The 72,089-nt window shown below is 41.4% G+C and overlaps 1 protein-coding gene across 1 annotated transcript; it reads left to right on the top strand.

The window, feature by feature from the left end:
- Positions 1–55,636: 55,636 nt before the first annotated feature.
- Positions 55,637–60,624, top strand: LOC139243299 (probable G-protein coupled receptor 139). The gene is made up of 2 exons (XM_070870753.1): positions 55,637–55,706; positions 59,726–60,624. Exons 1-2 carry the CDS (start codon positions 55,637–55,639, stop codon positions 60,622–60,624), a joined length of 969 nt encoding a protein of 322 aa, XP_070726854.1.
- The last annotated feature ends 11,465 nt before the right edge of the window (positions 60,625–72,089 follow it).

Genomic DNA, 72,089 nt, shown 5'->3' with positions numbered 1-72,089 from the left:
ATGATGTGTGGAATGATATGTGGAATGGTGTGTGGAAGGATGTGTGGAATGAGGTTTGTAATGATAAGTTGAATGATGTGTGCGATGATTAGTGGAATGATTTGTGGAATGAGGTATGGAATGATGTGTGGAATGATATGTGGAATGATGTGTGGAATGAGGTGTGGAATGATGTGTGGAATGATATGTGGAATGATGGGTGGAATGACGTGTGGAATGATGTGTAGAATGATGTGTGGAATGATGAGTGGAATGATGTGTGGAATGAGGTCTAGAAAGATGTGTGGAATGATGTGTGGAATGAAATGTGGAATGATGTGCGGAATGATGTATGGAATGATGTGTGCAATTATGCTTAGAATGATGCGTGGAGTGATGTGTGGAATAAATTGTGGAATGATGTTTGGAATGATGAGTGGAATGATGTGTGGAATGATGTGTGGAATGAGGTGTGGAATGATGTGCGGAATGATGTGTGGTCAGCTGTGTTCGATGGTGTGAGGAATGATGTCTGGAATGATGTCTGGAATGAGGTGTGGAATGATGTGTGGAATGATATGTGGAATGGTGTGTGGAAGGATGTGTGGAATGAGGATTGTAATGATAATTTGAATGATGTGTGCGATGATTATTGGAATGATTTGTGGAATGAGGTATGGAATGATGTGTGGAATGATATGTGGAATGATGTGTGGAATGAGGTGTGGAATGATGTGTGGAATGATATGTGGAATGATGGGTGGAATGATGTGCGGAATGATGTGTAGAATGATGTGTGGAATGATGAGTGGAATGATGTGTAGAATGATGTGTGGAATGAGGCGTGGAATGAAGAATGGAATGATGTGTGAAATGATGTGTGGAATGCTTTGTGGCATAGGTTTGGAATTTTGTGTGGAATGAAGTGTGGAATGAGGTGTGGAATGATGTGTGGAAAGATGCATAGAATGATGTGTAGAATGAGGTTTGTAATGATAAGTTGAATGACGTGTGCGATGATTAGTGGAATGATTTGGGGAATGAGGTATGGAATGATGTGTGGAATGATATGTGGAATGATGTGTGGAATGAGCTGTGGAATGATGTGTGGAATGATATGTGGAATGATGGGTGGAATGATGTGTGGAATGATGTGTCGAATGATGTGTGGAATGATGAGTGGAATGATGTGTGGAATGATGTCTAGAAAGATGTGTGGAATGATGTGTGGAATGAAATGTGGAATGATGTGCGGAATGCTGTATGGAATGATGTGTGGAATGATGCTTAGAATGATGCGTGGAATGATGTGTGGAATGAATTGTGGAATGGTGTGTCGAATGATGTTTAAAATGAGGTGTGGAATGATGTGGGAATGATTTGTGGAATGAGGTGTGGAATGATGTGTGGAATGAGGTGTGGAATGAGGTGTGGAATAATGAGTGGAATGACGTATGGATTGATGTGTGGAATGATGTCCCGAATGATGTGTGGAATGAATTGTGGAATGGTGTGTGGAATGATGTTTAAAATGAGGTGTGGAATGATGTGGGAATGATTTGTGGAATGAGGTGTGGAATGATGTGTGAAATGAGGTGTGGAATGAGGTGTGGAATAATGCGTGGAATGACGTATTGAATGATGTGTGGAATGATGTCCAGAATGATATGTGGAATGATGTGTGGAATGATGTGTGGACTGGTGTTTGGAATGAGGTGTAGAGTGATGTGTGGAATGAGGTGTGGAATGATGTGTGGAATCATGTGTTGAATGAGGTGTGGAATGAGTTGTGGAATGATGCGTGGAATGCTGAGTGGCATAGGTTTGGCATGTTGTGTGGAATGATGTTTAGAATGAGGGGTGGAAAAATGATTGGAATGATGTGTGGAATGATGTGTGGAATGAGGTTTGGAACGATGTGTGGAATGATGGGTGTAATGATGTGTGGAATAACGGGTGGAATATGTTGTGGATTGAGGTGGGAAATGAGGTGTGGAATGACGTGTTGAATGAGGTGTGTAATGATGCGTGGAATGATGCGAGGAATGATGCGTGGAAGGATGTGTGGATTGATGTGTGGAATAAATAGTGGAATAATGTTTAAAAAGAGGTGTGAAATGATGTATGGAATGATGTGTGGAATGACGTGTGGAATGATGTGTGGAATGATGTGTGGAATGAAATTTTGAATGATGTGTGGAATGAGGTGTGGAATTATGTGTGGAATGATATGTGGAATGGTGTGTGGAAGGATATGTGGAATGAGGTTTGTAATGATAATTTGAATGATGCGTGCGATGATTTTTGCAATGATTTGTGGAATGAGGTATGGAATGATGTCTGGAATGATATGTGGAATGATATGTGGAATGATGCGTGGAATGATGTGTGGAATGATGCGTGCAATGGTGTGTGGAATGAATTGAGGAATGATGTCAGGAATAATGAGTATAACGATGTCTGGATGATGTGCGGAATTATGTTTCGAATGAGGTGTGAAATGACGTGTGGAATGATGTGTGGAATGATGTGTGGAATGATATGTGGAATGATGTGTGGAATGATGTGTGGAATAATATGTGGAATGATGTGTGCAATGATGTTTGGAATGTGGTGTGGAATGATATGTGGAATGATGTGTGGAATAATATGTGGAATGATGTGTGAATATTGCGTGGAATGAGCTGTGGAATGGTGTGTGGAATGATGTTTGGAATGAGGCGTGTAATGATGTGTGGAATGAGGTGTGGAATGAGATGTGGAATGAGGTGAGGAATGATGAGTGGAATGATGTGTGGAATGATGTGTGGAATGATGCATGGAATGACGTGTGGAATGATGTGTGGAATGATGTGTGGAATGATGTGTGTAATGATGTTTGGAATGAGATTTGGAATGATGTTTGGAATGTGGTATGGAATGATCAGTGGAATGATGTATGGAATGATGTGTGGAATGATGTGTGGAATGATGTGTGGAATGATATGTGGAATGATGTGTGGAATGATGTGTGTAATGATGTTTGGAATGAGATTTGGAATGATGTGTGGAATGAGGTGTGGAATGATGTGTGGAATGATGGGTGGAATGATGTGTGGAATGATGTGTAGAATGATGTTTGGACTGATGTGTGGAATGATGTGTGGAATGATGTCTAGAAAGATGTGTGGAATGATGTGTGGAATGAAATGTGGAAGGATGTGTGGAATGATGTATGGAATGATGTGTGGAATGATGCTTAGAATGATGCGTGGAATGATGTGTGGAATGAATTGTGGAATGGTGTGTGGAATGATGTTTAAAATGAGGTGTGGAATGATGTGGGAATGATTTGTGGAATGAGGTGTGGAATGATGTGTGAAATGAGGTGTGGAATGAGGTGTGGAATAATGCGTGGAATGACGTATTGAATGATGTGTGGAATGATGTCCAGAATGATATGTGGAATGATGTGTGGAATGATGTGTGGACTGGTGTTTGGAATGAGGTGTAGAGTGATGTGTGGAATGAGGTGTGGAATGATGTGTGGAATCATGTGTTGAATGAGGTGTGGAATGAGTTGTGGAATGATGCGTGGAATGCTGAGTGGCATAGGTTTGGCATGTTGTGTGGAATGATGTTTAGAATGAGGGGTGGAAAAATGATTGGAATGATGTGTGGAATGATGTGTGGAATGAGGTTTGGAACGATGTGTGGAATGATGGGTGTAATGGTGTGTGGAATAACGGGTGGAATATGTTGTGGATTGAGGTGGGAAATGAGGTGTGGAATGACGTGTGGAATGAGGTGTGTAATGATGCGTGGAATGATGCGAGGAATGATGCGTGGAAGGATGTGTGGATTGATGTGTGGAATAAATAGTGGAATAATGTTTAAAAAGAGGTGTGAAATGATGTATGGAATGATGTGTGGAATGACGTGTGAAATGATGTGTGGAATGATGTGTGGAATGAAATTTTGAATGATGTGTGGAATGAGGTGTGGAATTATGTGTGGAATGATATGTGGAATGGTGTGTGGAAGGATGTGTGGAATGAGGTTTGTAATGATAATTTGAATGATGCGTGCGATGATTTTTGCAATGATTTGTGGAATGAGGTATGGAATGATGTCTGGAATGATATGTGGAATGATATGTGGAATGATGCGTGGAATGATGTGTGGAATGATGCGTGCAATGGTGTGTGGAATGAATTGAGGAATGATGTCAGGAATAATGAGTATAACGATGTCTGGATGATGTGCGGAATTATGTTTAGAATGAGGTGTGAAATGACGTGTGGAATGATGTGTGGAATGATGTGTGGAATGATATGTGGAATGATGTGTGGAATGATGTGTGGAATAATATGTGGAATGATGTGTGCAATGATGTTTGGAATGTGGTGTGGAATGATATGTGGAATGATGTGTGAAATGATGTGTGGAATGATGTTTGAAATGATTTGTGGAATGATGTGTGGAATGATGTGTGGAATGATGTGTGGAATGAAGTTTGGAATGGTGTGTGGAATGATGTTTGGAATGACGTGTGGAATGAGTTGTGGAATGAGGTTTGGAATTATATGTGGAATGATGTATCGAATGAGGTTTGGAACCATGTGTGGAATAATGTGTGGAATGATGTGTGGAATGTTGTGTGGAATGATGCGTGGAATAATGTGTGGAATGATGATTGGAATGATGTGTGGAATGATTTTTGGAACGATATGCAGAATGATGTGTGGAATGACTGGTGGAATGAGTTGTGGAATAATGGCTGGAATGATGTGTGGAATGATATGTGGAATGATGTTTAAAATGACGTGTGGAATGACGTGTGGAATGATGTTTGGAATGATGTGTGGAATATCCTGTGGAATGATGTTTGGAATGATGTGTGGAATGATGTATGGAATGAATTGTTGAATGATGTGTGGAATGAGTTGTGGAATGATGTGTGGAATGAGTTGTGGAATGATGTGTGTCATGATATATGGAATGATGTGGTGGAATGATGTGTGCAATGATGTTTTGAATGCGGTTTGGAATGATGTGTGGAATGAGGTGTGGAATGATGTGTGGAATGATGTGTGGAATGATGTGTGGAATGATGTGTGGAATGACGTGTCAAATTATATGTGGAATGATGTGTGGAATGATGTGGTGGAATGATGTGTGTAATGATGTGTGGAATGATGTGCGGAATGAGGTGTGGAATGATGTGTGGAATGATGTGTGGAATGATGTGTGGATTGATGTGTGGAATGAATTGTGGAACGCTGTGTGGAATGAAGAGTAAATTCTGTGTAAAATGATGTGTGGAATTACGTTTAGAATGAGATGTTTAATGATGTGTGGAAGGATATGTGGAACAAGGTGTGGAATGATGTGTGGAATGAGATGTGGAATGATGTTTAGAATGAGGTGTGGAATGATGTGTGGAATGATTTGTGGAATGAGGTGTGGAATGATGTGTGGAATGATGTGTGGAATAATATGTGGAATGATGTGTGGAATGACGTGTCAAATTATATGTGGAATGATGTGTGGAATGATGTGGTGGAATGATGTGTGGAATGATGTGTGGAATGATGTGAGGAATGAGGTGTGGAATGAATTGTGGAACGCTGTGTGGAATGAAGAGTAAATTCTGTGTGGAATAATGTGTGGAATTATGTTTAGAATGAGGTGTTTAATGATGTGTGGAAGGTTTTTTGGAACAAGGTTTGGAATGATGTGTGGAATGAGGTGTGGAATGATGTTTAGAATGAGGTGTGGAATGATGTGTGGAATGATTTTCGGAATGAGGTGTGGAATGATGTGTGGAATGATGTGTGGAATAATATGTGGAATGATGTGTGGATGATGTGTGGAATGAAGTGTGGAATGGTGTGTGGAATGATGTGTGGAATGAGGCATGTAATGATGTGTGGAATGAGGTTTGGAATGATGCGTGGAATGATGCATGGAATGACGTGTGGAATGATGTGTGGAATGATGTGTGGAATGATGTATGGAATGATGTTTGGAATGTGGTGTCGAATGATCAGTGGAATTAAGTATGGAATGAAGTGTGGAATGATGTGTGGAATGACGTGTGGAATGATGTGTGGAATGATGTGTGGAATGATGTGTGTAATGATGTTTGGAATGGAATTTGGAATGATGTGTGGAATGATGCGTGGAATGATGTGTGCAATAATATGTGGAATGATGTGTTGAATGATGTGTGAAATGAGGTGTGGAATTATATGCGGAATGATGTGTGTTATGATGTGTTCGTTGGTGTGAGGAATGATGTCTGGAATGATGTCTGGAATGAGGTGTGGAATGATGTGTGGAATGATATGTGGAATGGGGTGTGGAAGGATGTGTGGAATGAGGTTTGTAATGATAATTTGAATGATGCGTGCGATGATTTTTGCAATGATTTGTGGAATGAGGTATGGAATGATGTGTTGAATGATATGTGGAATGATATGTGGAATGATGCGTGGAATGATGTGTGGAATGATGCGTGCAATGATGTGTGGAATGAATTGAGGAATGATGTCTGGAATAATGAGTATAATGATGTCTGGATGATGTGCGAAATTATGTTTAGAATGAGGTGTGAAATGATGTGTGGAATGATGTGTGGAATGACGTGTGGAATGATATGTGGAATGATGTATGGAATGATGTGTGGAATAATATGTAGAATGATGTGTGCAATGATGTTTGGAATGTGGTGTGGAATGATGTGTGGAATGATGTGTGAAATGATGTGTGGAATGATGTTTGAAATGATGTGTGGAATGATGTGTGGAATGATGTGTGGAATGATGTTTGGAATGCGGTGTGGATTGATGTGTGGAATAATGTGTGGAATCAGGATTGGAATGATGTGTGGAATGAAGTTTGGAATGGTGTGTGGAATGATGTTTTGAATGACGGGTTGAATGAGTTGTGGAATGAGGTTTGGAATGATGTGTGGAATGATATGTGGAATGATACGTGGAATGATGCGTGGAATGACGTGTGGAATAAATTGTGGAATGATGTGTGGAATGATGTGTGGAATGATGTATGGAATGATGTGTGGAATGATGTTTAGAATGATGTGTGCAATGATGTGTGGAATGATTTGTGGAATGAGGTGTGGAATGATGTGTGGAATGATGTGTGGAATAATATGTGGAATGATGTGTGGATGATGTGTGGAATGAGGTGTGGAATGAGGTGTGGAATGATGTGTGGAATGAGGTGTGGAATGATGTGTGGAATGATGTTTGAAATGATGTGTGGAATGATGTGTTGAATGAGGTGTGGAATTATATGTGGAATAATGTATCGAATGAGGTTTGAAACCATGTGTGGAATAGCGTGTGGAATGATGTGTGGAATGTTGTGTGGAATGATGCTTGGAATAATGTGTAGAATGAGGATTGGAATGATGTGTGGAATGATGTTTGGAACGATGTGTGGAATGATGTGTGGAATGACTGGTGGAACGAGTTGTGGAATAATGCCTGGAATGATGTATGGAATGATATGTGGAATGATGTTTGAAATGAAGTGAGGAATGACGTGTGGAATGATGTTTGGAATGATGTGTGGAATGTCCTGTGGAATGATGCTTGGAATGATGTGTGGAATCATGTATAAAATGAGTTGTTGAATGATGTGTGGAATGAGTTGTGGAATGATGTGTGGAATGAGTTGTGGAATGATGTGTGTAATGATATATGGAATGATGTGGTGGAATGATGTGTGGAATGATGTTTGGAATGCGGTTTGGAATGATGTGTGGAATGAGGTGTGGAATAATATGTGGAATGATGTGTGGATGATGTGTGGGATGCGGTGTGGAATGATGTGTGGAATGTTGTGTGGAATGATGTGTGGAATGATGTGTGGAATGATGCATGGAATGACGTGTGGAATGATGTGTGGAATGATGTGTGGAATGATGTTTGGGATGATGTTTGGAATGTGGTGTGGAATGATCAGTGGAATGATGTGTATAATGATGTCTAGAATGATGTGTGGAATGATGTGTGGAATGATGTGTGGAATGATGTTTGGGATGATGTTTGGAATGTGGTGTGGAATGATCAGTGGAATGATGTATGGAATGATGTGTGGAATGATGTGTGGAATGATGTGTACAATGATGTCTAGAATGATGTGTGGAATGATGTGTGGAATGATGTGTGGAATGTTGTGTGGAATGATGTATGGAATGATGTGTGGAATGATGCTTAGAATGATGTGTGGAATGAGGTGTGGAATGAATTGTGGAATGGTGTGTGGAATGTTGTGTGGAATGATGTGGGAATGATTTGTGGAATAAGGTGTGGAATGATCTGTGGAATGAGGTATGAAATGAGGTGTGGATTGACCTGCGGAATGAGGTGTGGAATGATTTGTGGAATGATGTGTGGAATGATGTTTGGAATGAGGTGTGGAATGTTGTATGGAATGACGTGTGGAATGATATGTGGAATGATGTGTGGAATGATGTGTTCAATGATGTGTGGAATAATGTGTGGAATGATGTGTGGAATGACGTGTGGATTGACGTGTGGAATGAGCTGTGGAATGAGGTGTGGAATGATGTTTGGAATGATGTGTGGAATGATGTGTGGAATATGGTTTGGAATGTGGTGTGCAATGATGTGTGGAATGATGTTTGCAATGATGTGTGGAATGATGTGTGGAATGTTGTGTGAAATTATGTGTGCAATGCTGTATGGAATCATGTTGTGGAATGTTGTTTAGAATGAAGTGTGAATTGATGTTTGTAATGATGTATGGAAGGATGTGTGGAATGCGTTTTGGAATGTGGTGTGGAATGATGTGTGGAATGTTGTGTGGAATGTTGTTTGTAATGATGTGTGCAATGACGGGTGAAATGAGTTGGGGAATGCAGTGTGGAATGATGTGTGGAATGATGTGTGGAACGATGTGTGGAATGATGTGTGGACTGAGGTGTGGAAAGATGTGTGGAATGTTGTGTGGAATAATGTGTGGAATGATGTGTGGAATGATGTGTGGAATGTTATGTGGAATGAGGTTTGTAATGATGTGTGAAATGATGCGTGGAATGATGTGTGGAATGATGTGTCAAATGAAGTGTGGAATGAGTTGTGGAATGAGATATGAAATGAGGTGTGGAATGAGCTGTTTAATGAGGTGTGGAATGATGTGTGGAATGATGTGTGGAATGATGTGTGGAATGAGGTGTGGAATGATGTGTGGAATGATATGTGGAATGTGTTGGATGATGAGTGGAATGATGTGCGGAATGAAGTGTGGAATGTTGTATGGAATGATGTGTGGAATGATATGTGGAATGTGTGGACTGATGCATGGGATGAGGCGTGGAATGAGGTGTGAAATGATGTCTGGAATGATGTGTACAATGATGTGTGGAATAAAGTATGGAATGATGTGTAGAATGAGGTGTGGAATGAGGTGTGAAGTGCCGTGTGGAATGACGTGTGGAATGATGTGTGCAATGCTGTGTGGAATGTTGCGTGGAATAATGTGTGGAATGATGTGTGGAATGATGTGTGGAATGTTGTGTGGAATGAGGTTTGTAATGATGTGTGGAATGATGTGTGGAATGATGTGTGGAATGATGTCTCAAATTAAGTGTGGAATGTGTTGTGGAATGAGATATGAAATGAGGTGTGGAATGAGCTGTGGAATGAGGTGTGGAATGATGTGTGGAATGATGTGTGGAATGATGTGTGGAATGAGGTGTGGAATGATGTGTGGAATGATATGTGGAATGTGTTGGATGATGAGTGGAATGATGTGCGGAATGAAGTGTGGAATGTTGTATGGAATGAATTGTGGAATGATATGTGGAATGTGTGGAATGATGCATGGAATGAGGCGTGGAATGAGGTGTGGAATGATGTATGGAATGATGTGTACAATGATGTGTGGAATAAAGTATGGAATGATGTGTAGAATGAGGTGTGGAATGAGGTGTGAAGTGACGTGTGGAATGACGTGTGGAATGATGTGTGCAATGCTGTGTGGAATGATTTGTGGAATGTTGTTTGGAATGTTGTTTGGAATGAGATGTGCAATGATGGGTAGAATGATGTGTGGAATGATGTGTAGAATGATGTTCAGAATGAGGTGTGAATTGATGTGTGGAATGATGTTTGGAATGATGTGTGGAATGAGGTTTGGAACGTGGTGTGGAATGACGGGTGGAATGAGGATTGGAATGATGTGTGGAATGATGTGTGTAATGATATGTGGAATGATGTGTGGAATGACGTGTGAAATGACGTGTGGAATGATGTGCGCAATGCTGTGTGGAATGATGTGTGGAATGTTGTTTGGAATGTTGTTTGGAATGATGTTTGGAATGAGGTGTGGAATGATGGGTAGAATGATGTGTGGAATGATGTGTAGAATAATGTTTAGAATGAGGTGTGAATTGATGTGTGGAATGATGTTTGTAATGATGTGTGGAATGAGGTTTGGAATGTGGTGTGGAATGTTGTGTGGAATGATGTGTGGAATGATGCGTGGAATGAGGCGTGGAATGAGGAATGGAATGATGTTTGAAATGATGTATGGAATGCTGTGTGGCATAGGTTTGGAATGATGTGTGGAATGATGCGTGCAATGATGTGTAGAATAAGGTTTGGAATGATGTGTGGAATAATGTGTGGAATGAGGTTTGGAATTTTGTGTGGAATGATGTTTGGAATGATGTGCAGCATGATATGTGGAGTGACCAGTGGAATGAGTTGTGGAATGATGCGTATAATGATGTGTGGAATGATATGTGGAATGATGTGTTTAATGATGTATGGAATGATCTGTGATATGACGTGTGGAATGACGTGTGGAATGATGTGTGCAATGCTGTGTGGAATGATGTGTGGAATATGCTTGGAATGATGTTTGGAATGATGTGTGGAATCATGTGTGGAATGAGGTGTGGAATGATGTGTGGGATGAGTTGTGGAATGATGTGTGGATTGATGTGTGTAATAATCTTTATAATGAGGTGTGAATTGATGTGTGGAATGATGTTTGGAATGATGTGTGTAATGAGGTGTGGAAAGTGGTGTGGAATGATGTGTGGAATGAGTTTTGGAATGATGTGTGGAATGAATTGTGGAATGATGTGTGGAATGATCTGTGGAATGAGGTGTGGAATGAGGTGTGTTATGATGTGTAGATTGATGTGTGGAATGAGGTATGGAATGAGGTGTGGAATGATGCATGGAATGATGCGTGGAATGATGCATCGAATCATGTGTGGATTGATGTGTGGAATTAATTGTGGAATGATGTGTGGAATGATAAGTGGAATGATGTATGGACTGATGTGTGGAATGATGTTTGGAATGATGTGTGTGATGATGTATGGAATGATCTGTGGAATGACGTGAGGAATGTTGTGTAGAATGAGGTGTGGAATGATGTTTGGAATGATGTGTCGAATGAGGTGTGGAATGAGGTGTGGAATGATGCATGGAATGAGGTGTGGAATGATGTGTGGAATGATGTGTGGAATGATGTTTGGAATGATGTGTCGAATGACGTGTAGAATAAGGTGTGGAATGGTGGGTGGAATGATGTGTGGAATGATGTGTGGAATGACATGTGGAATGAGGTGTGGAATGATGTGTGGAATTGTGTGTGAAATGATGTGTAGAATGATATGTGGAGTGACCGGTGGAATAAGTTGTGCAATGATGCGTCGAATGATGTGTGGAATGACGTGTGGAATGATGTGTGTAATGAGGCATGGAATGATCTGTGGAATGACGCGTGGAATGACATGTGGAATGATGTGTGCAATGCTGTGTGGAATGATGTGTGGAATGACGTTTAGAATGAGATGTGAATTGATGTGTGGAATGATGTTTGGAATGATATTTGCAATGAGGTGTGGAATGAGGTGTGGAATGATGTGTGGAATGATGTGTGGAATGAAGTGTGGAGCGATGGGTGGAATGATGTGTGGAATAATGTGTGGAATGATGTTTGGAATGATGTGTGGAGTGATGTTTGAAAAGATATGTGGAATGATGTGTGGAATGACGGGTGGAATGTGTTGTGGAATGAGGTGGGAAATAAGTTGTGGAATGATGTGTGGAATGAGGTGTCGAATGAGGTGAAGAATGACGTGTGGTATGACGTGTGGAATGATGATTGGATGATGTTTGAAATCAGTTTTGAAATGATGTGTGGAATGATGTGTGGATTGATGTGTGGAATAAATAGTGGAATTATGTTTATAATGAGGTGTGGAATGATGTGTGGAATGATTTGTGGAATGAGGTGTGGAATAAATTGTGGAATGATGTGTGGAATGATGTGTGGAATGAGGTGTGGAATGATGTGCGGAATGATGTGTGGTATGATGTGTGGAATGATGTCTGGAATGAAGTGTGGAATGCTGTATGGAATGATTTGTGGAATGATATGTGGAATGATGTGTGGAATGATGCGTGGAATGAGGCGTGGAATGAGGAATGGAATGATGTGTGAAATGTTGTGTGGAATGAGGTGTGGAATGATGTGTGGAATGATGCGTGGAATGATGTGTGGAATGATGTATGGAATGATCTGTGGAATGACGTGAGGAATGATGTGTAGAATGAGGTGTGGAATGATGTTTGGAATGATGTGTCGAATGAGGTGTGGAATGAGGTGTGGAATGATGCGTGGAATGATGTGTGGAATGATGTGTGGAATGATGTGTGGAATGATGTTTGGAATGATGTTTCGAATGACGTGTAGAATGAGGTGTGGAATGGTGGGTGGAATTATGTGTGGATTGATGTGTGGAATAAATAATGGAATTATGTTTATAATGAGGTGTGGAATGATGCGTGGAATGATATGTGTAATGATGCGTGGAAAGATGTGTGGGTTGATGTGTGGAATAAATAGTGGAATGATGTTTAAAATGAGGTGTGGAATGATGTGTGGAATGATGTTTGGAATGATGTGTGGAATGATGTGTGGAATATCGGCTGGAATTTGTTGTGGAATGAGGTGGGGAATGAGGTGTGGAATGATGCGTGGAATGATGCGTGGAATGATGCGTGGAAAGATGTGTGGATTGTTGTGTGGAATAAAAAGTGGAATGATGTTTAAAATGAGGTGTGGAATGATGTGTGGAATGATGTGTGGAATGAGGTGTGGAATGATGTGTGGAATCATGTGTTGAATGAGGTGTGGATTGAGGTGTGGAATGATGCGTGGAATAATACGTGGAATGATGCATGGAAGGATGTGTGGATTGATGTGTGGAATAAATTGTGGAATGATGTTTGGAATGATGAGTGGAATGATGTGTGGAATGATGTGTGGTATGAAGTGTGGAATGATGTGCGTAATGATGTGTGGTATGATTTGTTCGATGATGTGAGGAATGTTGTCTGGAATGATGTCTGGAATGAGGTGTGGAATGATGATAGGATGATATGTGGAATGGTGTGTGGAATGATATGTGGACTGATGTGTGGAATGATGTTTAAAATGATGTGTGGAATGATGCGTGCAATGATGTGTGGAATGATGTGTGGAATGATGTGTGTGATGATGTATGGAATGATCTGTGGAATGACGTGAGGAATGATGTGTAGAATGAGGTGGGGAATGATGTTTGGAATAATGTGTGGAATGATGTTTGGAATGATGTGTCAAATGACGTGTAGAATGAGGTGTGGCATGGTGGGTGGAATTATGTGTGGAATGATGTGTGGAATGATATGTGGAATGAGGTGTGGAATGATGTGTGGAATTGTGTGTGGAATGATGTGTAGAATGATATGTGGAGTGACCGGTGGAATGAGTTGTGGAATGATGCGTCGAATGATGTGTGGAATGACGTGTGGAATGATGTGTTTAATGATGTATGGAATGATCTGTGGAATGCCGCGTGGAATGATGTGTGGAATGATGTCTGCAATGCTGTGTGCAATGATGTGTGGAATGACGTTTAGAATGAGATGTGAATTGATGTGTGGAATGATGTTTGGAATGATGTGTGTAATGAGGTGTGGAATGTGATGTGGAATGATGTGTGGAATGATGTTTGCAATGAGGTGTGGAATGATGTGTGGAATGATGTGCGGAATGATGTGTGGAATGATGTGTGGAATGATGTGTGGAATGATGTGTGGAGCGATGGGTGGAATGATGTTTGGAATAATGTGTGGAATGAGGTTTGGAATGATGTGTGGAATGATGTGTCAAATGAAGTGTGGAATGTGTTGTGGAATGAGATATGAAATGAGGTGTGGAATGAGCTGTGGAATGAGGTGTGGAATGATGTGTGGAATGATGTGTGGAATGATGTGTGGAATGAGGTGTGGAATGATGTGTGGAATGATATGTGGAATGTGTTGGATGATGAGTGGAATGATGTGCGGAATGAAGTGTGGAATTTTGTAAGGAATGATGTGTGGAATGATATGTGGAATGTGTGGAATGATGCATGGAATGAGCCGTGGAATGAGGTGTGGAATGATGTGTGGAATGACGTGTACAATGATGTGTGGAATAAAGTAAGGAATGATGTGTAGAATGAGGTGTCGAGTGAGGTTTGAAGTGACGTGTGGAATGACGTGTGGAATGATGTGTGCAATGCTGTGTGGAATGATTTGTGGAATGTTGTTTGGAATGATGTTTGGAATGAGATGTGCAATGACGGGTAGAATGATGTGTGGAATGATGTGTAGAATGATGTTTAGAATGAGGTGTGAATTGATGTGTGGAATGATGTTTGGAATGATGTGTGGAATGAGGTTTGGAACGTGGTGTGGAATGATGTGTGGAATGATGTTTGCAATGATGTGTGGAATGATGTGTGGAATGTTGTGTGAAATGATGTTTGGAATGATGTGTGGAATGATGTGTGGAATGACGGGTGGAATGAGGATTGGAATGATGTGTGGAATGATGTGTGTAATGATATGTGGAATGATGTGTGGAATGACGTGTGAAATGACGTGTGGAATGATGTGTGCAATGCTGTGTGGAATGATGTGTGGAATGTTGTTTGGAATGTTGTTTGGAGTGATGTTTGGAATGAGGTGTGGAATGATGTGTAGAATGATGTGTGGAATGATGTGTAGAATGATGTTTAGAATGAGGTGTGAATTGATGTGTGGAATGATGTTTGGAATGATAAGTGGAATGAGGTTTGGAATGTGGTGTGGAATGATGTGTGGAATGATATGTGCAATGATGTGTAGAATGAGGTTTGGAATGTTGTGTGGAATGATGTTTGGAATGATGTGTGGAATGATGTGTAGAATGACGGGTAGAATGAGTTGTGGAATGCGGTGTGAAATGAGGTGTGGAATGAAGTTTGGAATGAAGTGTGGAATGACGTGTGGAATGATGTGTGGAATGATGTGTGGAATAATCTGTGGAATGATGTGTGGAGTGATGGGTGGAATGAGTGGAATGATATGTGGAATGATATGTGGAATCATGTGTGGAATGATGTGTGGAATGATGTGTGGAATGATGTGTGGAATGATGTTTGGAATGAGGTGTGGAAAGGTTTTTTGAATGAGGTTTGGAATAATGTGTGGAATGATATGTGGAATGATATGTGGAATGATGTGTGAAATGACGTGTGGAATGAGTTGTGGAATGAGGTATGAAATGAGGTGTGGATTGAGCTGCGGAATGAGGTGTGGAATGATGTGCGGAATGATGTGTGGAATGATGTTTGGAATGAGGTGTGGAATGATGTGTGGAATGATATGTGGAATGTGTTGGATGATGTGTGGAATGATGTGTGGAATGAGGTATGGAATGTTGTATGGAATGATGTGTGGAATGATATGTGGAATGATGTGTGGAATGATGTGTGGAATGATGCGTGGAATGAGGCGTGGAATGAGGTCTGGAATGATGTGTGGAATGATGTGTGGAATGATGTGTGGAATAAAGCCTGGAATGATGATTAGAATGAGGTGTGGAATGTGTTCTGGAATGTGATGAGGAATGAGGTGTGGAATGATGTTTGGAATGATGTGTGGAATGATGTGTGCAATGACGTGTGGAATGATGTGTGGAATGATGTGTGGAATGACGTGTGGAATGACGTGTGGAATGAGCTGTGGAATGAGGTGTGGAATGATGTGTGGAATGATGTGTGGAATGATGTGTGGAATGAGGTTTGCAATGATGTGGGAATGAGGTGAGGAATGATGTGCGGAATGATGTTTGGAATGATGTGTGGAATGATGCTTGGAATGATGAGTAGAATGATGTGTGGTATGATGTGTGAAATGATGTGTGGAATGTTGTGTCGAATGACGTGTGGAATGGTGTGTGGAATGATGTGTGGAATGATGTGTGGTATAATGCTTGGAATGATGCGTGGAATGATGTGTGGATTGATGTGTGGAATGACGTGTGGAATGATGCGTAGAATGATGCATCGAATGATTTTTGGATTGATGAGTGGAATGATTTGTGGAATGTAGTATGGAATGATGTTTAGAATGATGTGTGGAATGATGTGTGGAATGACCGGTGGAATGAGATGTGGAATGATGCTTGGAATGATGTGTGAAATGTTGTGCGTAATGATGTATGGTATGATCTGTGGAATGACGTGTGGAATGGCGTGTGGAATGATGTGTGCAATGCTGTGTGAAATGATGTGTGGAATGATGTTTGGAAAGATGTGCGGAATCATGTGTAGAATGAGTTGTGGAATGATGTGTGGGATGATTTGTGGAATGATGTGTGGGATGATGTGTGGAATGATGTTTAGAATGAGGTGTGAATTGATGTGTGGAATGATGTTTGGAATGATGTGTGCAATGAGGTGTGGAATGTGATGTGGAATGATGTGTGGAATGATGTTTGCATGATGTGTGGAAAAATATGTGGAATGAGGTTAGGAATGAGGTGCAGAATGATGCGTGGAATGATGCGTGGAATGATGTGTGGAAGGATGTGTGGATTGATGTGTGGAATAAATTGTGGAATGATGTTTGGAATGATGAGTGGAATGATGTGTGGAATGATGTGTGGAATGTGGTGTGGAATGATGTGCGAAATGATGTGTGGTATGATGTGAGGAATGATGTGTGGAATGAGGTGTGGAATGCTGTATGGAATGATGTGTGGAATGATATGTGGAATGATGTGTGGAATGATGTGTGGAATGATGCGTGGAATGAGGCGTGGAATGAGGAATGGAATGATGTTTGAAATGATGTGTGGAATGCTGTGTGGCATAGGTTTGGAATGATGTGTGGAATGATGCGTCCAATGATGTGTAGAATAAGGTTTGGAATGATGTGTGGAATAATGTGTGGAATCAGGTTTGGAATTTTGTGTGGAATGATGTTTGGAATGATGTGTAGAATGATATGTGGAGTGACCAGTGGAATGAGTTGTGGAATGATGCGTAGAATGGTGTGTGGAATGATGTGTGGAATGATGTGTGTGATGATGTATGGAATGATCTGTGGAATGACGTGAGGAATGATGTGTAGAATGAGGTGGGAAATGATGTTTGGAATGATGTGTGGAATGAGGTATGGGATGATGTGTGGAATGATGTTTGGAATGATGTGTCAAATTACGTGTAGAATGAGGTGTGGCATGGTGGGTGGAATGATGTGTGGAATGATGTGTGGAATGATATGTGGAATGAGGTGTGTAATGATGTGTGGAATTGTGTGTGGAATGATGTGTAGAATGATATGTGGAGTGACCGGTGGAATGAGTTGTGGAATGATGCGTCGAATGATGTGTAGAATGACGTGTGGAATGATGTGTTTAATGATGTATGGAATGATCTGTGGAATGCCGTGTGGAATGACGTGTTGAATGATATGTCCAATGCTGTGTGGAATGATGTGTGGAATGATTCTTGGAATGATGATTGGAATGCTGTGTGGAATGATGTGTGTAATGACCGGTGGAATGAGCTGTGGAATGATGCGTGGAATGATGTGTGGAATGATGTGTGGAAAGATGTGTGTAATGATTTATGGAATGATCTGTGGAATGACGTGAGGAATGACGTGTGGAATGATGTCTGCAATGCTGTGTGCAATGATGTGTGGAATGACGTTTAGAATGAGATGTGAATTGATGTGTGGAATGATGTTTGGAATGATGTGTGGAATGATGTGTCGAATTAGGTGTGGAATGATGTCTGGAATGATGTGTGGAATGATGTGTGGAATGAGGTGTGGAAAGATGTGTGGAATAAAGTGTGGAATGATATGTGGAATGACGTGTAGAATGAGGTGTGGAATGTTGGGTAGAATGATGTGTGGATTGAGGTGTGGAATGATGTGTGGAATGATGTGTAGAATGAGGGGTGGAATGATGTGTGGAATGAGATGGAACATGATGTGTGGAATGATGTGTGGAATGATGTCAGGAATGATGTCTGTAATGATGTGTGGAATGATGTGTGGAATGAAGTGTGGAATAAAGTGTGGAATGATATGTGGAATGACGTGTAGAATGAGGCGTGGAATGTTGGGTAGAATGATGTGTGGATTGAGGTGTGGAATGATGTGTGGAATGAGGTGTGGAATGATGTGTAGAATGACGTGTGGAATGACGTGTGGAATAATGTGTGAAATGAGGTTTGGAATGATGAGTGGAATAATGTGTGGAATGAGGTTTGTAATGATGTATCGAATGAGGTGTGGAATGAGGTGTGGAATGACGTTTCGAATGAGTTTGGAATGATGTGTGGAATGATGTGCGGAATGATGTGTGGAATGATGTGTGGAATGATGTTTGGAATGAAGTGTGGAATTATGTGTGGAATGATGTATGGAATGATGTATGGAATGATGTTGGAATGACGTGTAGAATGAGGTGTGGAATAGTGGGTGGAATGATGTGTGGAGTGATGTGTGGAATGATGTGTGGAATGAGGTGTGGAATGATGTGTTGAATGATGTGTGGAATGATGTGTAGAATGACGTGTCGAATAATGTGTGGACTAAAGTGTGAAATGAGATGTGGAATGAGGTTTGGAGTGATGTGTGGAATGAGGTGTAGTATGATGTGTGGAATGATGCGTGGAATGATGCAACGAATGATGTGTGGATTGATGTGTGGAATGAATTGTGGAATGATGTGTTGAATGATAAGTGGAATGATGTGTGGACTGATGTGTGGAATGATGATTAGAATGATGCGTGGAATGATGTGTGGAGTGAACGGTGGAATGAGTTGTGGAATGGTGCGTGGAATGATGTGTGCAATGATGTGTGTAATGATGTATGGAATGATCTGTGGAATGATGTGTGGAATGATGTTTGGAATGATGTTTGGAATGATGTGTGGAATCATGTGTGGCATGAGGTGTGGAATAATGTTTAGAATGAGGTGTGAATTGATGTGTGGAATGATGTTTGGAATGATGTGTTCATGAAGTGTGGAATGTGGTGTGGACTGATGTGTGGAATGACGGGTGGAATGACGGGTGGAATGATGTATGGAATGATGTGTTGAATGATGTTTGGAATGAATTTTGGAATGATGTGTGGAATGATGTGTGGAATGATGTGTAGAATGATGTGTGGAATAAGGTGTGGAATAAGATGTGGTATGATGTGTGGAATAAATAGTGGCATGATGTTTAAAATGAGGAGTGGAATGCTGCGTGGAATGATGTGTGGAATGATGTGTGGAATGATGTGACGAATGATGTGTGAAATGATGCGTGGAATGATGTGTGGAATGATGTGTAGAATGACGTGTGAAATGATGCGTGGAATGATGCATCGAATGATGTGTGGATTGATGTGTGGAATGAATTGTGGAATGATGTGTGGAATGATAAGTGAAATGTTGTGTGGACTGTTGTGTGGAATGATGTTTAGAATGATGTGTGGAATGATGTGTGTAATGACCGGTGGAATGAGCTGTGGAATGATGCGTGGAATGATGTGTGGAATGACGTGTGGAATGATGTGTGTAATGATGTATGGAATGATCTGTAGAATGACGTGTGGAATGACGTGTGGAATGATGTGTGCAATGCTGTGTGCAATGCTGTGTGAAATGATGTGTGGAATGATGTTTGGAATGATGTTTGGAATGATGTGGGGAAACATGTGTGGCATGAGGTGTGGAATGATGTGTGGAATGATGTGTGTCATGAGGTGTGTAATGTGGTGTGGAATGATGTGTGGAATGACGGGTGGAATGAGATTTGGTATCATTTGTGGAATAAATAGTGGAATGATGTTTATAATGAGGTGTGGAATGATGCGTGGAATGATGTGTGGAATGATGTGTGGAATGATGTGTGAAATGAGGCGTGGAATTATGCATCGAATGATGGGTGGATTGATGTGTGGAATGATGTATGGAATGATCTGTAGAATGACGTGAGGAATGACGTGTGGAATGACGTATGCAATGCAGTGTGAAATGATTGGAATAATGTTAGGAAAGATGTATGGAATCATGTGTGGAATGAGGTGTGGAATGATGTGTGGGATGAGTTGTGGAATGAGGTGTGGAATGATGTGCGGAATCATGTGTTGAATGAGGTGTGGAATGAGGTGTGGAATGATGCATAGAATGAAGTGTGGAATGATGCGTGGAATGATGTGTAGAATGAGGTTTGGAATAATGTGTGGAATGATGGGTGGAATAATTTGTGGAATAATGTGTGGAATGAGGTGTGGAATGATGTGTGTAATGATGTGTGGAATGAGGTGTGGAATGATGTGTGGAATCATGTGTTGAATGAGGTGTGGAATGAGGTGTGGAATGATGCTTGGAATGATACGTGGAATGATGCATGGAAGGATGTGTGGATTGATGTGTGGAATAAGTTGTGGAATGATGTTTGGAATGATGAGTGGAATGATGTGTGGAATGATGTGTGGTATGAGGTGCGGAATAATGTGCGGAATGATGTGTGGTATGATGTGTTCGATGATGTGAGGAATGATGTCTGGAATGATGTCTAGAATGAGGTGTGGAATGATGATGGGATGATATGGGGAATGGTGTGTGGAATGTTGCGTGGAATGATTTGTGGAATGAGGTGTGGAATGAGGTGTGAATTGATGTGTGGAATGATGTTTGGAATGATGTGTGGAATGATGTGTCGAATTAGGTGTGGAATGATGTCTGGAATGATGTGTGGAATGATGTGTGGAATGAGGTGTGGAAAGATGTGTGGAATGGTGGGTGGAATAATGTGTAGAATGAGGGGTGGAATGATGTGTGGAATGAGATGGAAAATGATGTGTGGAATGATGTGTGGAATGATGTCTGGAATGAAGTCTGGAATGATGTGTGGAATGTTTTGTGGAATGAAGTGTGGAATGAAGTGTGGAATGATGTGTGGAATGACGTGTAGAATGGTGTGTGGAATGAAGTGTGGAATGATGTGTAGAATAACGTGTGGAATGACGTGTGGAATAATGTGTGAAATGAGGTTTGTAATGATGTGTGGAATGATGTGTGGAATGAGGTTTGTAATGATGTATGGAATGAGGTGTGAAATGAGGTGTGGAATGTTGAGTGGAATGACGTGTAGAATGAGGTATGGAATGGTGGGTGGAATGATGTGTGGAATGATGTGTGGAATGATGTTTGCAATGAAGTGTTGAATGATGTGTGGAATGATGTGTGGAATGATGTGTGGAATGATGTTTGGAATGATGTTTGGAATGACGTGTAGAATGAGGTGTGGAATAGTGGGTGGAATGATGTGTGGAATGATGTGTGGAATGATGTGTGGAATGATGTGTGGAATGTGGTGTGGAATGATGTGTGGAATGATGTGTGGAATGATGTGTAGAATGACATGTGGAATGATGTGTGGAATAATGTGTGAAATGAGGTTTGGAATGATGTGTGGAATGATGTGTGGAATGATGTGTGGAATGCTGTGTGGAATGATGTATGGAATGAGGTGTGGAATGAGGTGTGGAATGATGTGTGGAATGAGGTGTGGAATGACGTGTGAAATGATGTGTGGTATGATGTTTCGAATGATGTGTGGAATGATGTGTGGAGTGACCGGTGGAATGAGTTGTGGAATGATGCGTGGAATGATGTGTGGAATGATGTGTGCAATGATGTGTGTAATGATGTATGGAATGATCTGCAGAATGACGAGTGGAATGACGTGTGGAATGATGTGTGCAATGCTGTGTGCAATGCTGTGTGAAATAATGTGTGGTATGATGTTTGGAATGATGTTTAGAATGATGTGTGGAATCATGTGTGGCATGAGGTGTGGAATGATGTGCGGGATGAGTTGTGGAATGATGTGTGGAATGACGGGTGGAATGACGGGTGGAATGATGTGTGGAATGATGTTTGCAATGAGTTTTGGAATGATGCGTGGAATGATGTGTGGAATGATGTGTGGAATGATGTGTGGAATGAGGTGTGGAATGCGATGTGATATGATGTGTGGAATAAATAGTGGTATGATGTTTATAATGAGGTGTGGAATGATGCGTGGAATGATGTGTGGAATGATGTGTGGAATGATGTGTCGAATGATGTGTGAAATGATGCGTGGAATGATGTGTGAAATGATGTGTGGAATGACGTGTGAAATGATGCGTGGAATGATGCATCAAATGATGTGTTGATTGATGTGTTGAATGAATTGTGGAATGATGTGTGGAATGATAATTGGAATGTTGTGTGGACTGATGTGTGGAATGATGTTTAGAATGATGTGTGAATGATGTGTGGAATGACCGGTGGAATGAGCTGTGGAATGATGCGTGGAATGATGTGTGGAATGATGTGTGGAATGATGTGTGTAATGATGTATGGAATGATCTGCAGAATGACGAGTGGAATGACGTGTGGAATGATGTGTGCAATGCTGTGTGCAATGCTGTGTGACATAATGTGTGGTATGATGTTTGGAATGATGTTTGGAATGATGTGTGGAATCATGTGTGGCATGAGGTGTGGAATGATGTGCGGGATGAGTTGTGGAATGATGTGTGGATTGATGTGTGGAATGATGTTTAGAATGAGGTGTGAATTGATGTGTGGAATGATGTTTGGAATGATGTGTGTCATGAGGTGTGTAATGTGGTGTGGAATGATGTGTGGAATGACGGGTGGAATGAGTTGTGGAATGAGTTTGGAATGATGTGTGGAATGATGTGTGGAATGATGTGTGGAATGAGGTGTGGAATGAGGTGTGGAATGATGTGTTGTATGAGGTGTGGAATGATGTGCGGAATGATATGTGGTATGATGTGTTCGATGATGTGAGGAATGATGTCTGGAATGATGTCTGGAATGAGGTGTGGAATGATGATGGGATGATATGCGGAATGGTGTGTGGAATGTTGAATGGAATGATTTGTGGAATGATGTGTGGAATGAGGTGTGAATTGATGTGTGGAATGATGTTTGGAATGATGTGTGGAACGATGTGTCGAATTAGGTGTGGAATGATGTCTGGAATGATGTGTGGAATGATGTGTGGAATGAGGTGTGGAAAGATGTGTGGAATGGTGTGTGGAATGATGTGTAGAATGAGGGGTGGAATGATGTGTGGAATGATGTGCGGAATGATGTCTGGAATGATGTCTGGAATGATGTGTGGAATGATGAGTGGAATGAAGTGTGGAATGAAGTGTGGAATGATGTGTGGAATGACGTGTAGAATGAGGTGTGGAATGTTGGGTGGAATGATGTGTGGATTGAGGTGTGGAATGATGTGTGGAATGATGTGTGGAATGATGTGTAGAATGACGTGTGGAATGACGTGTGGAATAATTTGTCAAATGAGGTTTGGAATGATGTGTGGAATGATGTGTGGAATGAGGTTTGTAATGATGTATGGAATTAGGTGTGGGATGAGGTGTGGAATGATGTGTGGAATGACGTATAGAATGAGGTGTGGAATGGTGGGTGGAATGATGTGTGGAATGATGTGTGGAATGATGTGTGGAATGATGTGTGGAATGATGTTTGGAATGATGTGTGGAATGACGTGTAGAATGAGGTGTGGAATAGTGGGTGGAATGATGTGTGGAATGATGTGTGGAATGATGTGTGGAATGAGGTGTGGAATGATGTGTGGAATGATGTGTGGAATGATGTGTGGAATGATGTGTGGAATGAGGTGTGGAATGAGGTGTTGAATGAGGTGTGGAATGATGTGTGGAATGAGGTGTGGAATGATGTGTGAAATGATGCGTGGAATGATGCAACGAATGATGTGTGGATTGATATATGGAATGAATTGTGGAATGATGTGTTGAATGATAAGTGGATTGATGTGTGGACTGATGTGTGGAATGATGTATAGAATGATGTGTGAAATGATGTGTGGTGTGACCGGTGGAATGACGGGTGGAATGATGTGTGGAATGATGTTTGGAATGAGTTTTGGAATGATGTGTGGAATGATGTGTGGAATGATGTGTGGAATGATGTGTGAAATGAGGTGTGGAATGCGATGTGGAATGATGTGTGTAATAAATAGTGGCATTATGTTTATAATGAGGTGGGAATGATGCGTGGAATGATGTGTGGAATGATGTGTGGAATGATGTGTCGAATGATGTGTGAAATGATGTGTGGAATGATGTGTGGAATGATGTGTGGAATGACGTATGAAATGATGCGTGGAATGATGCATCGAATGATGTGTGGACTGATGTTTGGAATGAATTGTGGAATGATCTGTGGAATGATAAGTGGAATGTTGTGTGGACTGATGTGTGGAATGATGTTTAGAATGATGTGTGGAATGATGTGTGTAATGACCGGTGGAATGAGCTGTGGAATGATGCGTGGAATGATGTGTGGAATGACGTGTGGAATGATGTGTGGAATCATGTGTGGCATGAGGTGTGGAATCATGTGTGGGATTAGTTGTGGAATGATGTGTGGAATTTTGTTTGGAATGAAGTGTGTCATGAGGTGTGTAAAGTGGTGTGGAATTATGTGTGGAATGACGGGTGGAATGAGTTTTGGAATGATGTGTGGAATAATGTGTCGAATGACGTGTGAAATGATGCGTGGAATGATGCATCGAATGACGTGTGGATTGATGCGTGGAATGAATTGTGGAATGATGTGTGGAATGATAAGTGGAATGATGTGTGGAATGATGTGTGGAATGATGTTTAGAATGATGTGTGGAACGATGTGTGGAATGACCGGTGGAATGAGCTGTGGAATGATGCGTGGAATGATGTGTGGAATGATGTGTGGAATGATGTGTGAAATGATGTTTGGAATAATGTTTGGAAAGATGTGTGGAATCATGTGTGGAATGATGTGTAGAATGCGGTGTGGAATGATGTGCGGAATGATGTGTGGAATGATGTGTGGAATGATGTGTGGAAAGATGAGTGGAAAGATGTGTGGAATGAGGTGTGGAATGATGTTTGGAATGATGTATGCAATGAAGTTTAGAATGATTTTTGGAATGATGTGTGGAATGATGCGTGGAATGAGGTTTGGAATGATGAGTGGAAGGATTGGTGGAATGATGTGTGGAATGTTGTGTGGAATGAGGTGTGGAAAGTGGCGTGGAATGATGTGTGGAATGATGTGTGGAATGAGGTTTGAAATGAGGTGTGGAATGATGTGTGAAATAACGTGTGGAAAGAGGTTTGGAATGTTGTGTGGAATGAAGTTTGGAATGATGTGTGGAATGATGTGTAGAATGACGGATGGAATGTCTTGTGGAATGATGCATGGAATGATGTGTGGAATGAGGTTTGGAATGATGTGTAGAATGAGGTGTGAAATGATGTGTGGAATTTATTGTGGAATGATGTGTAGAATGATGTGTGGAATGATGTGTGGAATGATGTGTTAAATGATATGTGGAATGATTTGTGGAATGATATGTGGAATGATTTGCGGAATGACGTTTGGAATGATGTGTGGAATGATGTGTGGAATGAGGTTTGGGATGATGTGTGGAATGAGGTTTGGAATGATGTGTGGAATGAGGTGTGGAATGATGAGTGGAATGAGGATTGGAATAATGTGTGGAATGAGGTTTGGAATGTTGTGTGGAATGGTGTGTGGAATGATGTTTCGAATGATGTGTGAAATGATGTGTGGAATGATGTGCGGATTGATGTTTGGAATAATGTGATGAATGATATGTGGAATAAGGTTTGGAATTATGTGTAGAAAGCTGTGTAGAATGAGGTGTGGAATGATGTATGGAATGATGTTTGGAATGATGTGTGGAATTAGGTTTGGAATGATGAGTGGAAGGATGTGTGGAATGATGTGTGGAATGATGTGTGGAATGAGGTATGGAAAGTCGTGTGGAATGATGTGTGGAATGATGTGTGGAATGAAGTGTGCAATGATGTGTGGAATGATGTATAGAAAGCTGTGTAGAATGACGGGTGGAATGAGTTGTGGAATGATGCGTGGAATGATGTGTGGAATGATGTATGGAATGAAGTGTGGAATGATGTGCAAAATAATGTGTGGAATGAGGTTTGGAATGGTGTGTGGAATGAAGTTTGGAATGCTGAGTGGAATGATGTGTAGAATGACGGTTGGAATGTGTTGTGGAATGATGCATGGAATGATGTGTGGAATGAGGTTTGGAATGATGTGTGGAATGAGGTATGAAATGATGTGTGGAATTATTTGTGGAATGATGTGTAGAAGGAATGATGTGTGGAATGATGTCTTAAATGATACGTGGAATGATTTGTGGAATGATATGTGGAATGAGTTGCGGAATGACTTTTGGAATGATGTGTGGAATGATGTGTGGAATTAGGTTTCGAATGATGTGTGAAATGATGTGTGGAATGTTGTGTTGTTTGATGTTTGGAATGATGTGTGGAATGATATGTGGAATGAGGTTTGAAATGATGTGTAGAAAGCTGTGTAGTTTGAGGTTTGGAATGATGGGTGGAATAATGAGTGGAATGATGTGTGGAATGATGTGTGGAATGATGTGAGGAATGATGCGTGGAATGATGTGTGGAAGGATGTGTAGAATGACGTGTGGAATGATGTGTGGAATGATGTGTGGAATGATGCGTGGAATAATGTGTGGAATTAAGTTTGGAATGATGTATGGAATGATGTTTGAAATGATGTGTGGAATGAGGTTTGGAATGATGAGTGGAATGATGTGTGGAATGAGGTGTGGAATGAGGTGTGGAATGAGGTGTGGAAAGTGTCGTGGAATGATGTGTGGAATGATGTGTGGAATGAAGTGCGGAATGATGTGCGGAATGATGTGTGGAATGAGGTGTGGAATGAGGTGTGGAATGATGTGTGGAAAGATGAGTGGAACGATGTGTGGAATGATGTGTGGAATGATTTGTGGAATGATGTGTGGAATGATGTGTGAAATGTCGTGTGGAATGAGATATGGTATGAGGTTTGATTTGAGGTGTGGAGTTAGTTGTGAAATGACGTGTGGAATGATGTGTGCAATGATGTGTGGAATAAGGTGTGCAATGATGTGTGGAATGATGTGTGGAATAACGTGTGGAATGAGGTTTGGAATGATGTATGGAATGATGTGTGGAATGATGTGAGGAATGATGTGTGGAATGATGTGTGGAATGATGTGTAGAAAGGTGTGGAATGATGTGTGGAATGACGTATGGAATGATGTTTGGAATGATGTGCGGAATGAGGTTTGGAATGATAAGTGGAAGAATGTGTAGAATGATGTGTGGAATGATGTGTGGAATGCGGTGTGGAAAGTGGCGTGGAATGATGTGTGGAATGATGTGTGGAATGAAGTGTGGAATGATGTGTGGAATGATGTGTGGAATGATGTGTGGAAGGATGTGTGGAATGATGTGTGGAATGAGGTGTGGAATGATGTGTGGAATGATGGGTGGAATGATGTGTGGAATGAGGATTGAAATGAGTTGTGGAATGATGTATAGAAAGCTGTGTAGAATGACGGGTGGAATGCGTTGTGGAATAATGCGTGGAATGATGTGTGGAATGATGTATGGAATGATGTGTGGAATGATGTGTGAAATAACGTGTGGAATGAGGTTTGGAATGGTGTGTGGAATGAAGTTTGGAATAATGGGTGGAATGATGTGTGGAATGATTTGTGGAACGATGTGTGGAATGAGGTGTGGAATGATGTGTGGAATGATGTGTGGAATGATGTGTGGAATGATGTGTGGAATGAGGTGTGGAATGATGTGTGGAATGATGGGTGGAATGATGTGTGGAATGATTTGTGGAACGATGTGTGGAATGAGGTGTGGAATGAGGTGTGGAATGATGTGCGGAATGATGTGTGGAATGATGTGTGGAATGATGTGTGGAGGGATGAGTGGAAAGATGTGTGGAATGAGGTGTGGAATGATTTTTTGAATGATGTATGGAATGAAGTTTAGAATGATGTGTGGAATGATGTGTGGAATGATGTGTGGAATGATGTGTGAAATATCGTGTGAAATGAGTTGTAGAATGAGGTTTGAATTGAGGTGTGAAGTTAGGTGTGAAATGAGGTGAGGAATGTTGTGTGGAATGATGTGTGGAATGATGTGTGTAATGAGGTGTGCAATGATATATGGAATGACATGTGAAATGATGTGTGGAATGATGTGTGGAATGATGTATGGAATGAGGATTGAAATGAGTTGTGGAATGATGTATAGAAAGCTGTGTAGAATGACGGGTGGAATGAGTTGTGGAATAATGCGTGGAATGATGTGTGGAATGATGTATGGAATGTTGTGTGGAATGATGTGTGAAATAACGTGTGGAATGAGGTTTGGAATGGTGTGTGGAATGAAGTTTGGAATGATGGGTGGAATGATGTGTGGAATGATTTGTGGAACGATGTGTGGAATGAGGTGTGGAATGATGTTTGGAATGATGTATGGAATGAAGTTTAGAATGATGTGTGGAATGATGTGTGCAATTTCGTGTGAAATGAGTTGTGGAATGTGGGTTGAATTGAGGTGTGGAGTTAGGTGTGAAATGAGGTGAGGAATGATGTGTGGAATGATGTGTGGTATGATGTGCAGAATGAAGTGTGCACTGATGTGTGGAATGATGTGTGAAATGATGTGTGGAATTTGGTTTGAAATGAGGTGTGGAATGATGTTTGGAATGATGTATGGAATGAAGTTTGGAATGATGTGTGCAATGATGAGTGGAATGATATGTGGATTGATGTGTGGAAGGATGTGTGGAAAGATGTGTTGAAAGATGTATGGAATGAGGTGTGTAATGATGTGTGGAATCAGGTTTGGAATGATGTGTGGAATGATGTTTGAAATGATGTGTGGAATGATGTGTAGAATGACGGGTGGAATGACTTGTGGAATGATGCGTGGAATAATGTGTGGAATGATGTATGGAATGATGTGTGGAATGACGTGTGGAATAATGTGTGGAATGAGGTTTGGAATGATGTGCGGAATGATGTTTGGAATGATGTGTGGAATGATATGTAGAATGACGGATGGAATGTGTTGTGGAATGAGGTTTGGGATGATGTGTGGAATGAGGTTTGGAATGATGTGTGGAATGAGGTGTGGAATGATGTGTGGAATGAGGATTGGAATAATGTGTGGAATGAGGTTTGGAATGTTGTGTGGTATCGTGTGTGGAATGATGTGTGGAATGATGTGTGGATTGATGTTTGGAATGATGTGTGGAATGATATGTGGAATGAGGTTTGGAATGATGTGTAGAAAGCTGTGTAGAATGAGGTGTGGAATGACGTGAGGAATGAGGTGTGGAATGATGTGTGGAATGATGTGTGGAATAATGTGTGGAATGAGGTATGGAATGATGTATGGAATGATGTTTGGAATGATGTGTGGAATGAGGTTTGGAATGATGAGTGGAAGGATGTGTGGAATGAGGTGTGGAAAGTGGCGTGGAATGATGTGTGGAATGATGTGTGGAATGAAGTGTGAAATGATGTGTGGAATGAGGTGTGGAATGATGTGTGGAATGATGTGTGGAATGATGGGTGGAATGATGTGTGGAATGATGTGTGGAATGATTTGTGGAATGAGGTGTGGAATGAGGTGTGGAATGATGTGCGGAATAATGTGTGGAATGAGGTGTGGAATGACGTGCTGAATGATGTGTGGAATGATGTGTGGTGTGATGTGTGGAATGATGAGTGGAACGATGTGTGGAATGAGGTGTGGAATGATGTTTGGAATGATGTATGGAATGAAGTTAAGAATGATGTGTGGAATGATGTGTGGAATGAAGTGTGGAATGATGTGTGAAATTTGGTGTGGAACGATTTGTGGAATGAGGTTTGAATTGAGGTGTGGAGTTCGGTGTGAAATGAGGTGTGGAATGATGTGTGGAATGATGTGAGGAATGAGGTGTGGAATGATGTGTGGAATGATGTGTAGAATGAGGTGTGGAATGATGTGTGGAATGATGTGTGGAATGATGTGTGGAATGATGTTTGGAATGAGGTGTGGAATGATGTGCGGAATGATGTGTGGAATGATGTGTCGAACGATGAGTGCAACGATGTGTGGAATGAGGTGTGGAATGATGTTTGGAATGATGTATGGAATGAAGTTTAGAATGATGTGTGGAATGATGTGTGGAATGATGTGTGGAATGTTGTGTGAAATTTCGTGTGAAATGAATTGTGGAATGAGGGTTGAATTGATGTGTGGAGTTAGGTGTGAAATGAGGTGTTGAATGATGTGTGGAATGATGTGTGGAATGATGTGTGGAATGAGGTGTGCAATGATGTGTGGAATGATATGTGAAATGATGTGTGGAATGATGTGTGGAATGAGGTTTGAAATGAGGTGTGGAATGATGATTGGAATGATGTATGTAATGAAGTTTGGAATGATGTGTGCAATGATGTGTGGAATGATATGTGGATTGATGTGTGGAAGGATGTGTGGAAAGATGTGTGGAAAGTTGTATGGAATGAGGTGTGGAATGATCTTTGGAATGATGTATGGAATGAGGTTTAGAATAATGTGTGGAATGATGTGTGGAATGATGTGTGGAATGAGGTGTGGAATGATGTGTGGAATGAGGTTTGGAATGATGTGTGGAATGATGTTTGAAATGATGTGTGGAATGATGTGTAGAATGACGGGTGGAATGAGTTGTGGAATGATGCATGGAATGATGTGTGGAATGAGGTTTGGAATGATGTGTGGAATGAGGTGTGAAATGATACGTGGAATTATTTGTGGAATGATGTGTGGAATGATGTGTTAAATGATACGTGGAATGATTTGTGGAATGATATGTGGAATGATTTGATGAATGACGTGTGGAATGATGTGTGGAATGATGTGTGGAATGAGGTTTGGGATGATATGTGGAATGAGGTTTGGAATGATGTCTGGAATGAGGTGTAGAATGTGTTATGGAATGATGTATAGAAAGCTGTGCAGAATGAGGTGTGGAATGATGTGTGGAATGATGTGTGGAATGAGGTTTGGAATGATGAGTGGAAGGATGTGTGGAATGAGGCGAAGAAAGTGGCGTGGAATGATGTTTGGAATGATGTATGGAATGAAGTTTGGAATGATGTGTGCAATGATTTGTGGAACGATATGTGGAAAGATGTGTGGAAAGTTGTATGGAATGAGTTGTGGAACGACCTTTGGAATGATGTATGGAATGAGGTTTAGAATGATGTGTGGAATGATGGGTGGAATGATGTGTGGAATGATGTGTGGAATGATGTGTGGAATGATGTGTGGAATGAGGTTTGGGATGATGTGTGGAATGAGGTTTGGAATGATGTGTGGAATGAGGTGTGGAATGAGTTGTGGAATGATGTGTAGAAAGCTGTGTAGAATGAGGTGTGGAATGAGGTTTGGAATGATGAGTGGAATGATGAGTGGAATGATGTGAGGAATGATGTTGGGAATGATTTGTGGAATGAGGTGTGGAAAGTGGCGTGGAATGATGTGTGGAATTACGTGTGGAATGATGTGTGGAATGATGTGTGGAATGATGTGTGGAATGATGTGTGGAATGATGTGTGGAATGATGTTTGGAATGAGGTGTGGAATGAGGTGTGGAATTATGTGCGGAATAATGTGTGGAATGAGGTGTGGAATGATGTTTGGAATTATGTGCGGAATAATGTTTGGAATGAGGTGTGGAACGATGTTTGGAATTATGTGCGGAATAATGTGTGGAATGAGGTGTGGAATGATGTTTGGAATGATGAATGGAATGACGTTTAGAATGATGTGTGGAATGATGTGTGGAATGATGTGTGAAATTTCGTGTGGAATGAGTTGTGGAATGTGGTTTGAATTGAGCTTTTGATTTAGGTGTAAAATGAGATGTGGAATGATTTGTGGAATGATGTGTGGAATGATGTGTGGAATGAGGTGTGCAATGATGTGTGGAATGATATGTGAAATGATGTGTGGAATGATGTGTGGAATGATGTGTGGAATGATGTTTGGAATGAGGTGTGGAATGATGTTTGGAATGATGTGTGGAATGATGTGTAGAATGAAGGATCGAATGTTTTGTGGAATGATGCATGGAATGATGTGTGGAATGAGGTTTGGAATGATGTGTGGAATGATGTGTGAAATGATGTGTTGAATTATTTGTGGAATGATGTGTGGAATGATGTGTGGAATGAGGTGTGGAATGAGGTGTGGAATTATGTGTGGAATAATGTGTGCAATGAGGTGTGGAATAATGTGCGGAATGATGTGTGGAATGATGTGTGGAATGATTTGTGGAAAGGTGAGTGGAAAGATGTGTGGAATGAGGTGTGGAATGATGTTTGGAATGATGTATGGAATGAAGTTTAGAATGATGTGTGGAATGATGTGTGGAATGATGTGTGGAATGACGTGTGAAATGTCGTGAGGAATGAGTTGTGGAATGAGGTTTGAATTGCGGTGTGGAGTTAGGTGTGAAATGAGGTGTGGAATGATGTGTGGAATGATGTGTGGAATGATTTGTGGAATGAGGTGTGCAATGACGTGTGGAATGATATGTGAAATGATGTGTGGAATGATGTGTGGAATGATGTGTGGAATGAGGTTTGGAATGTGGTGTGGAATGATGTTTGGAATGATTTATGGAATGAAGTTTAGAATGATGTGTTGAAGGATGTGTGGAATGAGGTGTGGAATGATGTGTAGAATGATGTGTGGAATGAGGTGTGGAATGTTGTGTGGAATGATGTGTGGAATGATGTGTGGAATGATGTGTGGAATGAGGTTTGGAATGATGAGTGGAAGGATGTGTGGAATGAGGTGTGGAAAGTGGCGTGGAATGATGTTTGGAATCATGTACGGAATGAAGTTTGGAATGATGTGTGCAATGATTTGTGGAATGATATGTGGATTGATGTGTGGAAGGATGTTTGGAAAGATGTGTGGAAAGTTGTATGGAAGGAGGTGTGGAATGACCTTTGGAATGATGTATGGAATGAGGTTTAGAATGATGTGTGGAATGATGGGTGGAATGATGTTTCGAATGCTGTGTGGAAAGATGTGTGGAATAATGTGTCGAATGAGATTTGGAATAATGTATGGAATGAGGTGTGGAATGATGAGTGGAATGAGGTTTGGGATGATGTGTGGAATGAGGTTTGGAACGATATGTGGAATGAGGTGTGGAATGAGGTGTGGAATGATGTGTAGAAAGCTGTGTTGAATGAGGTGTGGAATGAGGTTTGGAATGATGAGTGGAATGATGAGTGGAATGCTGTGAGGAATGATGTTGCGAATGATGTGTGGAATGAGGTGTGGAAAGTGGCGTGGAATGATGTGTGGAATGACGTGTGGAATGATGTGTGGAATGATGGGTGGAATGATGTGTGGAATGATGTGTGGAATGATGTGTGGAATGATGTGTGGAATGATGTTTGGAATGAGGTGTGGAATGGTGTTTGGACTGAAGTGTGGAATGATGTGTAGAATGACGGATGGAATGTGTTGTGGAATGATGCATGGAATAATGTGTGGAATGAGGTTTGGAATGATGTGTGGAATGATGTGTGGAATGATGTGTGGAATTATTTGTGGAATGATGTGTGGAATGATGTGTGGAATGAGGTGTGGAATGAGGTGTGGAATTATGTGCGGAATAACGTGTGGAATGAGGTGTGGAATGATGTGCGGAATGATGTGTGGAATGATGTGTGGAATGATGTGTGGAAAGATGAGTGGAAAGATGTGTGGAATGAAGTGTGGAATGATGTTTGGAATGATGTATGGAATGAAGTTTAGAATGATGTGTGCAATGATGTGTGGAATGATGTGTGGAATGATGTGTGAAATTTCGTGTGGAATGAGTTGTGGAATGAGGTTTGAATTGAGGTGTGGAGTTAGGAGTGAAATGAGGTGTGGAATGATGTGTGGAATGATGTGTGGAATGATGTGTGGAATGAGGTGTGCAATGATGTGTGGAATGATATGTGAAATGATGTGTGGAATGATGTGTGGAATGATGTGTGGAATGAGGTTTGGAATGAGGTGTGGAATGATGTTTGGAATGATTTATGGAATGAAGTTTAGAATGATGTGTGGAATGATGTGTGGAATGAGGTGTGAAATGAGGTGTGGAATGAGGTGTGGAATGTTGTGTGGAATGATGTGTCGAATGAGGTACGGAATGAGGTGCGAAATGATGTGTGGAATGAGGTGTGAAATGATTTGTGGAACGATGTGTTAACGATGTGTGGAATGATGTGTGGATTGAGGTGTGCAATGATGTGTGGAATGATATGTGAAATGATGTGTGGAATGATGTGTGGAATGATGTGTGGAATGAGGTTTGGAATGAGGTGTGGAATGATGTTTGGAATGATTTATGGAATTAAGTTTAGAATGATGTGTGGAATGATGTGTGGAATGAGGTGTGAAATGAGGTGTGGAATGAGGTGTAGAATGATGTGTGGAATGATGTGTCGAATGAGGTACGGAATGAGGTGCGAAATGATGTGTGGAATGAGGTGTGAAATGATTTGTGGAACGATGTGTTAACGATGTGTGGAATGATGCCTGGAGTGATGGGTGGAATGATGGGGCCCCAGCCGTTTACATTGTACATTAATGATTTACACAAGTGGATAAAATGTAGTATCTCCAAATTTGCGGATGACTCTCCGTTGGGTGGCAGTGTGAGATGCGAGGAGGATGCTATGAGGCTGCAGAGCGACTTGGATACGTTAGGTGAGTGGGCAAATGCATTGCAGATGAAGTATAATGTAGATTAACCTGAGGTTATTCACAGACAGGAAGCAAAAAGGAAGTTGGGGAGCGTTTCTGGTTAAAGAGGAGATTAACACAATAGAAAGCAAGGATATTAGTGTGGAAAATGTAGAATCTATATGGGTAGAGATGCGAAGCACCAAAGGGCAGAAAACCTTAGTGGGAGTTGTGTACAGGCCACCAAACAGTAGTACGGACGTTGGGGATGTCATCAAACACGAAATTAGGGACGCGTGCAAAAAGGTTCCAGAATATAGCATGGGTGATTTTAATCTACATATTGATTGGGTTAACCAAACTGGTAGCAAAAATGTGGAGGAGGTTTCTGGAGTGTATGACGGGTGTTTTCTGGAACAATATGTCGAGGACCAAACTAGAGAGACTGGGCCTTTTGTATAGAGAGAATGAATTAGCAATCGTATCGTTCGGGGCCCTGTGTGGAAGAGTGACCATAATATGGTAGAAATCTTCATTAAGATGGAGAGTGACACCATTAATTTAGAAACTAGGGTCTGAACTTAAAGAAAGGAAAAATCGACCTTGTGAGACATGAATTGACTAAAATAGACTGGAGAATGATACTGACTTTTTTGATGGTACAATGGCAATGGCAGACATTTAAATATCACATGGATGATGTACAACGATTGTACATCGCTGTGTTGGTAAGAATAAAAAAGTGTGCGTAGCTCAACCGTGGCTAACAAGGGAAATAAGAAAAATTTTAAATTTAAGGAAGAGGCATAACAATTCGCCAGAAAAAACAGCAAACCTGAGGACTGGGTGACATTGAAAATTAGGCAGAGGAGGTCTAAAGGTTTAATTAGGAGGGGTAAAATAGAGTATGAGAGTAAGCTTGCAGGGAACATAAAAACTGACTACAACCGCTTCTATAGCAATGTGAAGATAAAAGGTTTCGGGTTGACAAATGTAGGTCCCTTGCAGTCAGAATCAGGTGAATTCATAATGGGCAACAAGGAAACGGGCGTCCAATTGAAATTTGGTCCTGTTTTCAATGTGGAACAAAAGAATAACCTCCCGAAAATAACAGGGGACCGAGGGACTAGCGAGAAGGGGGAACTGAGGGAAATCCATATTAATCAGGAAATGTGTTAGAGAAATTGAAGGGACTGATGGCCGATAAATCCGCAGGGCGTGATAGTCTGCATCCCAGAGTCTTTCACGAAGTGGACTTGAAATAGTAGATGCAGTGGTGGTCAGCTTGCCACATTGCATGGACTCTGGTTCAGTTCCTATTGCTTCGAGGGAAGCCAAAGATACCGCACTTTTTAAAAATGGATGGAGGGATAAAATACACCGGTAAGCCTAAAATCGGTAGTGGGGAAAATGCTTGAATCAATTATAAAATATGTAATCGCAGCGCATTTGGAAAGCAGTGACAGGTTCGGTCCAAGTCAGTATGGATTTGTGAAATGGAAATCAAGCTCGAAAAATATGATAGAGTTTTTTGAGGATGTAACTCGTGGAGTGGATAAAGGGTAACCAGTAGATATGGTGTATTTGGAATGACAAAAGGGTTTCGACATGTTCACACACAAGTGTTAGTTTGCAAAAGTAAGGCACATGCTATTGGGGTTCATGTATTGACGTGCATAGAGAACAGGTTGGAAAACAGGAAGCAAAGAGTGGGAATAAACGGGTCCTTTTCAGAATTGCAGGCAGTGACTAGTGGTGTGCCGTCGCATTCAGTGCTGGGAGCCGAGCTATTTACAATATACTTCAATGATTTAGACGAAAGAATTGAATGTAATATCACGAAGATTGCAGATGGCACTAAGCTGGCTGTCAGTGCGAGCAGCGAGGAGGACACTCAGAGACTGCAGTGGGATTTGGACAGGTTAGGTGAATGGACAAATTCATGGCAGATACAATATTATCTAGCTAAATGTGAGGATATCCACTTTGGTTGCAAATACAGGAAGGCAGATTATTATCGGAATGCTGACAGATTAGTAAAAGGAGAGGTGCAACAAGACCTGAGTTTCATGGTACATCAGTAATAAAGCAAATTGCATGTTGTCCTTCGTAGCGAGGGATTTGAGTAAAGAAGGAGGGAGATCTTACTGCAGTTGTGCAGGGCCTTGGTTATACCACACCTTCAGTATTGTGTGCAGTTTTGGTCTCCTAATCTGAGGAAGGACATTCTTGCTATTGGGAGAGTGCAGCGAAGGCTCCCCAGACTGAATCCTGGGATGGCAGGACTTACATATGAGAATAGACTGGATCGGCAAGGATTCTACTCACTGGAATTTAGAAGAATGAGAGTGGAGCACATAGAAACTTATACAATTCTGACGGCACTTGACAGGTTAGATGCAGGAAGAATGTTCCTGATGTTGGGGAAGTGCAGAAAAAGGAATAACAACTAAGGATACGGGGGAAGCCATAAAAGACCGAGATGAGGAGAAACATTTTCACCCAGAGAGTTGTAAACCAGTGTAATTCTCAGCCACAGAAAGCTGTTCAGTCCAGTTCGTTGGACATTTGCAAAAGCGAGTTAGATGTTGCCCTTCCGGCTAAAGGAATCAGGCGATATGGAGAGAAGGAAGTGTTGGGGTACAGAGGATGCATGATGAACCATTATCATATTGAATGGCGTTGCAGACTCAAAGGGTCAAGTGGCCTGCTCCTGCTTCTATTTTCTATGTTTCTTTGTTTCTATGTCTTTGAATTCTCTGGTGTTGCTGGGGATGTTGCATTTTATCAAAGTGGCTCTGAGGGTGTCCTTGCAACGTTTCGTCTGCACACCTGGAGCTCGCTTGCCGTGTAGGAGTTCCGAGTACAGCGCTTGATTTGGGACTCATGTGTCAGGCATGTAGACAATGTGGTACGCCAAACAGAACTGGTCGAGTGTGGTCAGTGCTTCAAGGCTGGGGATTTTGGCATGATCGAGAAAACTGACCGGGTGCGTGTATCCTCCCAGGGTTTTTGCAGCATCTTCCGAATACATTGCTGTTTGCATTTCTCAAGCGATTTTAGATGTTTGCTGTATGTGGTCCACGACTCTTTGTCATACAGGAAGGCGGGTATCACGACAGCCCCGTAGACAATATGCTTGGTGATCTTCCATCTTACGCTGTCCAACCTATGCTATTCCGGCTCCATTGATCCTGAAATTTGCCATAATTATAGGCAGAGAGAAGCATAGGGGTTATTTGCCCTCCTAATCAGAATTTCCTCAATCTAATGGATTTTAAACCACATCGGACCTTCATCACAGCTGAGCACCTGTCGATAGAGAATAAATCTTCCCTTTACCTTGTCGTAATGTTACAGTTACTGCCAGGATCTGCTAGTTTCAGAATATATTCTTGTATATTAATCATTTTGGAGCACAGGGACAGATGGGATGTGCTGTTCCATCAGCAAGTTGACATTCCCTTCGCAGAGGATTCCCGAAGAAAATTTCGTGAAATTTCGTGGTTGGTTCCTTCCGATTGCGAGCCCTGCTTTCCGCCTGCTTGTCTCTCGAACTGTCACGCACATTTGGGAACTAATGAATCAAGGGATGTGGGGATAAGGCGGGAAAGAGGTGCAGATGATCAGCGATGCTAGTTTGTGGATGTGCAAGATCGATGGGCCGCATGATCTACTCCGGCTGCTATTTTTTATGTACTGGTGATCATATGATGGATCAATGTAGAACAATATGGATACCATCTGCAGTAAAGTAGCGCAGGAATTCACTGTAATGACGTATATTCAGGTACCATTCCCCAATATCATCGAGATTATTTTCTATGCAGCAATAATTTCAAGGTTGTAATACTGAAAATGACATTTGAATATACTCATGGCAGAGGCGAAATATTAATAACATAACTGGAATATTGCCGGAACGGAAAATATATATTCTACTGTTCTTGGTTTTGCGGCACACTGAGTAGAAATTGGTACAATCTTTAAATGAATGAGCAGGCTTGAACATGGTCAATACAATTGCATGAAAAATGCAACTGAAGCTGCTCATTATTTTTGAATTTGTCAAGTATGAATACAGATTAAAGTCTCATTCCCGAGAGATGTTTGATTAGGGTAATATTGTGGATTTGAGATGTTTGTGTTTCATCGTCCACGTTATTTACATCAGAGTCAAAGCTGCTGATGTAATGTGTTTGTTCTCGTAACTCCAACTAATTGCAATGATCCGTGTCTGTGGAGGTATATCCTTGACAAATCAGGGCCCATTGCAATGTATAAGCTTAGAATGCCTGCCGGAGCTGTGGGTCTCACTCTGAAAGAAGTCACTGCTTCTCACATACATGGGATATCCTGTCATCCACCAGATATAAAATATTTACTGTCTTGTTCTTGCAGCCGTTGTAGTTCCTGGTAAGTCGTTACCACAGCTTCAAGCGTGTAAATCGATGTTAACTGCGACTTGAACCTGACACAAATTTCTACTCCTACCAGATATGAAAAGCCGCCTGTTTTGTTCTATTGTTTGATGGAAGGATTGCTTTAAGTGTCTGCTCTTTACTTCTTGGATGACTAGTTATAACTGTAATAAGCTTTATTTATCCAAACCAGATATTTTTGCTGGAATATTTTCTGTATGGAATGCATTGGAATCAAGTGTATGAGTTAAGAGCAGGTATATTTTCATCAGGTCCTGTTATCCTTACAGTTTGCAGAACTAAGATTCCTGGAATATTATTTCATTAATGTGTTTCAATTATTAATATTAAGAGAGCTAACGTACTCAGTGTTAAGAGGAGGCAGCGAAATGTACTCTCTCCGAAACAACCTTTAAGTACACTGAGATTTCAATGTAGTTATTACTTATCACTTTTTGGAAATATTATTTCACTGTGTCTGTATCTGGCGCCGCTTCAGTGTTCTGGCGAATGAACTAAATTTGCTGCTGAGTCTTTCTCATCTCCTTCTCTGGTTCGGTGTGAGTTAATTATCTGACTGTCACTGGACTTCATTGTAAAATGTAATGTTTATGGTTATGCTGTATCAGTTTGCACTGTATCTGTTGGAAACAGGAGTCATTGTATTAAATTGGAGGTTATACATAGCAGCGTTGATGTTGGTGCTACGTTAATTGCAAAATCGCACCATCTCATGCTTTATGTATAATTAAGTGTAAGGAGCTTCAATCATCGTGAGGTTTTACTGGAAGAGACATTAGATGCTCTTTACTCCACGCATTGTAGATGAAGTGAACAGCGTAGTGGAGCAGTTTGGAGATTTAGATGATGTCTGGAAAGAATACAACCTTCCACACAGATTAACACTGAGAATAGGATAGATTGAACACGGGTTGGTGATCTCTAGCAGCTCAGGATATTGAAATTAAATCGGAAGTGAAAAGGAACATTTCGAGTAAAGAGAGTAAAAAAATGATATAGAGAAGAGTGGCAACGTCTGAGGGAAGCAAAATATTTCAATGTTAATAAATTAGCATGAACAGCTTCTTAAACCATTACAGTATGAATGGAAAATACAACTTAAAGATGTTTTTGGTGAGTTGCTAGATTGCTTGAGCCTTTTATTGTTGAACAACCTTCTCATGTTTATTTACCTATCAGTTCCTCTGTCCTTTTTGTTCAATCTTAGATTTTATTACTCTCTATGTTATAACTAAGCACAATTAATTAATTTAAAATTAAGTCATGAGTATCTTCGGATCATAGGAACAGTAATAGGCAAATTAGCCCCTGGAGCCTGTTCCGTCATTCAAGACATATTGGTAAATCTGCTATTGGAAGGCGTATACCCGGCTTTGGCCCATAACCATTAATGCCTTTGGTTCACCGATATTTTTCTAAATTAGAATTAAAATTAGCAATTGACCGAGTACCAATTGCTGTTGGCAGAAGATAATTGCAAAGGCCGTCAATCCTTCCTGTGTAGAAGTGTTTCCTAATCTCACTCATTAAATTTGTGGCTCTAAGTTTTAGACGATGACCCTTGGCTAGACTTCCCAACAGGTGGAAATATGTTTTCTCTCTCTACCCTATCTGTTTACCTTCATATCTGGAAAACGTTGATAAAATTATCCCATTAACATCTAAATATCACGGGATACAATCACAATTTGTGTAAGCTCTATTCGGAAAGTAATAACAAGGGTCCGATTATCAATCTGGTAACGCTATGCTGCACTCCCTCCAGGATTAATAGATCCTTCAACGGGTATGCTGACCAGAACTGCTTTAGTACAGCAGCTGTGCTCTTGCCAATAGCTGCAGAGTATCTTCTATTCCTTGAATTCCAGTCCTCTAGATCTAAAGACCATTAGGCTTGTTGATTATTTCCTGCAACTGTGCGTGACATTTTAATGAATTAAGGGAGGCTGTGAAATTGCGTGGGAGCAGCAGCGGGACCTGATGCAGGGTGGTGCATATAAAAGTAGTGCAGCAAGTGCAGGCTCGACAGAGATAGTGGACCTGTATAGGAGCAGCATTGAAGCTCACGCAGGGTGGAGCATATAAAAATCGTGCAGCAGGTGCAGGCTCGACAGAGAGAGTGGAACTGTATTGGAGCAGCAGTGAAGCTCACGCAGGGTGGAGCATATAAAAGTAGCGTGGCAAGTGCAGGCTCCACAGAGGCAGTGGACCTTGTGTGCGAGTAGCACGGCGAGCTAAAGCAAGGCAGAGCACGTAAAAGAAAGGTTCAACAGTACACATTCGAAAGGAACGTCAGAGATTCAAAGTGACGTTGGCACAAGGGCACGAGCTGATTGAAGACTAGTGGGAGAGTGCTTTATTTTTAATTTAAGTTATTTTTCGTCTTTAAATAAAAGTTTGTTTTTAGTCTTTTACTAAAGGGTGAGGCTTCGTCTTTTAAATAAAGGTTCGCTCTTAGTCTGTAAAATCAAGGGATTGCAGGAATGGCATGGCAGCGCAATCTAGCGGAGTGCACATCCTGTGATTTGTGGAAAGTCATGGACGCTTCGTGCAGCATGTATGACTACAGTTGTAGTAAGTGTACCCAGCTGCAACAAATCGAGTGATGGATTACCGAGCATGAGTGGCAGCAGGAATCACGTTGTGGATCCACGAGATGGGACCTAAGTTCATAGAATTGTTAAAGAGGTGGTCACGCCGAAGACTAAGAGAGAGTGGACAGAGAGCAAGTGGTCGACACCACACAATAGAAGACGAGGCAGATAGTGCAGGAGGCCCTGGAGGGCATCATGCTCACCAACCGGTATTCTATCCTGAGTACTGGTGGATGCGATTGTTCGTCTGATCAGTGCAGTCAAGGCCACGTCCACGGCAGCAAAGGCCGTCTCAACTACACAGGAGGAGTGGAAATAGTGTAAGGGTTGTCGGGGATGCAATAGTGAAAGGAGCAGACAGACGATTCAGTAGACGCAGAATTGACTCCAGGATGTATGTTGCCTCCAAATGCCAAGATCAAGGCGATCAACGAACGGTGGCTTGGCATTCTTGGGGAAGAGGGTGAACAGCCAGAGGTCTTGGTGCATATTTTTACTCGAGACATAGGTAGAAATAGGGATGAGATCCTGGAGGCAGATTTTAGGGAACTTGCAGAGAGATTAAAAGCAGCACCTCAAGGGTAGTAATCTCCAGATTACTCCCGATGCCATGTGCTAATGTGTAAAGAAATAGAAGGATGGATGCGTGTCTGGACCGTTGGTGCTGGAGGGAGGGGTTTGGTTTCCTGAGGCATTGGGACTGTTTCTGCGGAGGCAGTACCTGCAAAAATCGGACGGATTGCCCCTCAACAGAGCTGGGACCAATATCCACGCCGGGAGCTTGCTAATGCTACTGGACAGTGTTTATACTAGCTTGGCAGTGGGATGAGACACCGAGAATGGAGTCAGTGGAGAGGGAGGAAAAACTTGAATTGGAAAACAAAAACGTCGAAGGTCAATTAGAGGACAGAGAAAACAAAAGTGAGATTGCAGTCAACAAGGATGTATGCCTGTATCAAATGGTATATACTTCAAAGGGAGGAGTATAGCGAATAATGCAGATGAGCTGAGAGCACAGGAAGACACTTGATGTACGATATTATAGCTAGTACAGAGACATGGCTAAAATAGTGGCCGGTATGACAGGTCAACATTCCTGGTTACAGGAATTTGAGACGGGATAGAGAGGGAAGAAAAACAGAAGGCGGTTCGTAGTACAGATTAATTAAACTACTCCGTCTATGAGGAGGGATGATATGTTGGAGGGAACATCCAAAGAGGGATGTGGGTCGAAATGAAAAACAAAACAGGGGCAATCACACTGCTGTGAGCATAATCTACACGCTGCAAACAGTGAGTGGGAGATCGAAGAGCAAATATGTGGGCAGATTTCTGAGAAGTGTAAAATCTATAGGGCTGTAATAATAGCGGATTACAACTATCATAATATTAACTGGCATAAAATTTGTGTGAAGTGCATAGAGCGTGCTGAATTCCTAAAATGCTTTCAAGAGTTAATTTGCAGCCTGCACGTCGTGAAATCAACTCGGGAGGCGGATGTTCTCGATTGAGTTATAGGGAATGAAGCTCAGCATGAGGAATGGGTATCAATGGGAGGGCATTCAGCCACCAGTGACCATAATTCTTTTAGATTTAATGCAGTTATGAAAAAAGACAATGATAGACCAGGAAGGAAAGTTCAAATTCGGGAACAGCCAAATTTGCTAAGCTGAGAGTTGATTTGGCCACAATGGACTGGAAACAGCGACTTGAAGGAAAATGCGTGTCTGAGCAGTGGGAGTACTTCATGGAGGAGATCTGGAGGTTTCAAACACCTTTGTGCCGTTAAAGATAATGGTAGGGACGAGCACATCCGATGTCGCCTGGATACCCAGGGCATATAAGGTCGAATCAAGAAAAAAATGGAGACTTATGACGGATTCCAGGGTCTAAATCTGCAAAATTTCTGGAGGAGTACAGAAATATAGAAACATAGAAAATAGGTGCAGGAGTAGGCCATTCGGCCCTTCCAGCCTGCACAACCATCCAATATAACCATGGCTGATCATTTTTGCCACTTTAGTACTTAATTCCTGCTTTTTCTCCAATATCCTTGATCCGTTTAGCCGTAAAGGCCACATCTAACACCATTTTGTATATATCTAGCGAATTGGCCTCAACAACTTTCAGTGGTACAGAATTCCACAGGTTCAATATTCTCTGAGTGAAGAAATTTCTACTCATCTCGGTTCTAAATGGCTTAACCCTTACCCTTAGATTGTGACCCGTGGTTCTGCATTTGCCCAAAATCGGGAACATTCTTCCTGCAACTTAACTGCCCAATCAGATCAGAATTTTATATATTACTATGAGATCCCAACTCATTCTTCAAATTACAGTGATTTTAAGCCTAGTCGATCCAGTCTTTCCTCTTATAGCAGTCCTGCCATCCGGGGAAACAGTCTGGTGAACTTTCGCTGCACTCCCGCAATAGCAGGAATGTCCTTCTTCAGATTAGGATATCTAAACTGTACACAACATTCAAGGTGCGGCCTCACCAAGGCCCTGTACAACGGTAGTGAGACCTCCCAGCTCCGATACTCAAATCCACGGGCTATGAAGATTAACATGACATTCGCCTTCTTCACCGCCTACTGTACCCGCATGCTAACTTTCAATGACTGATGTACCATGACACCCAGCTCTCGTTGCACTTCCCCTTTACCTAATCCTTTACCATTCAAACAAAATTCTCTCTTCCTGTTTTTGCCACCAAAGTGGGAAACGTCACATTTATTTTCGTTATACCGCATCTGCCATGTATTTGCCCACTCACCTAATTTGTCGACGTCACTCTGCAGCCTCTAATCATCCGCCTCACAGCTCACACTGCCACCCAGCTTAATGTCACCTGGAAACTTAGAGATATTACATGCAATTCCTTCGTCTAAATCGTTCATGTATATTTTAAAAAACTGTGGTCCCAGCATTGAACCTTGCGGTCCCCGACTAGCCACAGCCTGCCATTCTGAAAATGAGCCATTTATTCCTAATCTTTGCGTCCTATCTGCCAACCAATTCTTTTCCACGTCAAGACATTACTCCCAATACCATGTGCTTTAATTTCGCACACTAATCTCTTGTGTAGGATCTTATTCACAATCCAAATACACAGCATCCACTGGTTCTCCTTTGGCCACTGTAACTTTTAAATCGGCAAAAAATTCTCGAAGATTTGTAATGCTTCATATCCCTTTCATAAATGCATGCTGACTTGGACCGATCCTGTCACTGCCTTTGAAACGCGCTGCCATTACATCTTGAATAATTCATTCCAAAATTTTTCCCACTACCAATGTCAGGCTTACTGGTCTATAAATCGCTGTTTTCTCTCTCCCTTCTTTTTAAAAATGTGGGCTTACATTAGCTGCCATCCAATGCATGGGAACTGATCCAGAGACTAGAGAAGCAAAGCATTTGTTCAATTGGTCTGCCATTTCGTTTGTCGCCATTATTAATTCACCTGATTCTGAAAAACAGTGACCTACACTAATCATTTTCTCTTCACATAGGTTTTTGTAGTCAGTTTTCTGTTCTCTGCTAATTTAATCCTTTTTCCTCCTCTGCTGAATTCTAAAGGTCTACCAGTCCTCAGGTTTGCTGTTTTTCTGGCCAATTTATATGCCTCTTCCTTGGATTTAATACTATCTTTAATGTCTCTAGTTTGCCACGATTGAACCACCTTCCACATTTTATCTGTATGCCAGACAGGGCTGTACAATTTTTGAAGTTCATTCTTGTGTTGTTTAAATGTCTGCCATTGCTATTCCTAAATCAACACTTTAAGTAACATTCGCCAGTCTATCCTACCAATTCACGTCTCATACCATTCGAAGTTACCTTTCTTTAAGTTCAGCACTCTAGTCTCTGAATTAACTGTGTCACTCTCCATCTTAATGAAGAAATCTACCATATTATGATCACTCTTCCCCAAATGGCTGCGCACAATAAAATTGCGAAATAATCATCTCTCATCACACAACACACAGTCTAGGATGGCCAGCTCTCGAGTTGTTTCCTCGATGTATTGTTCTAGAAAACCATCTCTTATACACCCCAGCCTATCCTCCTCCAACGTATTGCTACCAGTTTGGTTAGCCCAATCTATATGCAGATTAAAGTCACCCATGATAACTACTGTACCGTTATTGCACGCATCCCTAATTTCCTCTTGATTCCTTCCCCAATCTCACTACTACTGGTTGGTTACGTTTTCCGTAGCTGTAACCATACACATTCAACATTATCAAAGCTAATTTACTTCCTTACAATTGCATCAGTCACCTTTTTAACCAGCAACGCAACCCCACCTCCTTTTACTTTCTGTCTATCCTTGCTGAATATTGAATACCCCTTGATTATGAGTTCCCCGCCTTGGTCATGCTGGAGCCATATCTTCATAATCCAAAATACATCATGTCCATTAACAGCTATCTGTGCAGTTAGTTCATCCATCGTATTACGAATGCTCCTCGCATTGAGACACAGAGCCTTCAGACTTGTATCTTTAACAATCTTTGTCCTTTTAAAATTGTGTTGTCATGTGGCACTTTTTGATTTTGCCAGTGATTTCTCTGCCCTGCACTTTTCCTTATCTCCTTTCTACCTTTACTTCTGCCACTATTTTACTTCCCTCTATCTCCCTGCATAGATTTCCACCCTCCTGCATATTAGTTTAAACCCTACCGAGCTGCACTAACAAACACACCACCTTGGACATTGGTTCTGTTCCTGCCCAGATGCAGAACGTCCGGTTTGTACTGGTCCCACTTTCCCCCAAAACGGTTGCAATGGCCCAGGAATTGGAATCCTCCCTGTTGCACCATTCCTCAAGCCACGTATTCGTTGTAACTATCCTGCTATTTCGAGTCTGATTAAACCGTGGCATTGTAGTAATCCTGAGAACAATCTTTGAGGACCTACATTTTAATTTAAACACCTGGACTCCCTAAATTCAGCTTGTCGGACCTCATTCAGGTTTTTACCTTTATCGTTGGTACCTGTATGTCCCACGACAACTGGCTGTTCACCCTACCCCTGCAGAATGCTGTGCAGCTGCTCCGAGACATCCTTAATACTTGCACAAGGGAGGCAACATACCATCCTGCTGTCTCGATTGCCTTCGTAGAAGCGCCTATCGCTTCCTCCTACAATAGAATTCCCAACCGCTAAAGCTCTCCCACTCTTTTTCCTGCTCTCTTCTGCAGCACAGCCATCCATGGTGTCATGAATTTAGCTGCTGCTGCCTTCCGCAAATGGGTCATCTCCCCCAACATTACCCAACACGGTATATCTATTTTGGGGGGATGACCGCAGGGGACCCCTGGACTACCTTCCTTCCACTGCTCTGCCTGATGGTCACCCATTCCCTATCTGCCCATGTAACCTTTACCTGCGGTGTGACCAACGCACGAAACGTGCTATTCACGACACTTTGGAAGCTCCAAAGTGAGTCAATGCGGAACTCCAGTGCCATAATGCAGTCTGTCAGGAGCTGCCGAATGGACACACTTCCTGCACACATAGTAGTCAGGGACATTGGAAGCGTCCCTGCTTTCCTGCATTACACATGAGAAGCACGACACGCGTCTGGACTCTCTTGCCATGATGTAATCCTTAAATTAACTTAATTTGGCAAAATTGCCAAAATGTTACCTCCAAATATGAAAGAAAACGAAAATGTTTAAATAATCACCAATCCACTAGCCAATCACTTACCCTCTTGGTTGTGACGTCAAACTTCGATTTCTTATTACTTCTTTGTTTACTTTTGTCCCTGCACCAGCTCCTGTTCCCGAACTGCCGCTCCCGAACTGCTGATGGCCTTTTAAAATCCTCGTCCTCGAACTCCCGCTGCACCCGACTGCTGCTCCGACTGCCCAAACTTCAGGCCTTTTATAGGCCACGATCCTCGACCTCACGCTGCTCCCGATTACTGCGTGCAGTGGTGAAATTAAAAAGGATATTAGCTCAGTAAAGGAAGAGCATGGAAACTTCTTGGCAAGTAAAATCAAGGAAAATTCAACGATTATTTATAAATATATTAAGAGCAGAATTACAACGAAGAAAAGTGGGGCCAATTAGAGAACATGAAGGTGATCTGTGTTTGGAGACGGAAGATGTGGGCATGGTTTTTCTTGAATACTTTGCGTCTCTTTTCACAAAGAAGCGGGGCGATGCAGACACTGCTATCGGCGGGGGCGGGGTGGGCGGGGGGAGACGTTTGAAAAAATAGATTAAAAAAAATTGTGAGAGAAAAGGTATTAACTTGTTGAGCACAATTTCACGTGGATAATTCCCTTGGCCCGGATGTAATGTATCCCAGGCAATTAAGTGAAGCAAGAGAGGAAAGAGCAGAGGCTTTGACCATGATTTTCCTGTTCTCTCGGCTTTGCTTTCAGAGGGCTGGAGGACTGCTAATGTGGTACCAATATTTAAGAAGCGAATAAGGGAAACGCTGAATATTTGGAGGCCAGTCAGCCTAAACTAGGCGGTGACAACCGTATTGGAAACAATTCTGAAGGACAGGTTAAATCATAATTGATAGAGGCATGGATTAATCAAGGACAATCAGCATGGATTTGTTAAGTGAAGGTCGTGTCTGACTAAACTGATTGAATTTTGTGAGGATTTAACAAGCAGCGTCGATGATGGCAGTGACTTTGATATATTGTATATGGATTTCACCAAGGCTTTTGATAAGGCTCCACATAGCAGAGTGGTCTCGAAGATATAAACCTATAGGAACCAGTGCGAAGTGACAAGTTGGATCCAAAATGACTCAAAGGCAGGAATCAGTAATGGTTGATGTGTGTTTTTGTGACTGGAAAGCTGATTCCAGTGGGATTCCACAGGGCTCAGTACTAGGTCACTTGATTTTTGTGCAATACGTCAATGATCTCGACCTGAATATAGGGGGTATGATTAACAAGTGCGCAGATGGCACGAACTTCGGCTGTGTGTTCGACAATGAACAAGAAAGTTATTGACTGCAGGAAGATATCTGTCAACTAGTGAGGGGGAAAAATTGGCAGATGCAGTATAATGTTGGAACATGTGAGGTCATGCACTATGGCAAAAAAAAATCAGAGTGCAAGTAAATTTTTTAATGGAGAAAGAATCGAAATTGGCGCAGTGGAGCGGAACCAGGGGGTACTTGTACATGAAACACAAAACGATACTATGCAGGTACAGCAATTGATCAGGAAGGTCAATGGTATCTTGGCCTTTAATGCAAAGGGGCTGGAGTATAAAAGCAGGGGAATTTAATAAAGCTAAATAAAATATTCGTGAGGCCACACCTGGAATGCTGTGTGCAGTTTTAATTTCCATATTTACGAAAGGACATACTTGCTTTGGAGGCAGTTCAGTGAAGGTTCACTAGGTTGATTCCGTGGATGACGGGGTTGAATTATGAGGAAAGTTTGACTAGGTTGGGTCTCTACTCATTGGAATTCAGACGAATGTGAGGTGATCTTATCGAAACGTAAAGGATTATGAGGGGGCTGGACAAGGTGGATGCAGAGAGGATGTTTCAACTGATGGGGGAGACTAGCACTAGAGGGCGCTATCTTTGCATAAGGGGCCGCACATTTAATTCAGAGATGAGGAGAAATTTCATCTCTCAGAAGGTTGGAAATCTTTGGAAATCGCTGCGTCGGAGAGCTGTGGAAGCGGTGACATTGAATACATTTAAAAGAGAAATAGACAGCTTCTGAAAAAACAAGAGGAGAAGTGGTCATGGGGAGTGGGCTGGCTGCTGGTGCTGAGTTCATGATGAGGCAAGCCATGAACGTATTGATTGGAGGAGCAGGCTCGAAGGGCCGTATGGACGAATTCTGTTCCTATTTCTTCTTTTCTTATGTTCTTATAACAGTGGCAAATGGAAAGTAGTCTGGAGATGTGTGTATTAATGCATTTGTGGAGAGCTAACAAGTAACACAATACACCTTAAAATGTAGGAAACTGAGAAGTGTTGAGGAACAAAGGGATCTTGGAGTGCAGGTACACAGATCCCTGAATGTATCAGGCAATGTAGTAAGGTGGTTAGGAAGGTAAACGGAATGCTTGACTTTATTAGCCGAGGCCTAGAATAAAATAGCAGGGGGTTATGCTTGAACTGTCTAAAGCAATGGTTGGTCACAGATGGAGTACTGCCCATAGTTCTGGTCACCGCAATACAGGCAATATGTGATTGCTCTGGAAAGGGGTACAGACGAAATTTACGAGGATGTTGCCGGGAGTGGAGAATCTTAGTTATCTGGAGAGACTGGATAGACTGGATTTGTTTTCCTTGGAACAGATGAGGCTGTGGATGCCTCATGGAGCTATATAAAATTATGAGGGGGCTGGTCATATTGGATAAAAATGACCTATTTCCCTGAGCAGTTTGTTCAACAAGCAGGGATGATATATTTTAAGTAATTGTTAGAAGATTTAGAGAGGATGTCAGGGGAAATTTCTTCACCCAGAGGGCTGTGTTGGTTTATGCCTCAGTTCCTGAAACGGCGTTAGAGGCAGAAACATTCAACACGTTAAAAAATGCATTTGAAGCGCTGCAAACTGCAGGGCTATGGACTCAGAGACGGAAACTGGGATTAGGCTGGATCGCCTCTTGTTGGCTGGCACGGACACGATGGGCCAGAGTGGCCTCCTTCCCTGCTGTAAATATTGAAGATGCTTCCATTCTACGTACGTGGAGCCTGGACAATTTGATTACCTTCATTGTTTTTAGCGTTTCCGCATTTAGAAAGTAGGCTATGCACAATTTTCTATTCCAAAATAGATGACCTTACAGTTGCCAACATTGAAACCTTTTTGCAAAAGTTTTGCTGACTCACTTAATCAATCAACGCATTTTTGTAATTGTATGCACTGACCACAATTCCATCAATCTTTGTGTCAGCGGCAAATTTTGATGTGTTTCTTTCTATCACATAATTTACTTCGCTAATCAATAGGGAATAGTTCAGGACCCAACTGAGATCCTGCAGGTCACCATTAGTCACCTCCTGCCATTTGGAAAATCTTTCCATTGTCCCCGTCTCCGTCTGCTCGGCCAATATCCTAACAAACTCAATAATTGGCCTTCATTTCCATGGGATTCAATCTTAGTTAACAGTCAATTATAACGGACATAATCAAGTGACTTCTAGAAGTTCACATAAATAACATCCATTGACATTCCCCTATCCACTACCGAACACAACTCTTTAAAAAAATCTTCAGCTTTGTCAGGCTTGATCTACATTTTTCAAATGCACGCTGGATCTCTCTGATCAGCTAAAATTGTTCAAGGTGTTCAGTCACCCCATCCTTATTTCTGGGCAATTTCCCGATACGAGGTGTTCCAAACATTTCCTGGTTTTACTTGCTCAACATTGCATAATAACGGAGAGACCTGCGCAATTTTTACATCAAAATAAACATTTATTCATTGAGAGAATTGACAAAGTTTACAGTTAGAGCATTTTCAATGTGCTCGCTTAATTTATTTAAATCACTTGGAAAGAAGCCATCTGGTCCTGCGGATCTGTTGCTCCATAGTGCCACTAGTTTCTACATTACAGCGATTTTGCTCTGTCAATTAGATTGAGTCCCTGGTTCATTACAGGATTGCTTGTAACTTCCGACATGCTATACTCTTCCTCTACTGTAAACGCTGAAGCAAAGTCGTTGTTCAACATGTCGGCCATCTTAAATGATCATTGACATAACACCGTTATCAATTTTCGAAATGCCAACATTGATCACGAGCAGCCTCTTTTTCCCATTATCATTGTTGTAATAACGTATTTGTTTAAATTGGTAAATAGTGAGTAAACAATATAGGTAGTGTTATTTTATCAGGCTGAATGTGAACATACTTTTCTTATTTAATAATTTAAACTTTTAAGTTAAAACTGAAAGTCAGTGGCAGTTAACATTTAACAGACAATCACCTGTAATTAGGCTGAGGTTAGGGATTTAGTTATTGTGCAAGCTGATGACAGACTAGTTGTAACTCGCATCGTTTTTGCAGGTAAATATAGAAGGGATATCTGCCAGACACTGAGCTACGTGCGCAGAGCATTGAACATTTTCGAAACGGTGTGGCATGCTCCACAATATGGTAACATAAATTTGGTTAGACAGGAAATTCGGTGCAACAAAACCAACTATTATATATATATCATCATCATCATCGGCAGTCCCTCGGAATCGAGGAATACTTGCTTACGCTCCTGAGGTGAGTTATTTGTTGGCAGAACCGTCCAATATGAGACACAGACTCTGTCGCAGGTGGGACCTTCACACTTCGAGGGAAGCGGTGGGTGGCATTGGTTTGCCTCACGCTCCTTCCACTGCCTGCGGTTGACGTCTGCAGGCTCTCGGCATTGCGCTTCGAAGAGCTCAACGTCCTCGTGGATGCATTTTCTCCACCTAGGGCGGTCTTCCGACAGGCACTCCCATATGTCCGTGGTGAAGTCGTACTTTAGCAGGGAGGAATCGAGCGTGTGCCTCTACCGGTTCCGATGCCCACCTTTAGTTCATTTACCACGAAGAAACTCCATATAGAGTATTTGCTTGGGGCGTCTCGTGGCTGGCATGCGAACTTTGTGGCCTGGAGCGAAGCTGATCGAGTGTGGCCAGTGCTTCAATCCTGGGGATGTTAACTTGGATGAGGATACTGATGTTGTTAGCTTGGACAGTTATCAAGACGAAATATATATATATAGCACCTTTAACATAGCAAAACATTCCAAGGCGCTTCGCACCAGTGCTGTAAAAAACATTTCAAAGCTGAACCATCTAAGGAGAAATTAGTTCAGCTGAACAAGACATGGCAGTGGAGGTACGTTTGGATGAGTGGTTTGAAGGATGAAAGAGAGATTAAGAGGCAGTGAGGTTTGGGAAGCACTCCAGTATTCAGGGCCATGCCTGCTGAAGGCTAGGCCATCAATAGTTGTGCAATTAAAATCAGGATGCTCAAGAGGCCAGAATTAGAAGAGCTCAAATAGCTCGGGATGGGCAGCGGTGATGTGGGACTGCAGCAGATTACAGAAATCGGGAGGGGCAATGCGATGGAAGGATTAGAAAAAAAATGAGAATATTATAATTGAGGCGTTGCTTGATCGTGGGGCAATTTATGTCAGGGAGAAAACTGGTGATGAATGAACCGAACGTGGTGCGGGTGAGAACACGGGCAGCAGACTTCTGGATGACCTCAAGCTTATGTAGGGTAGGACGTGGGAGGTCAACAAGAGTGCTTTGTAGCAGTCAAGTCCAGAAGTAAATAAAGCATGGATGAGGGTTTCATTAGCAGATGAGTTGAGGCAGGGATGAATTTGGCGATGGTAATTTCAAAGTTGGTGTCCAATATGGCACCAAAGTTGCAAACAATCTGGTTCAGCCTCAGCTGGATGTAAACGAGAGGAATGCAGTCGGTGGAATATATGGATAGCAGTCTTTTGGCACTGATCCTTCCCTAATGATGTGATATGTGTGTAATAGTGCTTGTGGTATCCCGTCGATAACTTGATTCAGTACGCACCTTTTATAAAGTGATTCGTTTATAAATTATTTGCACCTTTTTGTCTTCACTGTCTTTGGGTTGCAGTGGATCTGATAATCAGGTACTGCGCATAACTGACGTCCGATTTAATACCGCCCAATTTGCGCCACAGCCCGTGATTTATTTTCATCCTACATTATACCAGTTTTCATGTTTACATGTTTAGAAATGAAGGACGCTTAGCAGGTGAAATATTTAATGTTTGAAACTACAACGCACCTGACACCGTGTTAAATTAGTTAACGTTAGTGAATGAGCACCAGGAGCCAAATACAGCCAGTTTGGTATGTGCAAAAAATGTTGGTAAGAAGAACGTGCGATTTCCACAGTTGCAAGTAGGTGCAAGAATTTAGATACAGCTAGGGGCTTAGGACTAATGGGCTACGAGAATGAACAGGACTGCGTCCAAAAGCCTGGCGCAGGTGAAAATGGTTGAATATCCCCCTATGTAAATCTATGCGACTACAGTCTGAATGTGCATATGCATGTATCAGTTTTTTCTTTTACAATGCAAAGGTGACGGTGTTGAACATCTATGAATCCATATCCACCTAATTAGGTGCAAATGTAAGTTGTGAGCAGGATGCAACGAGGTATCAAGGGGACTTAGAAAGACTAGCCGAATTGGCAACAACTTGGTAAACGGAATGTAACATGAAGAAATCTATGTTTCCTCTTTGGTAGGAAAAATAAAAAAGCAGAGTATATTTGAAATGGTGAGAGAAATGCGAAAATGGTGGTGTCCAGAGGAACCTGGGTGTTCTTGTACACGAAGCGCTGCTCGTTAACATACAAGTACAGAAAGCTATTAAGAAAGCAAATGGTGTGTTGGCCTTAAATTCAAGTGGATTTGAGAAGGATAACATTGCTATAGAGGAGGTGCAAGGAAGCTTCGCCAGCCTAGTCCTGGGATGGGGTCAGTTGTCCAATGATGAGAAATTGAGTAGACTAGTGCTATATTCTCTAGATTTTAGAAGAAAAGGAGTAGATATCATTGAATATACAAAATTCGTAAAGGGCAAATGTCAGAAGGCCGTACCCTCTGGCTGGGGTGTCCAGAACCAAGGGACATAGTCTCAAAATGAAGGCATGGCCAGTTAGGACAGAAATGAGAACGAACTTGTTCATTCAGAGAGTGATGAATCTTTGGAATTCTGTCCCCCAGATGAGAATGGACGCTCCGTCTTTGAGTTTTTCGCGGTGGATGTCGGTCGATTATTGAATCTTAGGCGAATCATGGGATATGATGACAGTGCTGCAAACAAGAGTTGAGGTAGAAGATCACCCATTACTTTCTTTTATTGCAGAGCAGGCTCGAGGGGGCCGAATGGCCTATTCTGTTCCTAATTATTATCATGTTCTTATTCACTTCTCACGTTTAAAAATGGGGATGCCAGCAATAGACACGGCGAATATCATAAGCTTGTGAATTCTTTTTTGGAAAACAAAAATATTTGGAAAAGCCCAGTTCTTCTTTGATACTTTGTATGACAAGATATGAATTGACATATCTATTTGCATTGCAAACTTCCACGGTACTGACTTTGCATGTCTCTAATCTATGCACAATGTTGTGAGTGCAAATTCTGGAAGAGTTAATACAGAATTGACATAACAGCCCATTTGGCAATTTAAATGCATCATATAAATAAGAAGTCTCCTGTAACACAACACTGGTGTTTCGGGAAAACAGTTGTATTTTTATTTATTGTGAATAAATAGGAAACAATATGTTATCGTATGTGTCTGAATACTCATAAAGCTATTTGTATTGCTCAATAAAAGTAGAACATTAAGTGGTTAATGAATCTAGTTGTTCGAGCCAATGTAACTAACATAACGTGTGGCACATTCCCGCGAATTAGCTGCATGGAGGTTCTCTCGTATATCAGTCAATTTCCTTTGAACTAATCTTAATATTTGATCATTTTGCAGCCTTCTGATTAGCAGCACAGATATCGCTGTTTCTCGCGGAAAATGGGATATCCACTAATATATCGAATCGAACGAATCTACTACCCTATGCTTGCAGTCTTTGGTGTCACCGGTAAGATATTACATCCAGTTAGTCATATTGTAACGCCCTATGTGATGATTACTGTTCCTGTAGGGTGGCCAGCCCAGCGACACCTTTGTTACAAATTCTTTTCCGTACAGCTTACATTGAACTGGATCATCGAAATGTACAGGCCAATAAATCCATCTCGGGCAGTGGTTCAAAACGGGCGATAGAGGATCGGGTGCCCGTTGGTGGCAGCATCAGCTATTCGGTCCCACGTGCAGTCAAAGTTACTATCTATAACGGGTGGACGATCCGTTACCGCCCATTTTGCGAATCGCCCTAGAGCCATTTCTAGAATCAAATGCACTTCTTTGTCGAAAGGTTAACGTTTGTTGAGTATTTGGCAGAAGCAATATTGCCGAATTAGCCTAATCTCATGTGCATTGTGGAATTTTCCATCTAAAATAGACATGGACATCTGATCAGAAATAGTACAGAAACGCTTTGGGACATGTTGGTTTACTGTAATGATTTTAATTAAGTTGCACATGCGAGGACGATTGGGGACAAAAGGGTAGCAATTAACATTGCAGCAGAAAGTAGATTCCAGTTTCCTAACTCATAAGGTTCACTTTGTTCATCAGTTAATTTGTCTCTGCATAAAAGTGGGATGTTACATATATTCGCTACAGTCGCATCCTGCTCTTCACTTGCTCAGTTAAAGTCTTTGAAGGTGAAATTGTCACCAATATTCAAGTTGCACTGAATCGTATCACAATGAAACAAATCTGATTCTAGAACTTGATGGAAGAATAACCTCATAGACCCCATTCCAGTTGTGTTCACATATTTCTTCATTAACATGATAGCTTGTTATATTATCAATTGTGTTGCCCTCGGGCTGTAAAAGCCACTCCCTTGTTCCTGCCATGAGGTACCATGGAACGATTGATTCGCCCTGCTGCGAGTACAGCGTGGAATATGTGCTATTGGCCTGGAATTTGTTGTGATTAAGATGGCGAACTAAAATCATCCACAGTTATTATCCCTTTGAACCTGACCACTTGATCATGATTAAGGGCATATGCATCAAACAAGAAAATCCTGAATTTGTAGTCACATATTCATTATTTGACACAGGCTTTGCTGAGCCCCGCCCCTTCTCCACCTCCATTAGCCTGGTTTCACTGTAAGCAGGGAAAGTCCAACTAACCAAGACTTGTCTTTTCTGTCTAATCTCGCTGTTAAACGAAAGATTAACATATAGCCTTGTTGCAATAAGGTAACTGGGGTGTAATCGCCTATTGCCAGCTAAAGAAAAGTTATGCTCTTGGAAAATTAATTTGGATTTGTAGCGTGATCAAAGTTTTGCATAACAATGAAAATAACAATTATTATTAAACTTAAAAATATACATTTTTTAAATTATTGCTAGTATTTATATCAGTTTTACCTTGTCCCATGCGAGAACCTCAATATTTATTCTGCTGCCAACAACATTTTTAAACTGTCTGAATAAAAGCAAAATCGCCACATCCTGTTTGCTGGTCGGTGAGAATTATGGATTTTGATTGTCTGCTCAGACAGATTGTTGATGTCACGACAGTTCTCATTTGGGTGTTCCCAGCATTCTGCACTGCTCTGACTTGCACGTCGTCAGAGAGATCGCAAGATGGTTTTGTGCAGCTGTCTTCGGGACCAACAATGATTGCCTTTGCGTCGGTGTTCACTGTATATGCCAGACCAATTCTTTACCTGAAGAAGTAGTGCAGCTGAACCATATAGATGCACGTAAAGTTTGCAACCAACACAAAACTCCACGAAAATAATGTTATTTATGTTAATTGAGCTGGAAAAGCGATAGGTTAGCGCCTCCTGTCAGGAAGCTAATTGTTTAGTGATTGGTTGCGGTGAATGCAGCAACACACGCAAACCTCGGTGCCGAATTAGCACTTGCGCTAACTCATCGTACCTGTGCCTCTGGTAATTCGCAGATTGTGATGTCATAAAGTGCGCAGTGCTCCATTAGTGCCCTGGATAGAACATTAACTCGCGCACCCTGCAGTATCAATGCACTCCGAAGTTGACAGCGAGAGGATGCGTTACAAATCCGGATGGCCAATAGGCGAGCAGTAATTAAAGGATCTGCTGTTCAGCTCGACTACAATTTATTATTTGCACTCGTCTGGTGCCTGTGCAAAGTTTTTCCTGTCTCAGTCGTGCAAGGTGTCCAAGCCCTTCACTTTGTAGAAGTGTTCACGACGATAATGTGAGTCATGCCGGTCGCCTTCAAAACAGAGCTGGCGGACAACTAGCTGATGCAACATCATTGGGCTTTCCATTATGCGTTGGACACAGCTTCACATGCCGTTAGCACTGTGCTCGTCATGGTTTAGTGTTCTTTGCGGCCTCCCCTCTCTCGCACGTTATAACCCTAAGAGAAGATTGGTGCTTGAATTAGCACTCCACTTTCCACTTGGTCTGCCAAAACTAAATACCGCTTAGAGCGATTGATTTGCGTCTAGTACAAATTTTTCCACTTTTTAATATTTAACGCCCAACTGCGGCATTACCGAATTTCTAGAGAATTAATAACTCCGCAGATGTGTATATTGGGCCTTGCACATGATTATTGCTGAAGGGCTGAAATGCAAAGTCGACTGCCGTGGAAATCAGATGATGCGGATCAGAAACCCGATATTCGCACGGCTGATCTTCCTTTTTATTTGTACTGCTATTATTTCACTTTTAACGTGACATCTCAACTCATTATTTCATGATAATATTTTATTTCCTTTTTGATATAATGTCTTATATCAATAGTTGATGTTTCCATAATTTCATGATTCTATGTTCTAATTATTTTAAGTACCTGTTGCTTTTATATTTCTATTTCATTGCAATCTCTCAAGTCAATATGCTACTTCTGTTTTACTGTGTGTTTTACTTTAATGAATGAATCCCTGAATTTACTGCATATATTTGTGATATTTATTGTACTTTCCAAAACCATTACAGGTATTCGTGTTTCAGTTGTCTCCTTACTGTGAGCTGCTAAACCTTTCTCGGATTTATTTATTTTAGTGTTCTTCACTGTCCTCTCAATTCAATGACGTTTGAATACACCTCATATAAACATTCTTATCGTCAACGATCTGAGACAGGGTCTGCAGTCCAGACTTTATCTCCTCTCCTGCACATGAACGTGCACGCCCGACTGATATTTTGCAGCACTTTATCCTGGATTCTTCCTAATTTGCACTTTTTAAACTTCCCGGTATATAATCTCACAATTCCACGTTATCTCTCTTGTTTTTAACATAACTCCTTATCTCAAATTAGTACTTGTTACAGCTGTTTTATTTCACACTGTACATGCAACTTCCAAAATCATTATCATTATATTCCGAGCATAAATATTCAATTTGTCATTGATTGTCTACAGTTGACTCTTACGTTATGTTCATCACTGAATCCCTTCTTGCATTGTGATACTTTATATCTTCCATTTAGAGTAATCTCATAAACCTTAATGATTGTCCGACTGTTAAAGGAATTGCCTTTCTTGAAACCTGGCGATTCGTTATTCAATTCTATTGTGTCATTTCATCCGCCAACAAGATTATTTTAGAGGTCATTATTGATTTGTGGTTTTACTTTAATTCACAAAGCTAGTCATGGAAAAAATATTGTATAAGCCACTCAAATTATTATGGCTCTCTAATTTTATTGCATAGCTCATCACTGTGAACTTTCCATTCTTTACATATTTTATTTATTTTTAATATTTCAATCCATTTGAATCCAAGTTTTCTTAGTCTCCAATGAATTTCACCATGCTCTTCTATGCGGCTCATTGAAAAATGCATTATATAAATTTCTCTATTTTGTGGTTGTCCAAATTTGCTATTATTTTCATAATATGAAACATGCGTGGGCTACGAGCGAAATAGTCATTTACCAACGGCACAGACCAAAAACCTAGCAGCAATTGACACGAGATTGTGGTAAACAGAACATATTGGCAGAGTCTAAACTAAATTTTGTATTCCTATTTCTTCAAGTTAACATGGTGGCGATTGTGATACTCTCCCGCGGAAAGTGTGGTCTCTCCAAATGCATCACTCGCTATCTGGTGGGAATGGCAGCGGCCGATCTATTTGTTGTTGTCACTGATGTAATTCTGAATCGCATTAATATTATGTATTTTCCTGTTAATTTCTTGTCCATCACTCCTGTATGCTCTGTGTTGGTTGTGTTGTCCATTGCATCCATTGATTGTTCGGTATGGTTTACGGTTGCTTTCACCTTTGATCGCTTTATAGCCATTTGCTGTCAGAAGCTCAGAACGAAATATTGCACGCAGAGAACTGCGACTGTGGTTTTAGGAGCCGTGTGCGTGGCTAGCCCTATTAGATGTATCCCCTTTTACTTTACATTCCAGCCTAAAATTATAATTGACCAAGCTCCCTGGTTTTGTTTTTCGAATGAAAGCTTCTATAATTCGCCTTTTTGGAGCGCATATGAGTGGATTGATAGTATTATAACCCCTTTAGTACCGATCTGTTCAATTGTTTCGTTCAATGCACTAACGGTCAGACACATTATAGCGGCAAATAAAATCTGCAGGGGTCTCCGGAACAATGGTCAGGATCAGAATGACCAAAAGATGGAGAACCGGAAAAAATCCATGATATTGCTGCTTACTCTATCTGGTAATTTCATACTTTTGTGGATGATATATGTAGTTTATTCGCTAAATTGGTTAGTGGAAAACTATAATTATATCGACAAATACCTCAATACTCCGCTGTATCGGGTTCAGCAGGTTGGATTCATGCTGCAGCTTCTTTCTGCTTGTACAAACACGTGTATCTATGGATTAACCCAGACTAAATTCAGAGAGGAGTTGAAGAGTGGGATGAAATATCTGTTTACTCTAAATGGAAAATTACTTAAATAAAAGCATCAAAAGCAATATTTTTTCAATCAAGATCACTTTTATTTTATTTGGAATGGCTGCTTGGGTAAGTAATAGGCCCGAGGATGAATGATGGATATGAGCTTTTTTTAAATTCAAGCACACTGGTGGATTTCAATCGATAGACTTTTCCTCCCACCAACATTCCTGCTACCCATTGGTGTTGTCAGAAACCAGCTAATCTGAATATCTATTGATCTACTGCAACATGTGGACAGGAGTTGTGGGTTTACTGAATGTAAACTGGGAGAATTTGACAAGGAAAAAGAGAGAAATAAGTATGTCGACGAAGGAATTGCTGACACAGGAAGCAGATTAATAATATTTTAGTATGCAGGATGTGGCGTGCGTTAGGGCCACCTCCTTCAAGTCGACATGGCACTAGAGTCTCAAAACTCATTTAATCAGCTGATTAAATTGCCAAGGCAGATCGTGATGTAGCACTCTGTCAGGAGCGCTCTAGGGCCCCACTTTACTAACTGAAGTTCCGCCTTATGACAGAGGACATGAAATGTGTATGTAATCGTGCCTGGTCCCGATACATGAATTGGCGTCTTCACTTCGAACACTGAGCTGCGTAGCTTCAGTCTCAGTGGAATGCCCACATCAAGCGGGACTCCAGAAAAGGCAACGTTGGTTTGGGCGGATTCTCATCAACAGAGTATCCACAGGCGAATCTCCCTCACACTGGCTGCATTGACACTGCAACATTATCACCATGAAAAAATGCACAAACTCCGTAGGAGCATAGTCCTTACAATACGAAAGTCTATGCATATGGGTTTTCAATATACTCTTCTGCACCCTTTCCCATCAAGAGGATATAATTCAAATCATGTTGATACATTTCATAGACGTCGCTGTTGATGGGTAAGTGGAAGCACCACGGGAGCAGCAGGTTAGATATTCTATTTTGAAAAAATACATGTTGCATACAATGTTTACATCATGGGTAGATTATGAACATTTATCCCCTTAGAATGGAATTTGCTTAATTTATATAACGACTGACAGAACACCCAACATAGGAACAGGGTTAATTTCTTGAGCCTTTCCAGACTGTTCCACCATCCATCATCATAGGCGGTCCCTCGGAATCGAGGAAGACTTGCTTCCACTCTAAACATGAGTTCTTAGGCAACTGAAGGCCCCGCCTGCACGCTGAAGTGGATGGAAAAGATTGAATAAGTGCAGGGGACATATCCCCGGAGACCTGACCAATATTAATCACGCAACCAGCTTCATTAAAAAAAACTGATGATCTGGTCATTATCATATAGCTGCTTCTGGGAGCTTGCTGTTTGCAAATTAGTTGCCGCGTTTCCTACATTGCATCAGTGAATGCACTTCAAATAACACATCATTGCCTTTAAAGCGCGTTGGGACTTCCTAAGGGCTTGAACGGTGCGCTGTAAATACAAATCTTACTATTTTTCCCCTGCAGTGACATTTTGCTCTACATTTTGTTTTGGAAATAAATCCCCAGCTGATTTAGGGTGGTACCGATGCAAACATGAAACCTCCGTTCAAAGTAACTGTTTAGATGCCCAGCTCAGCGAGCAGGACATGGTCACAATCGCGGGTTAATGGAGGAGAGCAGCGACTGTTAATCTATATATTCATCGCTCTTGGTATATGCAGAAAATCCCCCTTATATCAACAAAACTTTATTTAATCCTGGACACGCAAACTGATCCTTTACTGCCAACTTCACCACAGATCGTATAATCGTAGAGCGATACAACACAGAGGATGACTGTTCGGGCCCATTTTACTTGTGCTGGCTCTTAGAAAAGCTTTCATATTCATCTCATTAAGCTGCCTTTGAACCGTATCCTTTCACATATTTCCCTTGAGTATTTATACAATTACATTTTCAAGGTTACACTATACTTTCATTGCAGTACATTACAGACGATAACAACTTACTGTGTAAAACCTCACCTTCTCCACTCTGGTTCTGTTGCTAGTTACCTTAAATCTGTATTGTCCAGTTACCAACTATTTGGCACAGAAAGCCGTTTCTCTATTTTTGCTCAATCGCAGCTAATCGTTAAATATATTCGCTTCTTTTAAATCTCCGACCATCCTTCTCTGATCTGAGGAGGTAAGATCAACTTCTCCCGTCTCGCCACAGAATTGAAATCTCAAATCCCTGGTACACTTCTTGTCAATCTCCGCGGTACCATCTCTTTGTCCATGACATGCTTCCTCAAGTATGACGACCTGCGCTGGACACAAAATTCCATCAGGGTTAAATAAAGTGATTTTTGAAAAGATTTAGCATATCTTACTTGCTTTTATATTCTATCCATTTATTTACAAATTTTACATAACAGCCTTTTGAACTTTTCCCGCCATCTTAGAAGACATGTGCATGTCTCCCTGAGCATGCACCCCGTGTAAAATTGGTTTATATTTCGTTTAGTTTATTGCTCCTCATCCTGCCTTCTAAAACCCCTCATTTCACACTTTTCTTTGTGACATTTAATTATCCATATGTCAGCCCAATTTTTGAATCCGTGCATGTTCTCCCCCTGTATGTTACTCATCATCACTGGCTGTCCCTCGAGCGAGTTTGACATGATTCCACACCAAAGGGAAGGAGTTCGCAGATATTTAAATGAAGGTTCCGTTATTCCAGATGTGAAGTCCACGAGTGGAAGATGCCTGTGCGTGGATTCTTTTTATGTCTGCTGACCGTTGCACATCAGCGACGGCACGAGTTTGAGCCGGTGCTTTATTCTTTTGCAAGGGTCAGGCAACTAGCTCTGCCGCACCGACCTCGTACAGCAGGAGTATAAGAGCTGGAGCTCTGGCCCCTGCAAAATAATGGGCTACCCCGACCTGCGGGAGGACACCACTCCAGTCCCGGAGTGTAAGCCTTTCAGTATGTTACTAACCTCCAATTGTTCTTTGCTGTTATCTGCATATTTATGTCCTGTATACCGAAGCGTAGGTCATTCATATTACAGTTCGCAAAGTAAGTTTGTGTTGCATTTGAAGTCGACTGTCGCGACTATTTGTTTCCATTTACAGGCCGTCACAAAACAATTATTTCTGTGGATTACAGTGTAATATCCCCCGGGACATTCCTGCCCTCACATGTTGCTTTTACAGACAAGGAGAAGCAAATTACATGGATTGCCAGCTTGCAGCTGCAGGGAGCAAATCTGTCACCATCACCATCAGGAATATAGACCACACCAAAGGAGGAAATTATACCTGTCTGCATGAAGCGGAAGTGCGGGGAAAGCGGTAACATCAGATCGGAGTTATCTTGCAAATATAGCTGTAAGAGGTAACTGCGATTCAAAGTGTTATTTTGTTCATCCGATCCCAGTTAAATGTGTTTCTGTTTCATTTGTAGGCTGCATCAGCTATTTTATTTAAGAACAGAGAAGGAAGTATTTTAAACTGGAAGAAGGGGTCTACCCAGCCATTATATGACAGTCAGAATAATCTCGGTGTTGGCAATATTATTGTAAAAAATACACTCAATTTAGAAATACATTGTTTGATGAATGGCATTTAATACGTAATATTAAGGCAAGGTCGCATCTGACCAACGTGATTGAAACTTTTGAGAAGATATCGAGTAGTTTCAATCAGCGTAGTGCATTTGATGTAGTACACATGTTTTCAGTAAGGCTTTTGACAAGGATATACATGATAAACAGGTCAGAAAATTAAAAGACCACCGGATGAAAGGAAACGTATGTTGGATCCAACATTCACTCAGTGGCAGGAAGCAAAGGTTAATGATCGGCGCGTGTTGTTGCGAATGCAAGGCTGTTTCCAAGGTGGTTCCGCCAGGATGAATACAACGTTCCTTCTGTCGCACATAGCAGTGATTTAGATTTCGAAGTAGTAGGCATAATCAAGTTTGCAAATGATGCAGAATTTGGCTTTGCGGTTAATATTGAGGAAGAAAGCTGTGGACTGCAGGGGAAGATACAGTGGAATGATGAGCTGGGCAGAAACGTTGTAAATGAAATGAAATCCGGAGAAGTTTGCGATAATGCATTTGGGGAAGGCTGACAAGGAAATACACAAATACTGAGAAGTGCAGTGGAACGCAGAGACCTTGGAGTTCATGTCAATATACTCCTGAATGTAGCAGGACAGTGGAAAGTTGCATAAGAAGGCACATGTGATAAATATATTTTTTTTAATTAGCCGATTCATAGATGTAAAGAGCAGGGAGGTTATGCTTGAATGGTTTAACACAATACAGCTAGAGTATCTCGCGACGTTTTGGTTTCCACAATACAGGAAAGATGTGATTGTGTGAGAGAGGTTACAGAGATTATAAATGATTTGCCAGGACTGTAAATATTTTGCGATGATTCGATAGGCTGGGTTTCTTTTATTTGGAACAGAGCAGACCGGGGAAGGTTTGTTGATATGTAAAAAGTTATGAGTAGTCCAGACACAATGGATAGAGATGACATTTTTCCCGTAGCAGAGAGGTCAATAACCAGGTACATATATTTAGTGTAATTTGTAGAATGTTTGGAGCGGAGTGGAGGGGAATATTTTTCGCCTGTAGGGTGACGGGGTCTGGAACTCACTGCCAGAAAAGTGGTAGAGGCAGCACACCTAATCAGTTAAAGCGAGTGCTTGTATATGCATTTAAACTGCTGTAACGCACAGGGCTATAGAAAAAGTGCTTCGAAGTAAGTTTAGCCTGAATAGGGTTTTCTGCGGCCTGCGCAGTAAACATAGGACGAATGGCCTCCTTCTGTGCCATAAATTGCTATGTTTCTATGATTAGAACAGGTGCAAAAATGACATTCAGATGTATCAATTCGCCATGGATGGAACGCGTCAGCCGTCCGGTTTACACCCCGCCCAATATTCAGGTGCATTGGCTTTGAAATTCGTCTCGGCTTGTGGCCCAAATCGGACGATATCGGATCGGTCCCCCGGTATATGAAGCACATGAGATCCATCGCCATTGTCTGAAATAGTGCTGACTATCAGGCAGGGCATAAAAGAGGCAGCTGATGTTGCCACGGACAAATATCGCTACCAGTCAAAGAGTTTCCAATCAATTGTTTGCTATTTATTCATGTACTGAAGGAAGAACGAATGCAGTAAACATCGAATGACTTAACTTCTACAATACCGATTAAAGGTTCGATTCACTAGTTTTGTCCTATACTTCTTCACGGATCTCCTCAACATCTAGGATAAAGGAGAGACTGTGAAGCAATAGCATTTCAGCTGACTATATTTTGTAAAAGGTAATTTTAACCCTGCAATCGAAAAGCACAGAAGGGTCAGATGTTGGAAACAAACAGGAAGTCTGTCGACGTCTGGGTAGCGAGCCGAATGTCCTGACCAAGACCCGCACCTAAAACTTTAGCTCATCTGTTTCTCTCCACATTTGACTCAGTGATCATTCAGAATGAAACTAACATAATCGAACTGATTAATTTCCACACTATCTCTAATATTTTTGCTGCCAACGAGAATAATTAAACACTCGAGAGGTTCCAGAACCATGGTTAAAATCCAATGACGGTATCAATTAATGAGGCAATTAATACATCGACCAAACTCGATTAATACATTGAGTTTGCACAACACCATATTTATCAAGGTGCACTGTGACATCACCTGCATGACAAACCCCTGCCAACTTACTGATAGCATTCTTCTGTGGCACTGCATTACTGTTTTTAATTAAGAATACACTGTGAGACAATGTGTCAGTAACTGAGCAATGTTTTCGTAAATGCGCAAAACTAAATAATCGCTGAACAATGATCGTGAGTTTTAGAAACGCTCAATGATGTTATATGGAATGGTACACCTTCGAGCAGAGAAGGATATGGAGAAATTAATAGAACAGTTCAAAATTCTGAAAGGTCTTCAACGGCTAGATAAGGAGAAACTGTTTCCATCGGCAGGATTGTGAGTAACCAATGGATACAGATTAAAGTCGTTTGGCAACAGAACCACGGCGAAGATGAGATGTTCTTTGATATAGCGAGTTGAATCGAGTTGTTACGATCTGGAAAGTGCTGCCTGAAAGGATTGCGAAGGCAGATTCAAGAGGAACTTTCAAACGTTAACTGACAGGCAACAACAAAATCGAAATTGCAGAGCAAATAGGAAGGGACAGGAGAATGGGAAAAATTGGATAGCTCTTTCAAACAGCCGGCTCGGGCACCATGGGCCGCTTCAGCTACGTCTGTGCTGCAACATTCTGTGATGCCACCTCAATCATTGAAATTACAACGTTTATTCTGGAGCTCACTTTAGATAGGCTAGTTGTCCAGAGACATTTGTTGTCCTCCCTCAAGCGGCAGATTCTTGATTCTTTGTCGAAGCTGTTTGATAGCTTTGTTCCAACGTGAACATTCATGACATTTAGAAAAATCCATGGTGCTGGAAACTGGTTTTGGCTCTGCTGTGGGTCTGATTTTGATTCTTGCTCTGTAGGGTGTGTGCTTCTGGAAACATAGAAAATAGGAGCAGTAGTAGGCCATTCGGCCCGTCTTCATGCACCGCCATTTAAAATATTATAGCTCATCCTCTGCCACAAAACCGTTTTTTCCAGAAACACCTTGATGCCTTTTGTTTCTAGAAATCTATTCAGCTCCCTGCTCAATATATTCAGTGACTTGACATCCACAGCCTTCTTTGGTAGAAAATTCCACAGGTTCACCATTTTTGAGTGATTTCTTTTCATCATCTCGGTGCAAAAGTTCCTACCCCAGAACCTGAGACTGTGAACCCTTGTCTTGACTACCCAGCCAGCGGAAACATACTCTCCGCATCCAGTTCATCCAAACCAGTCAGAATGATATACGTTTCAATGAGATCCCCTCTCATTCTTCTAAACTCTAGTGAATATTGGCCCAGTCAACCCAATCTCTCCTCATATGACAGTCCTGCCATCCCTGGAATCAGTCTGGTGAACCTTCGTTTCACTCCCTCTCTGGCAAGTATATCCTTTCTTAGGTAAGGAGATGAAAACTTCATACAATAATCTAGGAGCGGTATCACGAAGGCTCTGTATAACTGCAGTAAAACATCAATGATCCTGCGCTCAAATCCTCTTGCAATGAAGGTCAACATACCATTTACCTTCTTAAGTGCTGGCTGCACCTGCATGTTTGCTTTCGATTACTCGTGTACAAGGACACCCAGGTCTCTCTGTACATCGACACTTCCCAAGCCATCAGCATTTAAATAATATTGGTCATGATGTTTTTCATAACAAAGTGGATAACTTTTATTTTATCCACGTTATATTGCATCTGTCATGTGTTTGCCCACGCACTAAACCTATCTCAATCGACTTGCAACGTCTTTGCATGTTCCTCACAACTCAAAATCCCACGTAGTTTTATGTCGTCAGCAAACTTTAAAATAATGCATTTGGTTCCCTCATCGAAGTCATTGATATATATTGTGAATAGCTGGGACACAAGCACTGATCTCTGTGTTACCCAACTAGTCACTGCACGCCCCCCTGATAAAGACACGTTTGCTCATACTCGCTGTTTCCTGTCATTGACCAATTTACAATCCATGCCAAAACATTGTCATCAATCCTATGTGATTTAATGTTGCACACTAATCACTTACGTGGGAGTTTTTCAAAGACCATCTGAAATTCCAAATACACTATATCCTTTGGTTTTCCCTTATCTATTCTATCTGTTACATTCCCAAATAACTCCAGTAGGTTTATGAAACATGATTTTCATTTCATAAGTCCATGTTGACTTTGTTTAATCCCGTTGATATTATCTAAGTATGCAATTACCACATCCTTTATTATAGACTCCAGCATTTTCCCTACTACTGATGTCATGCTAACCGGTCTGTAGTTGCCCGTTTTCTTCTCCCATATTTTTTAAATAGTGGGGTTACTTTTGCCACCCTCCAATCTGCAGGAACTGTTCCTGAAACTGCAGAATGTTGGAAGATGACAAACAATGCATCGATGATTTCCATAGCTACCTGTTTTATTACTCTGGGATGCTGATCATCAGGCCCTGGATATTTATCAGCATTTAATCCCATTAGTTTCCCCAGCAATATTTTCTTAGCAATAAGCTTTTCTTTTATTCCACTTGTTCACTAGTCTCTTGGTTCCCCAGCATTTCTGGGCCGTTATTTATGTCCTTTTCCATGAAGACAGTATCGAAGTATTCATTTAATAGTTCCGCCATTTCTTTATTCAGTTTCTGGCCGTAATGGATCTATATTTGACTTCTGAAAGAAAGGTGGGTTCAACAATATGTCGCAGCTGTTCCATACAGACACACTGTCTAGGGTAACTTTCACCTGTTCTTCACTAGTAGTAACCATCTCCCCCAACCATCTGTTCCCTTTCACCTCTGGCAGTCGGTGTATAGCGATCTCAGCCTCAAAGATGAAATAGCAAATGGCGAAGCGGAGAGAGACTGCAGTAAAAATTCGATCTGGGTGTCAGCAGAACATTGGCCATATCGTACAAGCCGCTTGTTAACTCTCCTCTTCCTCCTGAACCTCTTCTCTCGTTTTAAACGTTGGTAATTGCAAAGTTATTTCTGGTTCTTCATAGACAGCGTCCCTGCATCCATTCTCTGCCATTTGCACAGCAAGCTGCAGCAGCCTAGTCATAACATTGGATCCGATGACATCTTCAGCCTTTGCTGGGAAGTCACAATTGCTGTGTCCATGATTCTGCACTTTGAACCACCCATTTACATCAACTATATCCTGCACATTAATTATTTGGCTGATGTGTCTGTGGCAATCTTTACTCGCTACCTTCACTGCATTCAGTTATAATTCTTAACCTCCACAATAGGAAAGATGCGTCATATGGCCCAGAAAATCGTTTCTGACGGTGGCGCAAAATCGCCTCTCTTTATATGCAGCGCGTGATATTCAGTTTCTTTGCAGTAAATTATCTGATACCGCACTTTTCACGCCCCAGGCCAAGACGAAATTATAGGCCGGGGTCTGACATAAGAAAGCAAGAACTTAAGATTTTGGTGCAGGGGCAGGCCATTCGGCCCGACGAACCTGTCCGTCATTGAATAAAATCATGGCTACTTTGACCATGGACTCAGCTCCAATTCCTTGCCCTGTGCTAATAATCCTTCAATCCATTATGGAACAGCAATTGTATATCTCTACTTTAACTATGTTCAATAACCCATTCTCCACAGCTCTCTGCGGCACATAATTGCACATATTTCCTACTCTTTCAGAAAATAACTTCCTCCTCATCTCAGTTTTAAATGGGCGACGTTATTCTTAAACAATACCGCCTCGTTCTGGATTCCACATCGAGTGGAAACATCCTCTCTGCATCCATCATGTCGAGCCTTACCAGGACGTTATATGATTCAATAAGATCTGCTCTCATTCTTCGAAACTCTAATGACCATATGCCCAAACAATTTATCCGTTTTTCATATCTGCTGATTTCCTGAATCATTCCAGTGAACCTTCCCTGAACTGCAAGCATATCCTCCCATAAATAAGGAGAGAAGATTTGCACCCAGTGCTCTAGGTGTGGCCGCACCAAGACCCTGTGCAGTTGTTCCAGGACTTCCCTGCATTTATACTCACCCTCTTGCAATAAAAAAATAACACTCTATTTGCCTTCTTGATTATTTGCTGGAACTGCCAACGAACATTTTTTTATCATGCACAAGGACTCCCAGGTTCCTCTGAATTGCAACTTTATTTAGGTTCTCTGATTTAAATAATAATTAGCTTTTTGTGTCATGCAAAAATGCATAACTCAGTCATTCCCACATTATACTCCATCTGCCAAATTTCTGCCCACTTGCTTATCCTGTTTATCTCGCTTTGATGATTTTTGTTTCCTCCTCACAATTTGCTTTCCCACCCTCTTTGTTTCATCGCCAAAATTGGCTACATTCCACTCAATCCTCAAAGAACTCCAGCAAATTTGTCAAACGTGATTTAATGTTCACAAAGCAATGCTGAATCTGGTTGACACTATTATACACATTTCCAATTACCATGGTTTCAGGGTGGCCAAGTCTGGGAATTAAACATACAGGGTATCTGACGATTCGGAAAGATAGACAAGAATTGCAAGGAGGTGGGGTAGCTCTCTTAATAAAGGATGATATCAGGACTGTTGTGAGAGACGATATTGGCTCGAATGAACAAAATGTTGAATCATTTTGGCTGGAGATTAGAGATAGTAAGGGGAAAAAGTCACTGTTGGGTGTAGTTTATAGGACCCCAAATAATAACTTCACTGTGGGGCGGGCAATCATCAAGGGAATAAAGGAGGCATGTGAAAAAGGAACGGCAGTAGTCATGGGGGATTTTAATCTACATATCGATTGGTCAAATCAAATCGCACGGAGTAGCCTGGAGGAGGAATTCATAGACTGCATACGGGATTGTTTCTTAGAACAGCATGTTAAAGAACCTACAAGAGAGCAAGCTATCTTAGATCTGGTCCTGTGTAATGACACCGGAAAAATAAACGATCCCTGTGTAAATGATCCTCTCGGAATGAGTGATCACAGTATGGTTGAATTAGTAATACAGATTGAGGGGGAGGAAGTTGTGTCAAAAAAGAGCGTACTCTGCTTAAACAAAGGGGACTACAGTGGGATGTGGGCAGAGTTGACGACAGTAGACTGCAAACACAGACTAAACGATGACACAATTGAGGAACAGTGGAGGTCTTTTAAAGAGCTCTTTCATAGTGCGCAACAAAAATATATTCCAGTGAAAAAGAAGGGCGGTAAGAGAAGGGATAACCAGCCGTGGATATCCAAGGAAATAAAGGAGGGTACCAAATTAAAGTCCAATGCGTATAAGGTGGCCAAGGTTAGTGGGAAACTAGAAGATTGGGAAAATTTAAAACAACAGCAAAGAATGACTAAACAAGCTATAAAGAAAGGAAAGATAGATTACGATGGTAAACTTGTGCAAGACATAAATCAGACAGTTAAAGCTTTTACAGATATATAAAACGGAAAAGAATAACTAAAATAAATGTTGTTCCCTTAGAAGAGGAGAAGGGGGATTTAATAATGGTAAATGTGGAAATGTCTGAGACCTTAAACAATTACGTTTCTTCGGACTTCACAGTGGAAACCATGCCAAAAATTGCTGGTCACGGGAAAGTGGGATGGGAGGACCTTGAGACAATCACTATCACTAGGGGGGTAGTGCTGGACAGGCTAATGGGACTCAAGGTAGACAAGTCACCTGCTCCTGATGAAATGCATCCCAGGGTAATAAAATAGATAGCGGAAGTTATAGCAGGTGCATTCGGTATAATCTTCCAAAATTCTCTGGACTCTGGGGAGGTACTAGCGGATTGGAAAGCAACTAATGTAAGGCCTCTGTTTAAAAAAGAGGGCAGACAAAAGGCAGGGAATAATAGGCCGGTTAGTTTAACAACTGTAGTGGGGAAAATGCTTGAAACTATCATT

The sequence above is a fragment of the Pristiophorus japonicus genome, unplaced genomic scaffold, assembly GCF_044704955.1.
Source record: "Pristiophorus japonicus isolate sPriJap1 unplaced genomic scaffold, sPriJap1.hap1 HAP1_SCAFFOLD_168, whole genome shotgun sequence".
Lineage (NCBI taxonomy): Eukaryota > Metazoa > Chordata > Chondrichthyes > Pristiophoridae > Pristiophorus > Pristiophorus japonicus.
This window is presented reverse-complemented; position numbering and strand designations above follow the sequence as displayed.

What these genes read in the sequence shown, in the direction of transcription:
- LOC139243299 (XM_070870753.1), top strand. Translation starts at nt 55,637, where the DNA reads ATGGGATATCCACTAATATATCGAATCGAACGAATCTACTACCCTATG. An exon ending in TGCAGTCTTTGGTGTCACCG is followed by an intron (nt 55,707 to 59,725) that starts GTAAGATATTAC and finishes TATTTCTTCAAG; the next exon opens with TTAACATGGTGGCGATTGTG.